The sequence below is a fragment of the Pecten maximus genome, chromosome 3 (assembly GCF_902652985.1).
Source record: "Pecten maximus chromosome 3, xPecMax1.1, whole genome shotgun sequence".
In the NCBI taxonomy this organism is placed as follows: domain Eukaryota; kingdom Metazoa; phylum Mollusca; class Bivalvia; order Pectinida; family Pectinidae; genus Pecten; species Pecten maximus.
The window spans coordinates 52,312,450-52,384,538 of record NC_047017.1 but is presented as its reverse complement, the minus strand read 5'-3'; the positions used below and the strand labels follow the sequence as shown (position 1 = coordinate 52,384,538).

At 39.5% G+C, this 72,089-nt stretch overlaps 3 protein-coding genes across 3 annotated transcripts; 1 reads left to right on the top strand and 2 right to left on the bottom strand.

The window, feature by feature from the left end:
- Positions 1-12,408: 12,408 nt before the first annotated feature.
- On the top strand, positions 12,409-53,939 carry LOC117324533 (extracellular tyrosine-protein kinase PKDCC-like). The gene is given in 8 exon segments (XM_033880445.1): positions 12,409-12,635; positions 36,309-37,046; positions 37,048-37,263; positions 37,949-38,071; positions 48,198-48,406; positions 49,090-49,346; positions 49,959-50,135; positions 50,627-53,939. Coding segments are annotated over 7 exon segments (1,527 nt in total). The 5' UTR covers positions 12,409-12,635; positions 36,309-36,599; the 3' UTR covers positions 50,725-53,939.
- A 2,370-nt stretch (positions 53,940-56,309) lies between these two features.
- On the bottom strand, positions 56,310-59,011 carry LOC117324532. Its single transcript, XM_033880444.1, has 2 exons — positions 58,855-59,011; positions 56,310-57,759 (listed from the first exon to the last, which is right to left on the bottom strand). Exons 1-2 carry the CDS (start codon positions 58,936-58,938, stop codon positions 57,322-57,324), a joined length of 522 nt encoding a protein of 173 aa, XP_033736335.1. The 5' UTR covers positions 58,939-59,011; the 3' UTR covers positions 56,310-57,321.
- A 3,625-nt stretch (positions 59,012-62,636) lies between these two features.
- LOC117324531 lies at positions 62,637-64,226 on the bottom strand. Its single transcript, XM_033880443.1, has 2 exons — positions 64,067-64,226; positions 62,637-63,374 (listed from the first exon to the last, which is right to left on the bottom strand). The coding sequence occupies exons 1-2, from the start codon at positions 64,130-64,132 to the stop codon at positions 62,847-62,849; spliced, it is 594 nt and encodes a 197-aa protein (XP_033736334.1). The 5' UTR covers positions 64,133-64,226; the 3' UTR covers positions 62,637-62,846.
- Between the last annotated feature and the right edge of the window lie 7,863 nt (positions 64,227-72,089).

Here is a 72,089-nt window from a genome sequence, read left to right as displayed (position 1 = left end):
TATTACGCTCATCTTACAACCATACGATGATACAGTATTACACTCATCTTACAATACAATCATACGATGATACAGTATTACACTCATCTTACAATACAATCATACGATGATACAGTATTACACTCATCTTACAATACAACCATACGATGATACAGTGTTACACTCATCTTACAACCATACGATGATACAGTATTACACTCACCTTACAATACAACCATACGATGATACAGTATTACACTCATCTTACAACCATACGATGATACAGTATTACACTCATCTTACAATACAATCATACGATGCTACAGTATTACACTCATCTAACAATACAACCATACGATGATACAGTATTACAATACAACCATACGATGATACAGTATTACACTCATGTTACAATACAACCATACGATGATACAGGATTACACTCACCTTACAACCATACGATGATACAGTGTTACACTCATCTTACAATACAACCATACGATGATACAGTATTACACTCATCTTACAATACAATCATACGATGATACAGTATTACACTCATCTAACAATACAACCATACGATGATACAGTATTACACTCATCTTACAATACAACCATACGATGATACAGTGTTACACTCATCTTACAACCATACGATGATACAGTGTTACACTCATCTAACAATACAACCATACGATGATACAGTATTACACTCATCTTACAATACAACCATACGATGATACAGTATTACACTCATCTTACAATACAATCATACGATGATACAGTATTACACTAATCTTACAATACAACCATACGATGATACAGTGTTACACGCATGTTACAATACAACCATACGATGATATAATAAGATGTAGCTCGCAATTACGCCAAGAAGATATTTCATAGGGCGCCCAACTTATAACTTTTTTTAGATATAATAGTCTGTATATTATATCGAAAATAAAGTTGTAACTTGTCAGACGCATGAAAGTAACTTTCCACGTTTCATTTTTAGGTATTACCTGTTGTGAAGATTTTCTTACACTAGTGCTATATCTAACACGACATTCCAGGTTGTATGATTATTGAAAATGTATAAAATTGATATTTCAGCACAAAATATTTGCTTGCTATGTTGTTTTTTCTGATCGAATGTGTCTGGGAAGATGATATGACGGGACTGACCTTTGACCTTATATCGTACCGCGACTTATGGTAAATGTTTGGGCCATATTTTGTCTGTCACGTTCTATCAGTCTTACCTTTCACTAATTAGGACCAACGACAGTATCTTTTCACAATCACTTTCAAAATAATTGATGTGAGTGAAATCGGAGGTGGAATTGCCCCCTCGGCGGGCCTCGGTATAGTTGGCGGCTGACATTTCTATCCGTCTCGTTTACATGTGAATTATGAACCAAAACGTTGAGGGTCTTTGTTGTTCTCAGTTTAGACTTTTGTATGTCCTTAAATTCCCCATCCTGTTATACATCCAAGGCGCTGTAGGGTGGTCGGTCATGTCCCTTTAAACGTTTGAGGTCAGCATGTTAAATGGGTAACTGCATAGGAATTACCGGATTCGGATGACTCAACACGTCAATCATGGTGTTGATTATGTGGGAACTGCACTTCAACAGGTGAGTGCTTTTCTGTCTTATAACTGGTTTCTGCAGTTTTTGATTTTTGAAGAATTACGTCCTCTAACACAAAACATACGTGGATATCGATCATAAGTTGTATGTTTTAGGTGCTGGCCAACATTTTATATTTACATTGATGAGAATATATACTTTGACTGGTGGGAGAGGTGTAAAGGAGCGAGTCTTTACTGGAGGGAGAGATGTAAAGGAGCGAGTCTTTACTGGAGGGAGAGATGTAAAGGAGCGAGTCTTTACTGGTGGGAGAGGTGTAAAGGAGCGAGTCTTTACTGGAGGGAGAGATGTAAAGGAGCGATTCTTTACTGGAGGGAGATATGTAAAGGAGTGAGTCTTTACTGGTGGGAGAGGTGTAAAGGAGCGAGTCTTTACTGGAGGGAGAGGTGTAAAGGAGCGAGTCTTTATTGGAGGGAGAGGTGTAAAGGACCGAGGCTATACTGGTGGGAGAGATGTAAAGGAGCGAGTCTTTACTGGAGGGAGAGATGTAAAGGAGCGAGTCTTTACTGGTGGGAGAGATGTAAAGGAATGAGTCTTTACTGGTGGGAGAGATGTAAAGGAGCGAGTCTTTACTGGTGGGAGAGATGTAAAGGAGCGAGTCTTTACTGGTGGGAGAGGTGTAAAGGAGCGAGTCTTTACTGGTGGGAGAGGTGTAAAGGAGTGAGTCTTTACTGGTGGGAGAGATGTAAAGGAGCGATACTTTACTGGTGGGAGAGGTGTACAGGAGTGAGTCTTTACTGGTGGGAGAGATGTAAAGGAGCGAGTCTTTACTGGTGGGAGAGATGTAAAGGAGCGAGTCTATACGGGTGGGAGAGATGTAAAGGAGCGAGTCTTTACTGGAGAGAGAGATGTAAAGGAGCGAGTCTTTACTGGTGGGAGAGGTGTAAAGGAGCGAGTCTTTACTGGTGGGAGAGATATAAAGGAGCGAGTCTTTACTGGTTGGAGAGGTGTAAAGGAGCGAGTCTTTACTGGAGGGAGAGATGTAAAGGAGCGAGTCTTTACTGGAGTGAGAGATGTAAAGGAGCGGGTCTTTACTGGTGAGAGAGGTGTAAAGGAGCGAGTCTTCTCTGGTGGGAAAGGTGTAAAGGAGCGAGTCTATACTGGTGGGAGAGATGTAAAGGAGCGAGACTTTACTGGTGGGAGAGGTGTAAAGGAGCGAGACTTTACTGGTGGGAGAGGTGTAAAGGAGCGAGTCTTTACTGGTGGGAGAGATATAAAGGAGCGAGTCTTTACTGGTTGGAGAGGTGTAAAGGAGCGAGTCTTTACTGGAGGGAGAGATGTAAAGGAGCGAGTCTTTACTGGAGTGAGAGATGTAAAGGAGCGGGTCTTTACTGGTGAGAGAGGTGTAAAGGAGCGAGTCTTCTCTGGTGGGAAAGGTGTAAAGGAGCGAGTCTATACGGGTGGGAGAGATGTAAAGGAGCGAGACTTTACTGGTGGGAGAGGTGTAAAGGAGCGAGACTTTACTGGTGGGAGAGATGTAAAGGAGCGAGTCTTTACTGGAGGGAGAGATGTAAAGGAGCGAGACTTTACTGGTGGGAGAGGTGTAAAGGAGCGGGTCTTTACTGGTGAGAGAGATGTAAAGGAGCGAGTCTTTACTGGTGGGAGAGATGTAAAGGAGCGAGTCTTTACTGGAGGGAGAGATGTAAAGGAGCGAGTCTATACTGGAGGGAGAGGTGTAAAGGAGCGAGTCTTTACTGGAGGGAGAGATGTAAAGGAGCGAGTCTTTACTGGAGGGAGAGGTGTAAAGGAGCGAATCTTTACTGGTGGGAGAGATGTAAAGGAGCGAGTCTATACGGGTGGGAGAGATGTAAAGGAGCGAGTCTTTACTGGAGAGAGAGATGTAAAGGAGCGAGTCTTTACTGGTGGGAGAGATGTAAAGGAATGAGTCTTTACTGGTGGGAGAGATGTAAAGGAGCGAGTCTTTACTGGTGGGAGAGATGTAAAGGAGCGAGTCTTTACTGGTGGGAGAGGTGTAAAGGAGCGAGTCTTTACTGGTGGGAGAGGTGTAAAGGAGTGAGTCTTTACTGGTGGGAGAGATGTAAAGGAGCGATACTTTACTGGTGGGAGAGGTGTACAGGAGTGAGTCTTTACTGGTGGGAGAGATGTAAAGGAGCGAGTCTTTACTGGTGGGAGAGATGTAAAGGAGCGAGTCATTACTGGTGGGAGAGATGTAAAGGAGCGAGTCTTTACTGGAGAGAGAGATGTAAAGGAGCGAGTCTTTACTGGTGGGAGAGGTGTAAAGGAGCGAGTCTTTACTGGTGGGAGAGATATAAAGGAGCGAGTCTTTACTGGTTGGAGAGGTGTAAAGGAGCGAGTCTTTACTGGAGGGAGAGATGTAAAGGAGCGAGTCTTTACTGGAGTGAGAGATGTAAAGGAGCGGGTCTTTACTGGTGAGAGAGGTGTAAAGGAGCGAGACTTTACTGGTGGGAGAGGTGTAAAGGAGCGAGACTTTACTGGTGGGAGAGATGTAAAGGAGCGAGTCTTTACTGGAGGGAGAGATGTAAAGGAGCGAGACTTTACTGGTGGGAGAGGTGTAAAGGAGCGGGTCTTTACTGGTGAAAGAGATGTAAAGGAGCGAGTCTTTACTGGAGGGATAGATGTAAAGGAGCGGGTCTTTACTGGTGGGAGAGGTGTAAAGGAGCGGGTCTTTATTGGTGAGAGAGATATAAAGGAGCGAGTCTATACTGGAGGGAGAGGTGTAAAGGAGCGAGTCTTTACTGGTGGGAGAGGTGTAAAGGAGTGAGTCTTTACTGGAGGGAGAGATGTAAAGGAGCGAGTCTTTACTGGAGGGAGAGATGTAAAGGAGTGAGTCTTTACTGGAGGGAGAGATGTAAAGGAGAGAGTCTATACTGGAGGGAGAGGTGTAAAGGAGCGAGTCTTTACTGGTGGGAGAGATGTAAAGGAGCGAGTCTTTACTGGAGGGAGAGATGTAAAGGAGCGAGTCTTTACTGGAGGGAGAGATGTAAAGGAGCGAGTCTTTACTGGAGGGAGAGATGTAAAGGAGCGAGTCTTTACTGGAGGGAGAGATGTAAAGGAGCGAGTCTTTACTGGAGGGAGAGGTGTAAAGGAGCGAGTCTTTACTGGAGGGAGAGATGTAAAGGAGCGAGTCTTTACTGGAGGGAGAGATGTAAAGGAGCGAGTCTTTACTGGAGGGAGAGATGTAAAGGAGCGAGTCTTTACTGGAGGGAGAGATGTAAAGGAGCGAGTCTTTACTGGAGGGAGAGATGTAAAGGAGCGAGTCTTTACTGGAGGGAGAGATATAAAGGAGCGAGTCTTTACTGGTGGGAGAGATGTAAAGGAGCGAGTCTTTACTGGAGGGAGAGATGTAAAGGAGCGAGTCTTTACTGGAGGGAGAGATGTAAAGGAGCGAGTCTATACTGGAGGGAGAGGTGTAAAGGAGCGAGTCTTTACTGGAGGGAGAGATGTAAAGGAGCGAGTCTTTACTGGAGGGAGAGATGTAAAGGAGCGAGTCTTTACTGGAGGGAGAGATGTAAAGGAGCGAGTCTATACTGGAGGGAGAGGTGTAAAGGAGCGAGTCTTTACTGGAGGGAGAGATGTAAAGGAGCGAGTCTTTACTGGAGGGAGAGATGTAAAGGAGCGAGTCTTTACTGGAGGGAGAGGTGTAAAGGAGCGAGACTTTACTGGAGGGAGATATGTAAAGGAGCGAGTCTTTACTGGTGGGAGAGATGTAAAGGAGCGAGTCTTTACTGGAGGGAGAGATGTAAAGGAGCGAGTCTTTACTGGAGGGAGAGATGTAAAGGAGCGAGTCTATACTGGAGGGAGAGGTGTAAAGGAGCGAGTCTTTACTGGAGGGAGAGATGTAAAGGAGCGAGTCTTTACTGGAGGGAGAGATGTAAAGGAGCGAGTCTTTACTGGAGGGAGAGATGTAAAGGAGCGAGTCTTACTGGAGGGAGAGGTGTAAAGGAGCGAGTCTTTACTGGAGGGAGAGATGTAAAGGAGCGAGTCTTTACTGGAGGGAGAGATGTAAAGGAGCGAGTCTTTACTGGAGGGAGAGGTGTAAAGGAGCGAGACTTTACTGGAGGGAGAGATGTAAAGGAGCGAGTCTTTACTGGTGGGAGAGATGTAAAGGAGCGAGTCTTTACTGGAGGGAGAGATGTAAAGGAGCGAGTCTTTACTGGCTGGGAGAGGTGTAAAGGAGCGAGTCTTTACTGGAGGGAGAGATGTAAAGGAGCGAGTCTTTACTGGAGGGAGAGATGTAAAGGAGCGAGTCTTTACTGGAGGGAGAGATGTAAAGGAGCGAGTCTTTACTGGTGGGAGAGATGTAAAGGAGCGAGTCTTTACTGGTAGGAGAACGCAGACCATGCGCAGTGAAACTTGTTATACGGAACCTATCGTTGATAGTACATGAATACAGGCGTATTCCTCATTCCAGATTTAAATGCATTTTTTTTAAATGGCCTCTAAATAACAGATTAGATTTTAATTGATTGCACCTAACGTAACAGGTCAGACATTCTACCAAGTTTAGATTTTTTAGAAGTAAGACATTGAGTTCTGCGTGTCACCTAAACATTTATTTGTTACCTGTATTTCCCGGTATTGTTACCGTTTGATTGACGTGTGCCAGGTCTATTACGTACTGGGTAGAACAAAAAACCTTATACAGTTTTATACACGGACCAAGCCTTAAAAAATGGAGTGTCAGATTCTACCGATAACATCGTGATACTGGTTAACAGTGGGCCATAACCATGCAGCGCGGGATTCAGAATAAGGATGTGTATTGAATTCCCTCAAAGGTATTTAGCGGATTTGGAGGTGAATGCAAATGTTATATTAACACGTTTTGCCATGTTGACAGGTAATAGTTTACGCTGGTGTATAAACGTTATTTATCATGAAGACTTTCTAATCGGACAATACTGTTTATTGTTGGTATTTATTTATTGATTTGTTTATAGTTTTAATGACAATGTACATGCGAATGTTACTAAGGGGGACATCTATTGCACTGGTTTAATCGAATTTTGACCATAGTATGACTTATATAGTCGGTAATTAGTAATCATACAAAAGTATTTAGGTATACACCTGAGTATATACGGTACTAAAACTCCAATTACACCAGAGCCAGACTTACTGTGGTTGCATTGCTGAAGTTGCGTTCACCGGAAGTGGATCATTTGCTCTTCCGGTATATTGCTCCCTCTCTCTCTCTCTCTCTTGAAAGCCATCGACAATACCTGTCAGGTTATACACTATCGGATATCATCTCTTGACAACCATTTCTTTGTTTAGTAGAAAGCTTACGCGGTGTGCTCAAATTCGCGGATTTAGCAAATAAACATAGACAGCAATGGCTGATCCACAGAGAGGGTGAGGCCGGGGTTGTTGTCACTCATATAGACTTACATGTGTAATGTTTAGTAAAAGACATATCAGTCGTGTCTGTACATATCACTACACACGGTGTGCCTAGTTTACCGTCATTACAATCTGTGTCTGGTTTACAATCTGTGTCTGGTTTAAATTACATCACTAAAATCTATGTCTCTATTAAGACACATCACCACAATCTGTGTCTGATTTAGACACATCACCGCAAACTGTGTCTGGTTTAAGGCATCACTGCAATATGTGTCTGGTTTAAGACACATCACTACAATTTGTGTCTGGTTTAAGACACATCACTACAATCTTTGTCTGATTTAGACACATCACCGCAAACTGTGTCTGATTTAGACACATCACTGCAAACTGTGTCTGGTTTAAGACACATCACTACAGTATGTGTCTGGTTTAAGACACATCACTACAGTATGTGTCTGGTTTAAGACACATCACTACAGTATGTGTCTGGTTTAAGTCACATTACTACAATCTGTGTCTGGTTTGATACATCACTACAACCTGTGTCTGGTTTAAGACACATCACTACAGTATGTGTCTGGTTTAAGACACATCACTACAGTATGTGTCTGGTTTAAGACACATCACTACAGTATGTGTCTGGTAAAGGGCTTCCTTTACTAATGTGTCGTTTCTATATATTGTGTTTGATTCGTTGTCTCGAGCGACTATTTTAAATCTACGATACTTTGTTCACCGTCTGGTGATATTGTAACAGAGATTTTTGTCCTCATGCCAGGGAAACAGGATTGTTATTGCATCATACAATCAATACATGCATTGTATATAACGGTAGAGCCACGACACCGCTTTGGTATTTATCAACTTAATTGAAAAATGTCAACCGGGGGCCTAACAATAGTCTGATTATACACATTTTAGTCAATCTGACATCCATGTGTTTTGTGTACTTCAGCATAACCTGTACTCTTATTATGTTGTAGTTCCTTGTCCGTACATATGGCGGTGGTGGAGGGCGCTGGCGTTTCGGGAGGGGGAGTGGGAGGGGGGAGGGAATTCCAATGATGTAACGTATCTGGTGTTTTCCGGGCCGTGTATCAACCCTAATCAGTGCCATGGATGTCAGTCATGTCCCCCCCCCCCCCCCCCCCCCCTCCCCCCCCCTCCCCCTCCCCCACCCCATTTATCCTCGCTGTACTTCCTCCCGTCACTAATCAGAAACTTCTGTACAATTGTGTGCCTGTAGTTTAAACATAGATACAGCAGTTATTTCTTTAGTCCTATTACATCAAATATAATTCTGCTCTGTTCAGAATGAAACTTTTCATTTGAAAGGACAGGTGGCTATATTGAAATTTAATTTACGTACTAATGTATGTCACTTATCATGCGGACACGTGACCTATGAACATGTAAGTCACTTATGCGGACACGTGACTTGTGTACGTGTAAGTTACTTATAACTTGGACACGTGACTAGTGTACGTGTAAGTTACTTATAACTTGGACACGTGCCTAGTGTACGTGTAAGTTACTTATAACTTGGACACGGGACTAGTGTACGTGTAAGTTACTTATAAGTCGGCCACGTGACTTGTGTACGTGTAAGTTACTTATAATTCGGACACGTGCCTAATGTATCTGTAAGTCACTTATTACGCGGACACGTGACTATAATTAATGTACGCGTAAGTTACTTATTACGTAGATGACATCTAATGTACATGTATTGTGCGGATCGTGACTTATTCAAGTCGGCCTATATACTGGTGCGTTAATATCCCGAGTTACTTTTTATACGGACACCTAACTAATGTTAGTCACTTATTATATGGTCACGTGATTAATGTAAGCCACTATCTTCCAGCTTATTCGAGTCATTTATTGTAGGGCACGTGTAAATCACTTTTTGAACTGACGCGTAACTAATCTAGCCGCATATCGAACTGAGAGGTGCAAGTCACTTATAGTAAGGACATGTGACTTTAAATCACGTATAACATGAATATGGACATGTGACTATAGTAAGTCACGTATTATATGGACATGTGACAATTGTAAGTCACTTATTATAAGGATTCCTGACTCTTTAAAAATCATGTATTACTTATGTCAAGTACTGCTGTCTTGAGGCGGCATTCAAATAGTTATGAATGTCTTCGCTTTGCATGTAGACATTAGTGTGTGTAGTCTGGATAGGCGGTGTATATTATCTAGGTAGGCGGTGTATGTTATCTAGGTAGGCGGTGTATGTTATCTGGGTAGGCGGTATATGTTATCTGGGTAGGCGGTGTGTGTTATCTAGGTAGGCGGTGTGTGTTATCTGGGTAGGCGGTGTATGTTATCTAGGTAGGCGGTGTTTGTTATCTGGGTAGGCGGTGTATGTTATCTGGGTAGGCGGTGTGTGTTATCTGGGTAGGCGGTGTGTGTTATCTGGGTAGGCGGTGTTTGTTATCTGGGTAGGCGGTGTGTGTTATCTGGGTAGGCGGTGTATGTTATCTGGGTAGGCGGTGTATGTTATCTAGGTAGGCGGTGTATGTTATCTAGGTAGGCGGTGTATGTTATCTGGGTAGGCGGTGTGTGTTATCTGGGTAGGCGGTGTATGTTATCTGGGTAGGCGGTGTGTGTTATCTGGGTAGGCGGTGTATGTTATCTAGGTAGGCGGTGTATGTTATCTGGGTAGGCGGTGTGTGTTATCTGGGTAGGCGGTGTGTGTTATCTAGGTAGGCGGTGTATGTTATCTGGGTAGGCGGTGTATGTTATCTAGGTAGGCGGTGTGTGTTATCTGGGTAGGCGGTGTTTGTTATCTGGGTAGGCGGTGTGTGTTATCTGGGTAGGCGGTATATGTTATCTGGGTAGGCGGTGTATGTTATCTGGGTAGGCGGTGTGTGTTATCTAGGTAGGCGGTGAATGTTATCTAGGTAGGCGGTGTATGTTATCTGGGTAGGCGGTGTATGTTATCTGGGTAGGCGGTGTGTGTTATCTGGGTAGGCGGTGTGTGTTATCTGGGTAGGCGGTGTATGTTATCTGGGTAGGCGGTGTATGTTATCTAGGTAGGCGGTGTATGCTATCTAGGTAGGCGGTGTATGTTATCTGGGTAGGCGGTGTGTGTTATCTGGGTAGGCGGTGTGTGTTATCTAGGTAGGCGGTGTATGTTATCTGGGTAGGCGGTGTGTGTTATCTAGGTAGGCGGTGTGTGTTATCTGGGTAGGCGGTGTATGGTATCTGGGTAGGCGGTCTGTGTTATCTGGGTAGGCGGTGTGTGTTATCTGGGTAGGCGGTGTATGTTATCTAGGTAGGCGGTGTATGTTATCTGGGTAGGCGGTGTGTGTTATCTGAGTAGGCGGTGTATGTTATCTGGGTAGGCGGTGTATGTTATCTGGGTAGGCGGTGTATATTATCTGGGTAGGCGGTGTATGTTATCTGGGTAGGCGGTGTGTGTTATCTGGGTAGGCGGTGTATGTTATCTGGGTAGGCGGTGTGTGTTATCTGGGTAGGCGGTGTGTGTTATCTGGGTAGGCGGTGTATGTTATCTGGGTAGGCGGTCTGTGTTATCTGGGTAGGCGGTGTATATTATCTAGGTAGGCGGTGTATGTTATCTAGGTAGGCGGTGTATGTTATCTGGGTAGGCGGTGTATGTTATCTGGGTAGGCGGTGTATGTTATCTGGGTAGGCGGTGTATGTTATCTGGGTAGGCGGTGTATGTTATCTGGGTAGGCGGTGTATGTTATCTAGGTAGGCGGTGTATGTTATCTAGGTAGGCGGTGTATGTTATCTAGGTAGACGGTGTATGTTATCTGGGTAGGCGGTGTATGTTATCTAGGTAGGTGGTGTATGTTATCTGGGTAGGCGGTGTATGTTATCTGGGTAGGCGGTGTATGTTATCTAGGTAGGCGGTGTATGTTATCTGGGTAGGCGGTGTGTGTTATCTGGGTAGGCGGTGTATGTTATCTGGGTAGGCGGTGTGTGTTATCTGGGTAGGCAGTGTATGTTATCTAGGTAGGCGGTGTATGTTATCTGGGTAGGCGGTGTATGTTATCTGGGTAGGCGGTGTATGTTATCTGGGTAGGCGGTTCATGTTATCTGGGTAGACGGTGTGTGTTATCTGGGTAGGCGGTGTGTGTTATCTGGGTAGGCGGTGTATGTTATCTGGGTAGGCGGTATATGTTATCTGGGTAGGCGATGTGTGTTATCTGGGTAGGCGGTGTATGTTATCTGGGTAGGCGGTTATGTTATCTGGGTAGGCGGTGTATGTTATCTAGGTAGGCGGTGTATGTTATCTGGGTAGGCGGTTCATGTTATCTGGGTAGGCGGTGTATGTTATCTGGGTAGGCGATGTGTGTTATCTGGGTAGGCGGTGTATGTTATCTGGGTAGGCGGTGTATGTTATCTGGGTAGGCGGTGTGTGTTATCTGGGTAGGCGGTTCATGTTATCTGGGTAGGCGGTTTGTGTTATCTGGGTAGGCGATGTGTGTTATCTGGGTAGGCGGTGTATGTTATCTGGGTAGGCGGTGTATGTTATCTGGGTAGGCGGTGTGTGTTATCTGGGTAGGCGGTGTGTGTTATCTAGGTAGGCGGTGTATGTTATCTGGGTAGGCGGTGTATGTTATCTGGGTAGGCGGTGTATGTTATCTGGGTAGGCGGTGTATGTTATCTGGGTAGGCGGTGTGTGTTATCTAGGTAGGCGGTGTATGTTATCTGGGTAGGCGGTGTATGTTATCTGGGTAGGCGGTGTTTGTTGTCTGGGTAGGCGGTGTATGTTATGGGTACATGAGGGGTGTTTCTTTGTTTTTAGATACATTACATGTTTCTGGTTTAGATTCCCCATTCCTAGACGACATTAATAGGACGATAGCCTGTATTAGTACAGAGACAGACTTCTCATTAAATAATCTCAAATATTGAACATTTGGATGTTTGTATATTCAGCATTACGTTTTAAAGAACACATTTTACTAACCGTAATTTTTTTGAACCCAGAAAGATTTTTTGTCGAATTATTTATTGGAAGCATATTGACTGAGATGAATATGTTTCACTGTACTAGACGATGAGATGAATAATTTTCACTGTACTAGACGAACTAGAAAGTGTAGCGCCAGACGAAGGTGGCTTTTAAATATATACATATTATCATTATTATTATTATTCCCAAAATATTAATTTTTCATATAATTTCAATTTTAAAGCTTATGCTCACTCTTGGTTTCCATTACACACAATCAGACATGTTTAAAGCTGTAGGTTAATTGAATGCTCCCGGCGTAGACGTTATATATGTATACCAGCAACCTGTATGATATTATATGTATACATATGTACACATCCTCATGCCGGGTCAGTAAGTGAATTCATGAGTAACAGATAAACTGCCAGAAGGCCCTGTACAACTTCCCGACAAAGATTGGACTATCAGATAGTCCACCGTGCGTACACGATATCAACACACGTGACCCCACCAAACGTGACTTTTCCTCGTTTTGGTGTGTCCTAGTTTTCATCCCGTGCGTCGTTGATAACTACCAAAGGGGCGGAGAAGTGGCCTATCTTGACGTTCGGATTATCACAGTGTGTTTATCTCAAGGAGTTTTATAAGTGTGTATATTTACCTGTCATAGAGCAGTTAGGCCGGAAACAGGTAGAAAACAATACCATCGGTTCTACACCAGCAAGGTGAGTTGTCACTTTATCTAAAGCTACAGCGTGACTTGTGTACATGTATCTTGTTTTTGTCCGAGTCTGTTTATAAGCTGACTAAAGTGACAAGTTAATGTTAAAAAAAAGGCTGTAAATAATGGCTAGACATATATGGTGTCTGTTGAAATATCTAAGATAAGAAATAGTACACTCTAAATATTGTTTTAAATTAATGTGTGTATATACTATCAAAAATAGTTTGTAATGCAACCCTTTCAATTCAATTGAATTCATATGACTGTAGATACCTTTTAACCACGTGACAATATTATATGACCGCGTTTTATGAACGCTTTATACTTTCACTCAAGATAATATACATCATAGCATTTGCATCAATCGTTTAGATGACTTCGATTTGTTTGAAGATTGCAGAGCATTTATATCTCGATAGAGAGACACCTGAGTAACTTCTCTGAAACTCAAATGAATTACGTCATTCCGTTTAATTAAACATAAATACTATGTGTATTTGATAATATCATTACTATTTATCTATCATCCAAATTGCATTCATGTTGACATCAAATCCAGTCTGACAAGCGATCAGTGGTTAATGTTGGCGGCGGTTGAGGAGTGGACACCAGCTATCTCTGGCTTGATGTGTTACATTGTACACAACGATCGATTTAATTATGGTCACATGTGCATGTTTAAAATGATGCTTTTGATTAAATCATTTGATAAATACTTGTTAGGTAAGCTTCGGTGGAATGTGGTTGGCTTGAGTAGAATCACCAATCGGTAGGTGTTTTGACGAAGTAGTTCGACAAAACCAGGCTTTCATTGAGATAGCAGAGAGTAGAACGGAGCGATGAATCTCATTGTCACATACATTTAAGGAATTTGGCGAGGTTACTACATGGAATTATGATGTAGAAATTTATTTCACTTCGTGTGTAGATACCGAGGGTATAACAATTGGTTATATCTAGCACTGTTCAAAACTAAATATTGAAAATGTCGATCTTTTTTGTTTGTATGGGGTTTAACTTTCCAACTACAGTCTTATGGTCAAGAGCAAAGGAGGTGGTTGTCAGAGACACCAAACGACAGAAAAGTACGAAAAAAAGATAAAGATTGCAGGTGTTGCCATGGGGACAGCATATCTATATATGTTGGTCTCTTCCGAATGTATCCCCGATTCGCCGGGAGAATATGCTCTATCGTTTGTGTTCGGGAACGATGGACCAGAGTCTCGTGGGTGTATGACGATGGACCAGAGTCTCGTGGGTTAATGACGATGGACCAGTGTCTCGTGGGTTTATGACGATCGACCAGTGTCTCGTGGGTGTATGACGATGGACCAGAGTCTCGTGGGTTTATGACGATAGACCAGAGTCTCGTGGGTGTATGACGATGGACCAGTGTCTCGTGGGTGTATGACGATGGACCATAGTCTCGTGGGTGTATGACGACGGACCAGAGTCTCGTGGGTGTATGACGATGGACCAGAGTCTCGTGGGTGTATGACGATGGACCAGAGTCTCGTGGGTGTATGACGATGGACCAGAGTCTCGTGGGTGTATGACGATGGACCAGAGTCTCGTGGGTGTATGACGATGGACCAGAGTCTCGTGGGTGTATGACGATGGACCAGTGTATCGTGGGTTTATGACGATGGACCAGAGTATCGTGGGTGTATGACGATGGACCAGAGTCTCGTGGGTTAATGACGATGGACCAGTGTCTTGTGGGTGTATGACGATGGACCAGAGGTTCGTGGGTTTGGACCAGAGTCTCGTGGGTTTATGACGATGGTTCCATCAAAACCAATTAACCTATCAAGTGACATGATGCGACCTGAATCGAAATATTAACTATCCAGTTTCACCGAATCACAGAAACAGCTTACATTCTGATTTAATGAATTCAGTTTATCTCCAAGATTTTATACAAAGTATGTTGAGGTTTTGTAACCCATTTTTAACACAAATTTATCATGAAAATGGGGGGAAAAAGATTATGATAAGCTGTCATTCTATCTTGTTTCGCCTTTTTCGTATACGTCATTACATCTAACATTTGACCTCTATTTATATATGACCTATTGGTGACCTTGTAGTTATCCTGTCTCGTGTTATATATGTGGGTGTTGAAATGTTCCATAAGGCAGTTACGACAGTATTATCAAATAAACGCTAAAGCTAATATATAACAAAGCATGGTAGTACATTGCTGGGGAGAGGCGAACACGTGCGTTGTCATATTCGCACGTACGTTTAACGTCTCGTGCATTTGTCACGTATATGACTACTGTTACGTTGGAACATATCAGCAATTGTGTATGTGATGAAGTTAAAACGCTATTTCAGGGGCGACTATATAACTACAATGGACTATTGTGTGCGTATTCTTATAACAATAGTAAATATCACGAACCGGTCTTTGTTAAGATGCTATATATATATAGTGTTGACAACCATTTTTTGAAAAGTGCCAAGCATCTTGGTGTAATTATGGCAACGATACCTTTGTGCAGTTTTTGCAACCTTAAGTCTGAAGGATCGTGGGTAGGTTTCCTGGTTTGTCTATGTATCGTGGGTAGGTTTCCTGGTTTGTCTATGTATCGTGGGTAGGTTATCTGGTTTGTCTATGTATCGTGGGTAGGTTTCCTGGTTTGTCTATGTATCGTGGGTAGGTTTCCTGGTTTGTCTATGTATCGTGGGTAGGTTGTCTGGTTTGTCTATGTATCGTGGGTAGGTTTCCTGGTTTGTCTATGTATCGTGGGTAGGTTTCCTGGTTTGTCTATGTATCGTGGGTAGGTTTCCTGGTTTGTCTATGTATCGTGGGTAGGTTTCCTGGTTTGTCTATGTATCGTGGGTAGGTTTCCTGGTTTGTCTATGTATCGTGGGTAGGTTTCCTGGTTTGTCTATGTATCGTGGGTAGGTTGTCTGGTTTGTCTATGTATCGTGGGTAGGTTTCCTGGTTTGTCTATGTATCGTGGGTAGGGTTCCTGGTTTGTTTATGTATCGTGGGTAGGTTTCCTGGTTTGTCTATGTATCGTGGGTAGGGTTCCTGGTTTGTCTATGTATCGTGGGTAGGTTGTCTGGTTTGTCTATGTATCGTGGGTAGGTTTCCTGGTTTGTCTATGTATCGTGGGTAGGTTTCCTGGTTTGTCTATCTATCGTCGGTAGGTTTCCTGGTTTGTCTATGTATCGTGGGTAGGTTGTCTGGTTTGTCTATGTATCGTGGGTAGGTTTCCTGGTTTGTCTATGTATCGTGGGTAGGTTTCCTGGTTTGTCTATGTATCGTGGGTAGGTTGTCTGGTTTGTCTATGTATCGTGGGTAGGTTTCCTGGTTTGTCTATGTATCGTGGGTAGGTTTCCTGGTTTGTCTATGTATCGTGGGTAGGTTTCCTGGTTTGTTTATGTGTCGTGGGTAGGTTTCCTGGTTTGTCTATGTATCGTTGGTAGGTTTCCTGGTTTGTCTATGTATCGTGGGTAGGTTTCCTGGTTTGTCTATGTATCGTGGGTAGGTTTCCTGGTTTGTCTATGTATCGTGGGTAGGTTTCCTGTTTTGTCTATGTATCGTGGGTAGGTTTCCTGGTTTGTCTATGTATCGTGGGTAGGTTTCCTGGTTTGTCTATGTATCGTGGGTAGGTTTCCTGGTTTGTCTATGTATCGTGGGTAGGTTTCCTGGTTTGTCTATGTATCGTGGGTAGGTTTCCTGGTTTGTCTATGTATCGTGGGTAGGTTTCCTGGTTTGTCTATGTATCGTGGGTAGGTTTCCTGGTTTGTCTATGTATCGTGGGTAGGTTTCCTGGTTTGTCTATGTATCGTGGGTAGGTTTCCTGGTTTGTCTATGTATCGTGGGTAGGTTTCCTGGTTTGTATATGTATCGTGGGTAGGTTGTCTGGTTTGTCTATGTATCGTGGGTAGGTTTCCTGGTTTGTCTATGTATCGTGGGTAGGTTTCCTGGTTTGTCTATCTATCGTGGGTAGGTTTCCTGGTTTGTCTATGTATCGTGGGTAGGTTGTCTGGTTTGTCTATGTATCGTGGGTAGGTTTCCTGGTTTGTCTATGTATCGTGGGTAGGTTTCCTGGTTTGTCTATGTATCGTGGGTAGGTTGTCTGGTTTGTCTATGTATCGTGGGTAGGTTTCCTGGTTTGTCTATGTATCGTGGGTAGGTTTCCTGGTTTGTCTATGTGTCGTGGGTAGGTTTCCTGGTTTGTCTATGTGTCGTGGGTAGGTTTCCTGGTTTGTCTATGTATCGTTGGTAGGTTTCCTGGTTTGTCTATGTATCGTGGGTAGGTTTCCTGTTTTGTCTATGTATCGTGGGTAGGTTTCCTGGTTTGTCTATGTATCGTGGGTAGGTTTCCTGGTTTGTCTATGTTTATGTATCGTGGGTAGGTTTCCTGGTTTGTCTATGTATCGTGAGTAGGTTTCCTGGTTTGTATATGTATCGTGGGTAGGTTGTCTGGTTTGTCTATGTATCGTGGGTAGGTTTCCTGGTTTGTCTATGTATCGTGGGTAGGTTTCCTGGTTTGTCTATGTATCGTGGGTAGGTTTTCTGGTTTGTCTATGTATCGTGGGTAGGTTTCCTGGTTTGTCTATGTATCGTGGGTAGGTTTCCTGGTTTGTCTATGTATCGTGGGTAGGTTTCCTGGTTTGTCTATGTATCGTGGGTAAGTTTCCTGGTTTGTCTATGTATCGTGGGTAGGTTTCCTGGTTTGTCTATGTATCGTGGGTAGGTCTCCTGGTTTGTCTATGGATCGTGGGTAGGTTTCCTGGTTTGTCTATGTATCGTGGGTAGGTTTCCTGGTTTGTCTATGTATCGTGGGTAGGTTTCCTGGTTTGTCTATGTATCGTGGGTAGGTTTCCTGGTTTGTCTATGTATCGTGGGTAGGTTTCCTGGTTTGTCTATGTATCGTGGGTAGGTTTCCTTGTTTGTCTATGTATCGTGGGTAGGTTTCCTGGTTTGTCTATGTGTCGTGGGTAGGTTTCCTGGTTTGTCTATGTATCGTGGGTAGGTTTCCTGGTTTGTCTATGTATCGTGGGTAGATTGTCTGGTTTGTCTGTGTATCGTGGGTAGGTTTCCTGGTTTGTCTATGTATCGTGGGTAGGTTTCCTTGTTTGTCTATGTATCGTGGGTAGGTTTCCTGGTTTGTCTATGTATCGTGGGTAGGTTTCCTGGTTTGTCTATGTATCGTGGGTAGGTTTCCTGGTTTGTCTATGTATCGTGGGTAGATTGTCTGGTTTGTCTGTGTATCGTGGGTAGGTTTCCTGGTTTGTCTATGTATCGTGGGTAGGTTTCCTGGTTTGTCTATGTATCGTGGGTAGGTTTCCTGGTTTGTCTATGTATCGTGGGTAGGTTTCCTGGTTTGTCTATGTATCGTGGGTAGGTTGTCTGGTTTGTCTATGTATCGTGGGTAGGTTTCCTGGTTTGTCTATGTATCGTGGGTAGGTTTCCTGGTTTGTCTATGTATCGTGGGTAGGTTTCCTGGTTTGTCTATGTATCGTGGGTAGGTTTCCTGGTTTGTCTATGTATCGTGGGTAGGTTTCCTGGTTTGTCTATGTAACGTGGGTAGGTTTCCTGGTTTGTCTATGTATCGTGGGTAGGTTTCCTGGTTTGTCTATGTATCGTGGGTAGGTTTCCTGGTTTGTCTATGTATCGTGGGTAGGTTTCCTGGTTTGTCTATGTATCGTGGGTAGGTTTCCTGGTTTGTCTATGTATCGTGGGTAGGTTTCCTGGTTTGTCTATGTATCGTGGGTAGGTTTCCTGGTTTGTCTATGTATCGTGGGTAGGTTTCCTGGTTTGTCTATGTATCGTGGGTAGGTTTCCTGGTTTGTCTATGTATCGTGGGTAGGTTTCCTGGTTTGTCTATGTATCGTGGGTAGGTTTCCTGGTTTGTCTATGTATCGTGGGTAGGTTTCCTGGTTTGTCTATGTGTCGTGGGTAGGTTTCCTGGTTTGTCTATGTATCGTGGGTAGGTTTCCTTGTTTGTCTATGTATCGTGGGTAGGTTTCCTGGTTTGTCTATGTATCGTGGGTAGGTTTCCTGGTTTGTCTATGTATCGTGGGTAGGTTTCCTGGTTTGTCTATGTTTATGTATCGTGGGTAGGTTTCCTGGTTTGTCTATGTAACGTGGGTAGGTTTCCTGGTTTGTCTATGTAGGGGACATTGAAGAGCCTGCTGATTCCAGATTCTCAATATATGTTGGTTGTTGCTGTAGGAGGCGACTAAATTTTGGACGCATGCATAATCATGGATTTCCTTTTATGTCCTCTTGTGAGGGGACACCAAACAAACCAAAATATATTTGCTGACCCATCTCTTTTTTATCTTACCGTTTAATACTGGTCATTTCCTTTCTTTCTGTTAATGTCCCCTAAACACCCGCCCTAATATCACCCTGGCTGTGGATGTCCCCTAAACACCCGCCCTAATATCACCCTGGCTGTTGATGTCACCTAAACACCCGCCCTAATATCACCCTGGCTGTTGATGTCCTCTAGACACCCGCCCTAATATGACCCTGGCTGTTGATGTCCCCTAAACACCCGCCCTAATATCACCCTGGCTGGGGATGTCCTCTAGACACCCGCCCTAATATCACCCTGGCTGTTGATGTCCCCTAAACACCCGCCCTAATATGACCCTGGCTGTGGATGTCCCCTAAACACCCGCCCTAATATCACCCTGGCTGTGGATGTCCTCTAGACACCCGCCCTAATATCACCCTGGCTGTGGATGTCCCCTAAACATCCGCCCTAATATCACCCTGGCTGTGGATGTCCCCTAAACACCCGCCCTAATATGACCCTGGCTGTTAATGTCCCCTAGACACCCGCCCTAATATCACCCTGGCTGTTGATGTCCCCTAAACACCCGCCCTAATATCACCCTGGCTGTGGATGTCCCCTAAACATCCGCCCTAATATCACCCTGGCTGTGGATGTCCCCTAAACACCCGCCCTAATATCACCCTGGCTGTTGATGTCCCCTAAACACCCGCCCTAATATCACCCTGGCTGAGGATGTCCTCTAGACACCCGCCCTAATATCACCCTGGCTGTGGATGTCCCCTAAACACCCGCCCTAATATCACCCTGGCTGTGGATGTCCCCTAAACACCCACCCTAATATCACCCTGGCTGTGGATGTCCCCTAGACACCCGCCCTAATATCACCCTGGCTGTTGATGTCCCCTAGACACCCGCCCTAATATCACCCTGGCTGTGGATGTCCCCCTAAACACCCGCCCTAATATCGCCCTGGCTGTGGATGGCCCCTAAACACCCGCCCTAATATGACCCTGGCTGTGGATGTCCCCTAAACACCCGCCCTAATATCACCCTGGCTGTTGATTTCTCCTAAACATCCGCCCTAATATCACCCCGGCTGTTGATGTCCCCTAAACATCCGCCCTAATATCACCCTGGCTGTTGATGTCCCCTAAACACCCGCCCTAATATCACCCTGGCTGTGGATGTCCCCTAAACACCCGCCCTAATATCACCCTGGCTGTGGATGTCCCCTAAACACCCGCCCTAATATCACCCTGGCTGTTGATGTCCCCTAGACACCCGCCCTAATATCACCCTGGCTGTGGATGTCCCCTAGACACCCGCCCTAATATGACCCTGGCTGTGGATGTCCCCTAAACACCCGCCCTAATATGACCCTGGCTGTGGATGTCCCCTAAACACCCGCCCTAATATCACCCTGGCTGTGGATGTCCCCTAAACACCCGCCCTAATATCACCCTGGCTGTGGATGTCCCCTAAACACCCGCCCTAATATGACCCTGGCTGTTGATGTCCCCTAGACACCCGCCCTAATATGACCCTGGCTGTGGATGTCCCCTAGACACCCGCCCTAATATCACCCTGGCTGTGGATGTCCCCTAGACACCCGCCCTAATATCACCCTGGCTGTGGATGTCCCCTAAACACCCGCCCTAATATCACCCTGGCTGTGGATGTCCCCTAAACACCCGCCCTAATATCACCCTGGCTATGGATGTCCCCTAAACACCCGCCCTAATATCACCCTGGCTGTGGATGTCCTCTAGACAACCGCCCTAATATCACCCTGGCTGTGGATGTCCCCTAAACACCCGCCCTAATATCACCCTGGCTGTGGATGTCCTCTAGACACCCGCCCTAATATCACCCCGGCTGTGGATGTCCCCTAAACACCCGCCCTAATATCACCCTGGCTGTGGATGTCCCCTGAACACCCGCCCTAATATCACCCTGGCTGTGGATGTCCCCTAAACACCCGCCCTAATATCACCCTGGCTGTGGATGTCCCCTAAACACCCGCCCTAATATCACCCTGGCTGCGGATGTCCCCTAGACACCCGCCCTAATATGACCCTGGCTGTGGATGTCCCCTAGACACCCGCCCTAATATCGCCCTGGCTGTGGATGTCCCCTAAACACCCGCCCTAATATCGCCCTGGCTGTGGATGTCCCCTAAACACCCGCCCTAATATCGCCCTGGCTGTGGATGTCCCCTAAACACCCGCCCTAATATCACCCTGGCTGTGGATGTCCCCTAAACACCCGCCCTAATATCACCCTGGCTGTTGATTTCTCCTAAACACCCGCCCTAATATCACCCTGGCTGTGGATGTCCTCTAGACACCAGCCCTAATAACACCCTGGCTGTGGATGTCCCCTAAACACCCGCCCTAATATCACCCTGGCTGTGGATGTCCTCTAGACACCCGCCCTAATATCACCCCGGCTGTGGATGTCCCCTAGACACCCGCCCTAATATCACCCCGGCTGTGGATGTCCCCTAAACATCCGCCCTAATATCACCCTGGCTGTGGATGTCCCCTAAACACCCGCCCTAATATCACCCTGGCTGTGGATGTCCTCTAGACACCCGGCCTAATATCACCCCGGGTGTGGATGTCCCCTAAACACCCGCCCTAATATCACCCTGGCTGTGGATGTCCTCTAGACACCCGCCCTAATATCACCCTGGCTGTTGATGTCCCCCTAAACACCCGCCCTAATATCACCCTGGCTGTGGATGTCCTCTAGACACCCGCCCTAATATCACCCTGGCTGTGGATGTCCCCTAAACACCCGCCCTAATATCACCCTGGCTGTTGATGTCCCCTAGACAACCGCCCTAATATCACCCCGGCTGTTGATGTCCCCTAAACACCCGCCCTAATATCACCCTGGCTGTTGATTTCTCCTAGACACCCGCCCTAATATCACCCTGGCTGTTGATGTCCCCTAGACAACCGCCCTAATATCACCCCGGCTGTTGATGTCCCCTAGACAACCGCCCTAATATCACCCCGGCTGTTGATGTCCCCTAAACACCCGCCCTAATATCACCCTAGCTGTTGATGTCCCCTAAACACCCGCCCTAATATCACCCTAGCTGTGGATGTCCTCTAGACACCCGCCTAATATCACCCTAGCTGTTGATGTCCCCTAAACACCCGCCCTAATATGACCCTGGCTGTTGTTGTCCCCTAAACACCCGCCCTAATATGACCCTGGCTGTTGATGTCCCCTAAACACCCGCCCTAATATGACCCTGGCTGTTGATGTCCCCTAGACACCCGCCCTAATACGACCCTGTTTATAACTTGGTGTCCCCTTAACACCCGCCCTAATATGACCCTGGCTGTTGATGTCCCCTAAACACCCGCCCTAATATCACCCTGGCTGTTGATGTCCCCTAGACACCGCCCTAATACGACCCTGTTTATAACTTGGTGTCCCCTTAACACCCGCCCTAATATGACCCTGGTTGTTGATGTCCCCTAAACACCCGCCCTAATATGACCCTGGCTGTGGATGTCCCCTAAACACCCGCCCTAATATGACCCTGTTTATAACTTGGTGTCCCCTTAACACCCGCCCTGATATCACCTTGACATATTGTGCTTCTCACTTTGTCCTTAGGATCCTTCTACACTCATGGTCCGTAGATCTGTCTCAGAGGACATCGCAATGTCTATTGTGATGACATTTGCCTGAAACATATTCCTTTATTCAATAACGAAACGAATTCAATATGGCACGTGTACCAATGATTCATTGTTTTCTATCTACGATAAATCTAGATTTACCCTTTTGTTGGATATATTCATTAGCTAACCCGATGGATATTTGTGTATCATATATTTTCCTCTGAAAACAAACCCGAATATCATGTTTATCTGAGAGTTCCATGACAACATTGAAGCAATCTTAGTTATAGTGTTCATATGATATGTGACTTTCTCGTGATAAACGTCACAGTTACTATAGGTTATAAGTCAATGTGACGCGTCATTCTCGTGATAAACGTCACAGCTACTGTAGGCATAAGTCAATGTGACGCGTCATTCTCGTGATAAACGTCACAGCTACTGTAGGCATAAGTCAATGTGACGCGTCATTCTCGTGATAAACGTCACAGTTACTGTAGGTATGAAGTCATTGTGACGCGACATTCTCGTGATAAACGTCACATTTACTGTAGGTATAAAGTCAATGTGACGCGTCATTCTCGTGATAAACGTCACAGTTACTGTAGGTATAAAGTCAATGTGACGAGACATTCTCGTGATAAACGTCACAGTTACTGTAGGTATAAAGTCAATGTGACGAGACATTCTCGTGATAAACGTCACAGTTACTGTAGGTATAAATTCAATGAGGCGCGACATTCTTGTGATAAACGTCACAGCTACTAGAGGTATAAAGTCAATGTGGCGCGATATTCTCGTGATAAACGTCACAGTTACTGAAGGTATAAAGTCAATGCTATCAACGTCTGGTTGTGATTCGATCACCCCAGATATACACTGATACTGGACCATACTGTTTACTCCCATACCGGCTATGCAGTCAATAACTAACCTCAGCGTATATTCCCCTTTGTATATTGTTCCATTCCACAGGAAATCATCGGTAAACTGGTTTTATACGCGTTTATCAATGAGAATGGAGCCTTTACGCAATCACCAATGAACTCACGCTTGTGCTGCTGTTGTTGGCAGCAGCCTGATTCCTATAGGTAATGGGACAGAGCAGTCCCACGGCTACGTTATTATATCGGCAACAGGAACGCCACGACGACCTTTGCCAGTAGCTCTGAGTTTGGCGAGCTGGTACAGAGGCTGGTCCAGGATTTCGACGAATGCTCTATTCATACTCTAGGCATCCTGACAATATTACCGAGTGGCGAATATTGGAGGTATGGAATGTGTTCATTTGGCTGAAATAGGTGTATAATTTTGTCAAAAGTAATAAAGGAAATGATATTTTCCTGAAAGGAATTATCATATTGATCAACGGTGAGTGTTCCATGGCTGTGATATATTTGAAGGATATTTCAGTGAAACTTAAATCTTTTGTCACGGAGATTATTTTTGTGATGAAAAAGTTGATCTTGCACTTTTTGTTATTTCAATAGTTTGGAAAATATCTACGGCAATAGTCAGTTCTCATTTTACAAAGGTGAGTTCGCTGTAGTTTTGTAGTTTATGAATTTATACCTGGTCACGTTCTCAAGGTTATGGCTAGGTTTCTTCGTTTTGACCAACGTTGGAAGTTTGATTTTTAGTTAGTGACTGACAGAACTTTATATTTATAGATTTCTGTGAAGGAGATATCTGTATACTTGCATGACAACAGATGGTTTTCTGATATCACAAGATAGTTGGGGTTGGTTGAGGTGTCTGATATTACACGAGAGTTGGGGATTTGTTGAGGTGTCTGATATTACACGAGAGTTGGGGTTTGTTGAAGTGTCTGATATTACACGAGAGTTGGGGTTTGTTGAGGTGTCTGATATTACACGAGAGTTGGGGTTGGTTGAGGTGTCTGATATTACACGAGAGTTGGGGTTTGTTGAGGTGTCTGATATTACACGTGAATTGGGGTTTGTTGAGGTGTCTGATATTACACGAGAGTTGGGGTTGGTTGAGGTGTCTGATATTACACGAGAGTTGGGGTTGGTTGAGGTGTATGATATTACACGTGAGTTGGGGTTGGTTGAAGTGTCTGATATAACACGAGAGTTGGGGTTTGTTGAGGTGTCTGATATTACACGAGAGTTGGGGTTGGTTGAAGTGTCTGATATAACACGAGAGTTGGGGTTGGTTGAAGTGTCTGATATAACACGAGAGTTGGGGTTTGTTGAGGTGTCTGATATTACACGTGAGTTGGGGTTGGTTGAAGTGTCTGATATAACACGAGAGTTGGGGTTGGTTGAAGTGTCTGATATAACACGAGAGTTGGGGTTTGTTGAGGTGTCTGATATTACACGAGAGTTGGGGTTTGTTGAGGTGTATGATATTACACGAGAGTTGGGGTTGGTTGAGGTGTATGATATTACACGAGAGTTGGGGTTTGTTGAGGTGTCTGATATTACACGTGAGTTGGGGTTGGTTGAAGTGTCTGATATTACACGAGATTTGTGGTTTGTTGAAGTGTCTGATATTACACGAGAGTTGGGGTTGGTTGAAGTGTCTGATATTACACGAGAGTTGGGGTTTGTTGAAGTGTCTGATATTACACGAGAGTTGGGGTTGGTTGAGGTGTATGATATTACACGAGAGTTGATGTTTGTTGAGGTGTCTGATATTACACGAGAATTGGGGTTGGTTGAGGTGTATGATATTACACGAGAGTTAAGGTTTGTTGAGGTGTATGATATTACACGAGAGTTGGGGTTTGTTGAGGTGTCTGATATTACACGAGAGTTGGGGTTTGTTGGTTTGTCTGATATTACACGTGAGTTGGGGTTTGTTGAGGTGTCTGATATTACACGAGAGTTGGGGTTTGTTGGTTTGTCTGATATTACACGAGAGTTGGGGTTGGTTGAGGTGTCTGATATTACACGAGAGTTGGGGTTGGTTGAGGTGTCTCATATTACACGAGAGTTGGGGTTGGTTGAGGTGTCTGATATTACACGAGAGTTGGGGTTGGTTGAGGTGTCTGATATTACACGAGAGTTGGGGTTGGTTGAGGTGTCTGATATTACACGAGAGTTGGGGTTGGTTGAGGTGTCTGATATTACACGAGAGTTGGGGTTGGTTGAGGTGTCTGATATTACACGAGAGTTGGGGTTGGTTGAGGTGTCTGATATTACACGAGAGTTGGGGTTGGTTGAGGTGTCTGATATTACACGAGAGTTGGGGTTTGTTGGTTTGTCTGATATTACACGAGAGTTGGGGTTGGTTGAGGTGTCTGATATTACACGAGAGTTGGGGTTTGTTGGTTTGTCTGATATTACACGTGAGTTGGGGTTGGTTGAGGTGTATGATATTACACGTGAGTTGGGGTTGGTTGAGGTGTATGATATTACACGTGAGTTGGGGTTGGTTGAGGTGTATGATATTACACGAGAGTTGGGGTTTGTTGAGGTGTCTGATATTACACGAGAGTTGGGGTTTGTTGGTTTGTCTGATATTACACGAGAGTTGGGGTTGGTTGAGGTGTCTGATATTACACGAGAGTTGGGGTTTGTTGGTTTGTCTGATATTACACGTGAGTTGGGGTTGGTTGAGGTGTATGATATTACACGTGAGTTGGGGTTGGTTGAGGTGTATGATATTACACGTGAGTTGGGGTTGGTTGAGGTGTCTGATATTACACGAGAGTTGGGGTTTGTTGGTTTGTCTGATATTACACGTGAGTTGGGGTTGGTTGAGGTGTATGATATTACACGTGAGTTGGGGTTGGTTGAGGTGTATGATATTACACGAGAGTTGGGGTTGGTTGAGGTGTCTGATAATACACGAGAGTTGGGGTTGGTTGAGGTGTCGTATTCCCGGAATCGTTCTTGATTCTGACTGAATTTGTGTGGGAAACATATAGTCTGCATTTTATTCACCGTAAAATGTATCGAATTTTCTATCTAGAAAATGATGACGTTGAAATATATTGTATGTTTTATTATGGTTTCCTTGTGCATGAGTTGCCAGTTTACTAAGTTCAGGTAATGATGCTGGCCTTGGTAAAACGACGATTTTATTTCTTTCATTTAATAACATGAATCTATTCCTGAAACGTCGTATACAAACACAATATGCCTTATTTAGATGTTTATTTCGCATATTGATTTAATGCAGTAACAATCGCTTAAAATTTAATTGCATGCATTTGTTATGCTTGTTTAGCAGTAAATAACCAACAGGAGACTGTTTATTTTATCTCTGAGGAGTGTCCTTCGGGAAAACTGATGAATAAACTCGATGTTTTCGTGTCGAAATTACTCAATAGAAAATAATGCATTCACGAGTCGGTTAAAATTGATAATGCTTTTCCTCGGCGAAACTGAATAATCTGATGTATACCTTAACCAGAAACTATTGTACGACACGTTTGTAGCGGTGGTAGACAGCCGGACGGCACATTATGTAACTTATACAGATTTCTTCCACTAGATGAAATGATAAATAATAATGACAGATAAAAACAAGAATGCTTAAGGGCTAACAGACACTCGTCCTGAACAATAAAACCACGAATACCTAAGGGTTAACAGACATTCGTCCTGTACAATAAAACCACGAGTACCTCAGGGTTAACAGACATTCGTCCTGTACATGTGTGTCGTCTAATAGATGAAAAATATTCGCCCTGTACATGTGTGTCGTCTACGGGTTAACAGACATTCGCCCTGTACATGTGTGTCGAGTAGGGGTTAACAGACATTCGTCCTGTACATGTGTGCCATCTAATGGTTAACAGACATTCGCCCTGTACATGTGTGTCGAGTAAGGGTTAACAGACATTCGCTCTGTACATGTGTGTCGAGTAAGGGTTAACAGACATTCGCCCTGTACACGTGTGTCGTCTTATGGTTAACAGACATTCGCCCTGTACATGTGTGTCGTCTACGGGTTAACAGACATTCGTCATGTACATGTGTGTCGTCTAAGGGTTAACAGACATTCGCCCTGTACATGTGTGCCATCTAATTGTTAACAGACATTCGTCCTGTACATGTGTGTCGAGTAAGGGTAAACAGACATTCGCTCTGTACATGTGTGTCGTCTAATGGTTAACAGACATTCACCCTGTACATGTGTGTCGAGTAAGGGTTAACAGACATTCGTCCTGTACATGTGTGTCGTCTACGGGTTAACAGACATTCGTCCTGTACATGTGTGTCGTCTAAGGGTTAACAGACATTCGCCCTGTACATGTATGTCGTCTACGGGTTAACAGACATTCGCCCTGTACACGTGTGTCGTCTTATGGTTAACAGACATTCGCCCTGTACATGTGTGTCGTCTACGGGTTAACAGACATTCGTCATGTACATGCGTGCCGTCTAATGTTTAACAGACATTCGCCCTGTACATGTGTGTCGTCTAAGGGTTAACATACATTCGCCCTGTACATGTGTGTCGAGTAAGGGTTAACAGACATTCGCCCTGTACATGTGTGTCGTCTAAGGGTTAACATACATTCGCCCTGTACATGCGTGCCGTCTAATGTTTAACAGACATTCGCCCTGTACATGTGTGTCGTCTAATGGTTAACATACATTCGCCCTGTACACGTGTGTCGTCTAAGGGTTAACAGACATTCGCCCTGTACATGTGTGTCGACTAATGGTTAACAGACATTCGCCCTGTACATGTGTGCCATCTAATGGTTAACAGACATTCGCCCTGTACATATGTGTCGTCTAATGGTTAACAGACATTCGCCCTGTACATGTGTGTCGTCTACGGGTTAACAGACATTCGCCCTGTACATGCGTGTCGTCTAAGGGTTAACAGACATTCGCCCTGTACATGTGTGTCGACTAATGGTTAACAGACATTCGCTCTGTACATGTGTGCCATCTAATGGTTAACAGACATTCGCCCTGTACACGTGTGTCGTCTAAGGGTTAACAGACATTCGCCCTGTACATGTGTGTCGACTAATGGTTAACAGACATTCGCCCTGTACATGTGTGCCATCTAATGGTTAACAGACATTCGCCCTGTACATATGTGTCGTCTAATGGTTAACAGACATTCGCCCTGTACATGTGTGTCGTCTACGGGTTAACAGACATTCGCCCTGTACATGCGTGTCGTCTAAGGGTTAACAGACATTCGCCCTGTACATGTGTGTCGTCTAATGGAGCCGCATTAAGTGTTGTGTCTGTAACGCGTGTCAGCTTTAGGTCATCGTGAATACGTTAAATATTCAGTTTTACGTGTAATTGTATACGATATTAACATAATATCATATTTACTCTGAAATTACGGATGTAATGTCTCATACATATCTTATTGTGAACAGAGAGGAGTTCTGAATTCTACCGTTCATATTACTATCGCACACATCGATTCTGTCATTAGGATTTGTAAGGATTTTACAAAACAGTCACGAGATATTAGCACCTGTCAAAATATCAAATTTAGAGTTAGATTCAATAGAGCCATGGGTGAATTACACTGCCGCATACAGCTGATCGTCCTTTTAGGACTACTTAGTGGCCCAGTGTTGATGGCAGGGGGCGACCAAAATGAGACATATGGAATGTCTGCATTCCGGTTAATTAATTTTGATGATATACTCAGATTTATGGACGTTGTCGAATTTTTTTATTTTTCGTGAGAGGTTATATACTCGGGTGATCTTTTCTCTATCTTTACTGGTGATTTTCGAGATCACTTTAGCTAGCTACAACAACATGTCATAAACACTACTGGATTACTTATATTGTTACTGCAAGCATAGATATCCTGGTGTAGGCATATTTTAGTGGGCGGTATAATATTTCAGCAGAATTGAGTTTTAACGGTACCGTTAAGATATATAAAATTACAGTACTGTATATCATTAGAAGTTTTTTGGTGACCAATCGGATTAGTTTTTCGCTTTCATTTTAACTTTTATCTTAACTATTGTAGTTATTCGGTACATTGTAGTTATATAGTTTTTTCCTATCACCATCGGGTAAAGAAAAACGCTTGTTTTATTATATTTTGTAAGAGAAACCCATACATCCAGCTACTTTCACGACGAACTAATAAAAAAACGTACATGATTACGTAATCTCGAGAAACCTTGTAAATATGTAAATAGGATCTAATTGTCACAAGTTTAGATAACAGATGTAAATAGGTTCTAATTGTCACAAGTTTAGATAACAGATGTAAATATGTAAATAGGATCTAATTGTCACAAGTTTAGATAACAGATGTAAATATGTAAATAGGATCTGATTGTCACAAGTTTAGATAACAGATGTAAATATGTAAATAGGTTCTAATTGTCACAAGTTTAGATAACAGAAAGTTAGAAAGTTGACACGCTGGTTTGCTATGTCAAACATTGTACTTATCGCAAGTGCTAGATAAATATGATTTGTATTGATAAAACCCCAAGACACCCGGTACGGTGGTAAGACCCAGGCATCATCGTATCGGTGTTAAAACACCAGGTCTACAGGGTCTTAACATTAGCTTGATGACACATTTAATTACTCGACGATTACAAAACAAGCGTGATTCAGATAACCATCGTAAACAAAAACTACCATCGACTTTAGCTTGTAAGTCGAGTATACTCATAATTCGCAGAATAACTGTTTTATTTCCAATTTAAGCAAACATATCATTATAAACTCCACAGTTTCGTCATTACATTGATTTTAGAGGGTAAACATAACATGATTACAGAAATGCGATGAAAAGTTAAAAGTTTATAAGTGCAATGTAAAAATTAAAAGTTGTTTAAGTGTAATGTGGACATTAAAGGGTATCCGTGTATTTGTACTGTGCTACTGTTCGGAGTCTCTCTTGTTTGTATAACGTCATATTGACACACGCCCTAGCCTCTGGATTTAATGATGAGGACATGCCGTTATTGGACCCAATTCAATACAACACTTTAAGCTGATTTAGTTAACACACAAGACGTAGTCTAATTTACATTTCGTTTCGCCATAGTGTTTAACAAATAAAGCAGACTGGTGTTCGCTGCGCTGTAGTTGTTCGTAAATGACATTTTTACACTTGCTCTACAAATTGGATTTTAGTTTTCAATTGTGCTTGGGGACACTTCTGTAGCTAACGTTTGGCAGTAATGAGGGTGGTACGGTCTCCACAGAGGGAGATGGACTTAGCGTTCTATAGCACAGTTGGAGCCTGTCGTCGCAAGGAAAATCGCTAATTTCATTCGTTAAGTGAGACGATGGGCTTTGTTGTAATTTGACTACCCGAGTTAATTTGTCTTGTGCTTGGTTAAATAGACAGGTATGAGGTAGAATTTTCTTTGTTTGTCTGTCTAAGCGGGTTGGGGTTTTTTGTGAAGAACCTTTGTTCACGTTTTTGGAACAGGGCATATTTTGTTTCTATTTTCTGCTGAAACTGTAGTGTACTTCTGTGTAGATATATCTGATTTATGGTTTGTACATAAAGGTAAGACCATCAATGAAACTTGTTCTCCTAGACCATCAATGAAATTTGTTCTCCTAGACCATCAATGAAACTTGTTCTCCTAGACCATCAATGAAAACTTGTTCTCCTAGACCATCAATGAAACTTGTTCTCCTAGACCATCAATGAAACTTGTTCTCCTAGACCATCAATGAAACTTGTTCTCCTAGACCATCAATGAAACCTTTCTCCTAGACCATCAATGAAACTTGTTCTCCTAGACCATCAATGAAACTTGTTCTCCTAGACCATCAATGAAACTTGATCACCTAGACCATCAATGAAACTTGTTCGCCTAGACCATCAATGAAACCGTTCTCCTAGACCATCAATGAAACTTGTTCTCCTAGACCATCAATGAAATTTGTTCTCTTAGACCATCAATGAAACTTGTTCTCCTAGACCATCAATGAAACTTGTTCTCCTAGACCATCAATGAAACCTTTCTCCTAGACCATCAATGAAACTTGTTCTCCTAGACCATCAATGAAACTTGATCACCTAGACCATCAATGAAACTTGTTCGCCTAGACCATCAATGAAACCGTTCTCCTAGACCATCAATGAAACTTGTTCTCCTAGACCATCAATGAAATTTGTTCTCTTAGACCATCAATGAAACTTGTTCTCCTAGACCATCAATGAAACTTGATCACCTAGACCATCAATGAAATTTTTTCTCCTAGACCACCAATGAAACTTGTTCTCCTAGACCATCAATGAAACTTGTTCTCCTAGACCATCAATGAAATTTGTTCTCCTAGACCATCAATGGAACTTGATCACCTAGACCATCAATGAACCTGAGAGCGTGTTTTGATTGGTAGCCTGTACCATTATGTGTTTGTATGTTCACCATTTATATTCACTAGTTATCCAGTTTTCAATATTTACTGCAATGTAATAAGTTTATTTGATGTAAGCTTTATTCATTTTACACCAAGTGCAAAACAAGTTAAGTAAACTTGTTGGCCCGGATAGAAGCGCGTTAGGAGTCTTAACTGTGGGAGGAAACCATAGTAGTCTAGAACATTAAACAGAGGGCGTGGCTCCCCTGGGGCCGGAAGGGCGGGGTCAAATAGGGGAAATGGAGGTTAATTATTTAAATCCCTACTAGTCCTGAACAACTTAATTCATTTTAATGAAATGTGGTTTGGAGTATTATTGGCAAAATGATATCTAGTTTTATATAAATTAGGGAAATGGAAGTCGTAGGACAGGAGAAAAGGGGCCAAAAAGGGGAAGTATAGCAAAACAACAACTTTAAAATCATTTCTCACGAATGACAGGATTTGGTTCACCTGTATTTTGAACCATTGCAATAATTACTGAAATATGTAGGTGAGAGTTGCAGGCCCTCTGGGCCTCTTGTTTATTTCATTTAACATTATTGTTAAAAATCAAAACACACTGACTCACTATATGACATCAATCTATGTCTTAGTAATATTTTGCATGGTCCAAACTATCACAATGAGTTGAGAAATCCTAAACGTTTTGAATTCTCTACACTGACCCGTTTATAAAGTTTATAGGGGTATACCAAGTCGTCTGTATCTCGTGTCTCCGATATACCAACTATTTTATAACAATGAGTTTAGTTGTTAATGAAAGAAAGACGATCTGTATTTGATATAGTATCTGTCACAGACTCTTTGTTGTAAAATGATTACATAGTAGATAGTGAATCAGTTACTTAACTCCGGATAACTAGGTAGTGAATCGGTTACTTAACTCCGGATAACTAGGTAGTGAATCGGTTACTTAACTCCGGATAACTAGGTAGTGAATCGGTTACTTAACTCCGGATAACTAGATAGTGAATCGGTTACTTAACTCCGGATAACTAGGTAGTGAATCGGTTACTTAACTCCGGATAACTAGGTAGTGAATCGGTTACTTAACTCCGGATAACTAGGTAGTGAATCGGTTACTTAACTCCGGATAACTAGGTAGTGAATCGGTTACTTAACTCCGGATAACTAGGTAGTGAATCGGTTACTTAACTCCGGATAACTAGATAGTGAATCGGTTACTTAACTCCGGATAACTAGGTGGTGAATCAGTTACTTAACTCCGGATAACTAGGTAGTGAATCGGTTACTTAACTCCGGATAACTAGGTGGTGAATCGGTTACTTAACTCCGGATAACTAGGTAGTGAATCGGTTACTTAACTCCGGATAACTAGGTAGTGAATCGGTTACTTAACTCCGGATAACTAGGTAGTGAATCGGTTACTTAGCTCCGGATAACTAGGTAGTGAATCGGTTACTTAACTCCGGATAACTAGGTAGTGAATCAGTTACTTAACTCCGGATAACTAGGTGGTGAATCCCGTAACAGACAAGAGGAAGACAGTCAGCCAAATGGAATTCTCGGAGCCGTAGGTCACAATGTGATGAATGCACCGTGGTATAAAGTTACGTCCACTGACTATTATGGGATGTTGCGTTTGAAATAAAACTGTGGTGAAGCACACTATATCACGATTAGGACAGCGGTGGAAAGTTTCATCACAGAAACATAAGTACTGTTGTATATTAATACGAGAGTATACAGTTTTACGTAAATGTAGGTCAAATGACCAAGGACGTTTGTATATTGTTGTTATTTCTGTTTAAGGACTCGCACAACTAAATATTTTATGATATAATATTACTTGTGACTCCATCGCCGCATTCACTCATTTGAAGGTCAAATTGTGTGAAACTGATGTCAAATTAAAGCTTCAAGTTTTCACTACCTGATAAATGATGTTATTGTTTAGGTTTAGTGGCTAATAAGAGCACACGGGTACTCGAAAGACAGTAACCCTGACATTAACAGTGGACGGGGCAACCAATCTGGAGAATTCCCGCCTTTTTCACCCGTAGTCCTTCGTCATTCTATTTTCAGTAGGAGTATTGCTCTTTATTCTAGTATATAGGAAGTACATTTTACATCTGTTAATTACTCAGGAAAATAGTTACAAAGCTCAGAAACAGTTTTGTCAGTGACTTGATTCAGGTGATACAGCAACTGATAGGCTGATTAAGTTGAGTGTCCTTAAATTGTAGTGTGTACTGTTATGATGGACTTGTTGTGATCTCACTCGAATGTTGGCTATCTGTTAAGTGACAGTTTATATCTGCAGTATCGAAAAGGAATTTGCATTTTCACCTCTTAAAAACTGGGAAATATTGTTGAAATAGATAGCAGGTACGTCTGCACTTTCGTAACAGCATACAAGTACAAATACCACCAATGGAATCGGCGCATAGATATCGTCTACTGATATTTCTGTGTCAAAGCGTGATTAGTCTGTATTCTTATTATCTACACTGTACCTGTTTACGAGAATAAACAAAATTGTCAAATTGTCAACAACAACAAAAATTGACAATCCCGAAGTTTGAGAGCGAAACACGTTGTGATAACGCCTAATTTAGTGTAATATATGCCTAATTTAGGCATGTATTACCTAAAAAGTTCGGTGTCGTAAAATATTAAAATGTATTTGTACCAAGATATAATTAATGTTTCCTGTCATAATTTGCATGGTTTTAAAGGAATATATGCATAATTACTAATTTAATGAAACATTTTATACAGATTTCTAAATTTGCCAGATATGACAGTTTCTTATTTAGTGTTTTATTTACATATGGTCGGCGGTAAAGTGGTTGATACTGCGTACAGGTGCTGTCAAAATAACGAGAACACATGCAAGAGAATGTAATTCACGTACATTATGAATATTTAATACAATATAGTTACACTGTAAAACACGGGATATATGAAGGACAGCTAAGTGCTTGGTCATAAAACCCAAACGTGTAATTAACTTTGTCCTAATTATCTCTGATGGACGTGGAATTTCCGTGTTTTGTCGTGTTATTAATACGGACATAACTTATTACGATACCATGATATTGTATTTAAATGTAAATGTTGTTCCGTTGTCACCTTATGACACTTAGATATTCCTATATAACACCTGTCTTAATATACCAAACATTTTAATGACATAATATATTAATTCGTTAAATATTTAAGTACGTCATTGATATTTTGGTAAAACATGAAATACGAAATAATGAGATAGGTAAGGAATGTCCATTTCCTTTACGATCTCATTATCTGCCATGATTAAGCATCTGTGTACTGTATCTTGTTTGTGACGTATTACGTTGTTTTGGAGTTAAACATACTGACGTCACACGTGGTACAGGAACCATACCCTTCCGGAACGCCTGGTTTAATGCCAGATTAAAGCTGTAGTTGATCAGGTGTTCCCTTGTGGATATTCCCTCATGGTTCTACATCAATGTCGTTATGTTTTTGTCTATCCAACCTTACTTTAAAAGTTATAAACCAGTGTAGCTCCCAACTCTGTTACACAATGATATGCGTAGAATTTAGTTATTTAAACACCTTATTTTCTTAATGTCGAACAATTTGCTTTCTCTTACAAAGAACTTATTAGGAATAAACAAAAAATATGAGTCTAAACATATTCTATTTGAAAATATTCAAAAGGAAAACAATAAACATCCTTTTACATAAACAAGTTATTCAATGGTATTTACAAATGGCAGTATTTGTGAAATAATATAAAGATGTTTACATGAGAAAACAACAAAAATATGTTTCACATGCATAATACTGAATTGTTGTTTCGGAAAAATTACTTTTATGCTCTTCAATATAATCTCCACTTAACCGAGGTTGTTGGGGGATTTTCGTATCGTGTTGTTTCTTTAAGGTTAGTCCCTCGTCGGCTACATCGCTGTAAGGTACAGACAACGCACGCATTTCTATCGATTTTCTGGATCGTTCCAACACACCTTGGAATAAGATGAGTTTCGGATTAGTGTTCCCCTGTTCTCCAATGTTTTGTGCTCGGCTATACCTCTCTGTAGCTTGTCTCTATAATGTATGTTTTGTTTGGAATTTGGCTTTAGTATGTTGTAGATGTACTCATCTGCACTCTATGTGATTTAGCTAACTTGATATTGCACTCCAATAAGTTACATGCGGTGTTAAAATTATTCCAGTGCGAAAACGAAGATTTACCTCTCATGTGTAAATCAATGTGTGACCTCGAATGGCGAGAACGTGTTCGGGTTTAGTGCTTATCGCCACGAACTTAATGGAATTGTTAAATTCTTGAGATTACGAGAGATATTTCTTCAAACAATCTAATTTACTAAACTCGAGTTAACGCCACACGTAGTGGCGTAAGTTATAGTGATAAGATTGCGTGTTTTCAGATGAACTCACTAAGTTCGTTTTGTCGTTACAGAGCCGACGAGATGACATGCCATTGATGGTAGACTCCTCATCATTAGGCCAAAGGTCTTAGGGCTCCTCCACCAAGCTTGTCAACAGGTTCGACCTTGCGTCACGACAGAAACTAAGGAGGGGAAATGACAGTGTAGCTACAGGAAGGCCTGTGCCAGGGTCAGCTAGCGGTGTGATGAATGTACACGCCAAACTAAGTGTCGTCTGCTCGCAGGTAAAGGCTGGAAATTCTACAGCTTACAACAGAACGTAATGTTGTGTGTTACTGCCTATGGGTTCGTGATGGTGTGTTATGCTGGTGGTTACCAGTTCATCTAATTTATTAAAAGGTAAAACCACACAAAAAATGGCATGCCGAATTCGAAGTAGACGACATTTGGGAAATATCAAACAGATTTGTTTATTTTCCATCGGACTTATACTACTTGCCAATGTTGTGATACTACATCGAAAATTCAATGGATTGGAGGAAGAAAACATGGTTGATCCAGGGGGAACTATCACATACAATAAACACGATACACACTCGGGTTCTGTTTTCAAGGATATGTCACTTGACAGCGCATGGAGATTAAATTTTCTGGAAAATTACAATGGATTCGAGCGCCGGTTGAGAAAATTGATGGAGAAGTCGTCAGAGAGTGGTTTATATGGTATGCGTATGGAAGATACCAGTCAGCTTGACAAGCCATTATCGAAAGACTTTATAGGGTGTGATGAAATTGTCAATATTACTGAATAGAAAGTACTTAGCGTCCGGCTGGACCAAGGCGGTGTACAGTGGGAAGTATAAAGGCAAATCGATGGCTATTAAGACCGTGGATATTAAGGGACAAGACGTATTGACGTGTGTAAGTCGTGGTTCTACAGCGTCGTATTGTTATAACAAGGCGGCACAGAAGATTGTTAAGGAAATACTACTGCTACAGGCACTAGCTCACGAAAACGTCATTAAGGTAGGTTCCGAACGATGTAATCCCTCTAGTAACCAATGATAAACTTTTTTTCTCTCTATTTGTTCCGAATGTTATACACAAGGCCTTTGATACCGTAGATATTTGACATATAATTCTACAGACTATTATTTTCGTTTTGAAATATTTCCAATTATATACTTATTTACCACATTATTTCAGCATTCATTCAAAGACTCCATTGTCGAATGTAAATATAAAAATCACTTTGAAATATTTTGTAACATGAAAAAGACCTTACAATCGATATTGTTCGCAAGCCAGTAGTGATACAATTCCTTTCGTGTTCTGCTATAAACTACTATATGTATTACTAGAATTGTTTAGTATTACAATCATATTGAAGAAATGTTCTAAGTCCTAAAGTTCATATTGCATTCATATGTACAACATGTAGCGTGCTGTATGACCTTATACAGTTATTCAACAATTAATTGATTGACTTTTCCAATTTAGAAGTTTGGTCAAATTGTGCCAGAAATTTGATTTGATTAACAAATCACGAATAATTATATAAGTAAGGATAACTAAATACAAAACTATACACTGTTACATGTGATGGCATTTTACCAATATGGCCTACAATGGATTATTCTCTTTAACGCAAGCTGTCATCATTTAATATTAAACATGGTTTATTACTAGTTTACATTATGTAAATGAACAGGTGTTGGGATTCTGTGTACCAAACGTAAACAACAATGTCCAGGGCGTTGCCATGGTTACTGAGCTTGGAGAGACCGTCAACCTCATCAAACTGTTACAGATGTCATGGGAGGATCGTCTGAGGGTAAGTATGAACGAGGGTGGGTATTAACGAGGGTAGGTATTAACGAGGGTGGGTATTAACGAGGGTGGGTATTGACGAGGGTGGGTATTAATGAGGGTGGGTATTAACGAGGGCGGGTATTGACGAGGCTATGTATTAACGAGGGTAAGTATTAACGAGGGTGGGTATTAACGAGGGTAGGTATTAACGAGGGTGGGTATTAACGAGGGTGGGTATTAACGAGGGTGGGTATTAACGAGGGTGGGTATTAACGAGGACGGGTATTAACGAGGGTAAGTATTAACGAGGGTAAGTATTAACGAGGGTAAGTATTAACGAGGGTGGGTATTAACGAGGGTGGGTATTAACGAGGGTGGGTATTAACGAGGACGGGTATTAACGAGGGTAAGTATTAACGAGGGTAAGTATTAACGAGGGTAAGTATTAACGAGGGTGGGTATTAACGAGGGTAAGTATTAACGAGGGTGGGTATTGACGAGGGTGGGTATTAACGAGGAGTATTAACGAGGGTAAGTATTAACGAGGGTGGGTATTAACGAGGGCGGGTATTAACGAGGGTGGGTATTAACGAGGGTAAGTATTAACGAGGGTGGGTATTAACGAGGGTAAGTATTAACGAGGGTAAGTATTAACGAGGGTGGGTATTAACGAGGGTGGGTATTAACGAGGGTAAGTATTAACGAGGGTAAGTATTAACGAGGGTAAGTATTAACGAGGGTGGGTATTAACGAGGAGTATTAACGAGGGTAAGTATTAACGAGGGCGGGTATTAACGAGGGCGGGTATTAACGAGGAGTATTAACGAGGGTGGGTATTAACGAGGGTGGGTATTAACGAGGGTGGGTATTAACGAGGGTGGGTATTAACGAGGGTAAGTATTAACGAGGGCGGGTATTAACGAGGGCGGGTATTAACGAGGAGTATTAACGAGGGTGGGTATTAACGAGGGCGGGTATTAACGAGGGTGGGTATTAACGAGGGTGGGTATTAACGAGGGCGGGTATTAACGAGGGCGGGTATTGACGAGGGTATGTATTAACGAGGGTAAGTATTAACGAGGGTGGGTATTAACGAGGGTGGGTATTAACGAGGGTGGGTATTAACGAGGGCGGGTATTAACGAGGGCGGGTATTGACGAGGGCGGGTATTAACGAGGGTGGGTATTAACGAGGGTGGGTATTAACGAGGGTGGGTATTGACGAGGGTGGGTATTGACGAGGGTGGGTATTGACGAGGGTGGGTATTAACGAGGGTGGGTATTAACGAGGGCGGGTATTAGGGTAAGGGAGGATCGTCTGAGGGTAAGAATTAACGAGGGTGGGTATTAACGAGGGTGGGTATTAACGAGGGTGGGTAATAACGAGGGTGGGTATTAACGAGGGTAAGTATTAAAGAGGGTAAGTATTAAAGAGGACGGGTATTAACGAGGGTGGGTATTAACGAGGGTGAGTATTGACGAGGGTAAGTATTAACGAGGGTGGGTATTAACGAGGGTGGGTATTAACGAGGGTGGGTATTAACGAGGGCGGGTATTAGGGTAAGGGAGGATCGTCTGAGGGTAAGAATTAACGAGGGTGGGTATTAACGAGGGTGGGTATTAACGAGGGTGGGTAATAACGAGGGTGGGTATTAACGAGGGTAAGTATTAAAGAGGGTAAGTATTAAAGAGGACGGGTATTAACGAGGGTGGGTATTAACGAGGGTGAGTATTGACGAGGGTAAGTATTAACGAGGGTGGGTATTAACGAGGGTGGGTATTGACGAGGGCGGGTATTAACGAGGGTGGGTATTAACGAGGGTGAGTATTAACGAGGGCGGGTATTGACGAGGGTATGTATTAACGAGGGTGGGTATTAACGAGGGTGGGTATTAACGAGGGCGGGTATTGACGAGGGCGGGTATTAACGAGGGTGGGTATTAACGAGGGTGGGTATTAACGAGGGTGGGTATTAACGAGGGTGGGTATTAACGAGGGTGGGTATTAACGAGGGTGAGTATTAACGAGGGTGGGTATTAACGAGGGTGAGTATTGACGAGGGTAAGTATTAACGAGGGTGGGTATTAACGAGGGTGGGTATTAACGAGGGTGGATATTAACGAGGGTGGGTATTAACGAGGGCGGGTATTAACGAGGGCGGGTATTGACGAGGGTATGTATTAACGAGGGTGGGTATTAACGAGGGTGGGTATTAACGAGGGTAAGTATTAACGAGGGTGGGTATTAACGAGGGTGGGTATTAACGAGGGTGAGTATTAACGAGGGTGGGTATTAACGAGGGCGGGTATTAACGAGGGCGGGTATTGACGAGGGTATGTATTAACGAGGGTAAGTATTAACGAGGGTGGGTATTAACGAGGGTGGGTATTAACGAGGGTGGGTATTAACGAGGGCGGGTATTAACGAGGGCGGGTATTGACGAGGGTATGTATTAACGAGGGTGGGTATTAACGAGGGTGGGTATTAACGAGGGTGGGTATTAACGAGGGTGAGTATTAACGAGGGTGGGTATTAACGAGGGTGAGTATTGACGAGGGTAAGTATTAACGAGGGTGGGTATTAACGAGGGTGGGTATTAACGAGGGTGGGTATTAACGAGGGTGGGTATTAACGAGGGCGGGTATTAACGAGGGCGGGTATTGACGAGGGTATGTATTAACGAGGGTGGGTATTAACGAGGGTGGGTATTAACGAGGGTAAGTATTAACGAGGGTGGGTATTAACGAGGGTGGGTATTAACGAGGGTGAGTATTAACGAGGGTGGGTATTAACGAGGGTGAGTATTGACGAGGGTAAGTATTAACGAGGGTGGGTATTAACGAGGGTGGGTATTAACGAGGAGTATTAACGAGGGTAAGTATTAACGAGGGTGGGTATTAACGAGGGCGGGTATTAACGAGGGTGGGTATTAACGAGGGCGGGTATTAACGAGGGCGGGTATTGACGAGGGTATGTATTAACGAGGGTGGGTATTAACGAGGGTGGGTATTAACGAGGATGGGTATTGACGAGGGTAAGTATTAACGAGGGTGGGTATTAACGAGGGTGGGTATTGACGAGGGTGGGTATTAACGAGGGCGGGTATTAACGAGGGTAAGTATTAACGAGGGTAAGTATTAACGAGGGTGGGTATTAACGAGGGTGGGTATTAACGAGGAGTATTAACGAGGACGGGTATTAACGAGGGTGGGTATTAACGAGGGTAAGTATTAACGAGGGTGGGTATTAGGGTAAGGGAGGATCGTCTGAGGGTAAGAATTAACGAGGGTGGGTATTAACGAGGGTGGGTATTAACGAGGACGGGTATTAACGAGGGTGGGTATTAACGAGGGCGGGTATTAGGGTAAGGGAGGATCGTCTGAGGGTAAGAATTAACGAGGGTGGGTATTAACGAGGGTGGGTATTAACGAGGACGGGTATTAACGAGGGTGGGTATTAACGAGGGTGGGTAATAACGAGGGTGGGTATTAACGAGGAGTATTAACGAGGGTGGGTATTAACGAGGGTGGGTATTAACGAGGGTGGGTATTGACGAGGGTGGGTATTAACGAGGGTGGGTATTGACGAGGGTGGGTATTAACGAGGGCGGGTATTAACGAGGAGTATTAACGAGGGTGGGTATTAACGAGGGTGGGTATTGACGAGGGTAAGTATTAACGAGGGTGGGTATTAACGAGGGTGGGTATTAACGAGGAGTATTAACGAGGGTGGGTATTAACGACTCGTCTATGTGATGATAGAGGATAGTGTAGGTATGACCTATGTGATGATAGAGGATAGTGTAGGTATGGCCTATGTGATGATAGAGGATAGTGTAGGTATGGTCTATGTGATGATAGAGGATAGTGTAGGTATGGTCTATGTGATGATAGAGGATAGTGTAGGTATGGTCTATGTGATGATAGAGGATAGTGTAGGTATGATGTATGTGATGATAGAGGATAGTGTAGGTATGACCTATGTGATGATAGAGGATAGTGTAGGTATGGTCTATGTGATGATAGAGGATAGTGTAGGTATGGTCTATGTGATGATAGAGGATAGTGTAGGTATGACATATGTGATGATAGAGGATAGTGTAGGTATGGTCTATGTGATGATAGAGGATAGTGTAGGTATGGTCTATGTGATGATAGAGGATAGTGTAGGTATGACCTATGTGATGATAGAGGATAGTGTAGGTATGGTCTATGTGATGATAGAGGATAGTGTAGGTATAGTCTATGTGATGATAGAGGATAGTGTAGGTATGGTCTATGTGATGATAGAGGATAGTGTAGGTATGGTCTATGTGATGATAGAGGATAGTGTAGGTATGGTCTATGTGATGATAGAGGATAGTGTAGGTATGGTCTATGTGATGATAGGGGATAGTGTAGGTATGGTCTATGTGATGATAGAGGATAGTGTAGGTATGGTCTATGTGATGATAGAGGATAGTGTAGGTATGGTGTATGTGATGATAGAGGATAGTGTAGGTATGGTCTATGTGATGATAGAGGATAGTGTAGGTATGGTCTATGTGATGATAGAGGATAGTGTAGGTATGGTCTATGTGATGATAGAGGATAGTGTAGGTATGGTCTATGTGATGATAGAGGATAGTGTAGGTATGGTCTATGTGATGATAGAGGATAGTGTAGGTATGGCCTATGTGATGATAGAGGATAGTGTAGGTATGGTCTATGTGATGATAGAGGATAGTGTAGGTATGGCCTATGTGATGATAGAGGATAGTGTAGGTATGGCCTATGTGATGATAGAGGATAGTGTAGGTATGATGTATGTGATGATAGAGGATAGTGTAGGTATGGTCTATGTGATGATAGAGGATAGTGTAGGTATGATGTATGTGATGATAGAGGATAGTGTAGGTATGGTCTATGTGATGATAGAGGATAGTGTAGGTATGGTCTATGTGATGATAGAGGATAGTGTAGGTATGGTCTATGTGATGATAGAGGATAGTGTAGGTATGGTCTATGTGATGATAGAGGATAGTGTAGGTATGGTCTATGTGATGATAGAGGATAGTGTAGATATGGTCTATGTGATGATAGAGGATAGTGTAGGTATGATGTATGTGATGATAGAGGATAGTGTAGGTATGACCTATGTGATGATAGAGGATAGTGTAGGTATGGCCTATGTGATGATAGAGGATAGTGTAGGTATGGCCTATGTGATGTTTGATGATGTAGAGTCTGTGAGTGTAGTATGGTCTATATGATGATAGGTATGGTCTATGTGATGTTTGATGATGTAGAGTCTGTGAGTGTAGTATGGTCTATATGATGATAGGTATGGTCTATGTGATGTTTGATGATGTAGAGTCTGTGAGTGTAGTATGGTCTATATGATGATAGGTATGGCCTGTGTCATGTTTGATGATGTAGAGTCTGTGAGTGTAGTATGGTCTATATGATGATAGGTATGGCCTGTGTCATGTTTGATGATGTAGAGTCTGTGAGTGTAGTCGTTATGGGGAGTGAAGAAGAGATTGATTGGAATGGACGTTCAAGATAACACAAACGATTGAGGTAAACATTCTGAACTCCTCCATTAGTGGATCGAAAAATAATGGACAAGGACTAGAGTTTGAGGCTCTCGGAAACCTGCTGTTTCAAGATCAACTTTGATAATTTTTTCGACGTTTGAATGAATGTTTACGAGAAATTCCAGTGCAAAAGAGTTTTATTATACAATAACATATTGAATCATATCTCCTGTATGAATTATTTACTGATTCGAAGTTAAGCGTTGGTGTTTCAAAAGTTTAACAGCCTTATAAAACAGGTCGTAGTTCATGTATTGTTTCACGGTAAAATTAAGAGAAAACTAAGACTTCGTCCAAGTTTGTCATTACGCTTATTTAGCAGCTTCTAGGTAGGTAGTACTATCAGCTTTGGAGAAGAAAATGTTTACGTTCTACCCTAAGCTCTTGAGTTTGAGTTTGAGTTGGACTTTCTACCCTAAGCTCTTGAGTTTGAGTTTGGGTTGGACTTTCTACCCTAAGCTCTTGAGTTTGAGTTTGGGTTGGACTTTCTACCCTAAGCTCTTGAGTTTGAGTTTGGGTTGGACTTTCTACCCTAAGCTCTTAAGTTTGAGTTTGGGTTGGACTTTCTACCCTAAGCTCTTAAGTTTGAGTTTGAGTTGGACTTTCTACCCTAAGCTCTTAAGTTTGAGTTTGGGTTGGACTTTCTACCCTAAGATCTTAAGTTTGAGTTTGGATTGGACTTTCTACCCTAAGCTCTTAAGTTTGAGTTTGGGTTGGACTTTCCACCCTAAGCTCTTAAGTTTGAGTTTGTATTGGACTTTCAATCCTAAGCTCTTAAGTTTCATTTTGTGTTGGACATTAAAGATGGCGTGGGGTCATTCACATATTAAAAATCTGTAGAGAATAACATACCTTGGCAAGGGAAAGTTATTCTTATTTATACTGATGGTTGCAGTTACATTTGTATTGTTTAATAATTGTCTTCCTTTAAAATCAGTTGCAATAACATATTTTCGTATGACGTGTCTCTAGGGAGTTCACAGGATAGATATATCAATTATAAAAGAAAGTGATATATTAATTATAAAAGAAAGTGATTTATTACATTTTTACCAGTGAAATATCAAAAATTATTCATTCTATAAAAGTGATATTTTTCACTAGTGAAGAATATCATATTTTTCACTAGTGAAAAATATCACTTTTGCTGATTTGACCAATCAAATTAATGTTTAGAAAATACCAAAATAATGGACCAATCAGAAAGCCCGACATATATGTCAGCACCTGGACAGGGGAAACTACTTTTTTGTTTACAAATTATCGCTGTAGTCCTAGTTAGCATACGGGGTAGGGTTTTCGTTGATAAAAAATGTAATAAACAGAATATCTAACAGTGTCTTCAGTAAAACCAAATATATTTCACTCGTGTGGCTAATATTTTGATATTTTTCACTCGTGCTGCGCGTTCGTGAAAAATATCAAAATAATAGCCCCAGTCGTGAAATATATTTGGTATTACTGAAGACACAGTTAGATATCCTCTATTTATTACATTTTTACCAGTGAAATATCAAAAATTATTCATTCTATAAAAGTGATATTTTTCACTGAAAAATATCACTTTTGCTGATTTGACCAATCAAATTAATGATTAGAAAATACCAAAATAATGGACCAATCAGAAAGCCCGACATATATGTCAGCACCTGGACAGGGGAAACTACTTTTTTTGTTTACAAATTATCGCTGTAGTCCTAGTTAGCATACGGGGTAGGGTTTTCGTTGATAAAAAATGTAATAAACAGAATATCTAACAGTGTCTTCAGTAAAACCAAATATATTTCACTCGTGTGGCTAATATTTTGATATTTTTCACTCGTGCTGCGCACTCGTGAAAAATATCAAAATATTAGCCCCAGTCGTGAAATATATTTGGTATTACTGAAGACACTGTTAGATATCCTCTATTTATTAATTATAACAGAAAGTGATATATTAATCATAAAAGAAAGTGACAAGGGTATTGTTACCTAGTACCAGGAGCCACATGTGGCAAGCCTGGTTTCCCCACCACTCGCAACTTACGGTGTTTATAATGTTCTGTAGATGTTTAAGTGGTGAAATGCTGTTTTTTTATTGGAATATCGTATCGAATATTGAGTTTATTTTGTTGTAACTGTGGTATATACTGTTTCCTATTTTCTATATCAAACACATTTAAGATATAGTTTTTCTTACCAATGTAAGGAGAAAATGGACCTTATACACAAGATAGACACGGTAGAACGTAACTTTACCATAATGTTAAAACATTTCGCAAAACAACTGAGATAAATTCCAGTAAAAAAACATAAATGAATGCCGTTAAAATCTGGTCTGTACATCCTGTCGTGCATTCAGAGTGCATATATCTCATAAATTACAGAAGTAGCGATAGGATAGCTTCAGAGCCAGATACGGTAAGGGAACACTGTAGGCCGGGCATAAACGACTAGTAGTCAGGCTAATATTATCATGGATTTACGTCATAAATCTACACAAACTGTACGGCTAATGGTAAGGATGTTGCAATTGCGACCACCGAATGGCACTCTGACGAAGGTGGCATTCGGTAAACTCGGACCTTATCGGGAATGATGTATTGCGTGTCAAAACTAATGAAAATAAAGCATGTTCACACGTTCAACTTGAATTGCACAAATGCATACACGGAGTTTGGGATGCGTGTTCTTCAAGATTGTATCAAGTAGTATCAAACTCTAACTCGATATATATTTTTAAGTAGATAAGAACGAAAAATGATAAAATGTTTTACCCTACTACTAGATAGATATGATGTATCTTTATAAAATTGCCGGCATCTGTTGGGATGTTGCGACATGCGCAATTTCTCTGGGATGATTCCTTAATGAAGATATATGCTTAAAAATCTCCTTCCGACACATAGTAAGGATTCTTTTCTCTATCTTTGTTGAGTGATGGCTCTATTTTGGGATCTAGTCGGATTTTAATGAAACAAAAGTTGACTTGAGGTGCTATAATTCATGTCTAGATGAGCGACAGTACATCTGCCGTCTTTATCACTTTACCCAAGCATCTTTCTTAGTAACTATTTGTATATGGTTTCTAAAGTCAATCATTATTACTTTTGTTTCCGTTTTTTTTGCATTTTTTATTTTTGTTTCGAAAGTGGATTATCATTTTGCAAAAGTCTCCATTATACCTAATATTCATTGCTATTTAGTTTGAACCTTTTCAAACTATGAGGAGATTCATACACCTGTAGGAAATTCCAAAGCAATAACTTATTTTCAAAAGCAGGAAACTGTTAAATATTAACACTTCACGTACTTACGGGAACTATCAAGCAAACTTTTTATTTTTAAAACTGTTTAACTTGAATATTTAAGCTGTTTTATCCCCCGGAGTGCCCCTTGATTTGTCTTGATCGATTACAGATGGTGCGGGGTATGTCTGTTTCGGAGGAGTGGGCCGGGGGGCTGTTAGCCTAACTTCAGATAACGGGACAGGGGCTATGCCTCATCTACAATGTTTAGACTGAACACAGAGCCCAGATTGTCAGAGATTAATGCAAAACGTCTAAATATTAGTAATTCTCTATATATCCCCCAGCAGTGTTTACAAAAGGCATACGTGTGATTAATTATAACATGCCATGCGAGTATATTGGACAGGTTGAGTTTATATATTTGTTTATAGCTGCGTTTTTTACTTTTTCATTAGCTGCTAATAGAATCGAGTAAAAAAATAATGACAGAATTTGCCTCACTTAGAAGGTAATGAGAAGTGGTGTTTCTTGTATTTCTTGCATACTTCTAAATGTTTCTTTTTGTGAGCACTTCTCGTGAACTAACTTCCGTTACTACACGTGTAATTGACGTTATTTTGATTACCACCACTGTGGAATCGCACTGTCATGGTATTTTTCTAACTAGATTATCAAAAAGAGGTCTTCAGAAATTTGCAGTTGCAAGAATAGACCAATTCTGATGATATTTATCTTTTCCATCCGGCGAATACTATTTTGGTGATTATTTTGATATAAGACATTCTCAGTTTTCATTATACATCCATTTAATTCAAACAGGCTCAACACACATAGGTAACATGGCCCTGAATTATATGTATGGCATGGAAATGGATAAATGCTGAAAATGTTCTTTTCCCATAAGTCGCAACCTAAGTCCTTATCCGTCTCCATATTTGTACGCCATGACCTGTTCTACATTGTATGTCATGACCTATTCTACATTGTACGTCATGACCTGTTCCACATTGTATGTAATGACCTGTTCCACATTGTACGTCATGACCTCTTCTACATTGTACGTCATGACCCGTTCTACATTGTACGTCATGACCTGGTCTACATTGTACGTCATGACCTGTTCTACACTGACGTCATGACCTGGTCTACATTGTACGTCATGACCTATTCTACACTGACGTCATGACCTGGTCTACATTGTACGTCATGACCTGGTCTACATTGCTTGTGTATATTCTGTCGTATGCATCTTACGCCCCGTCTTAGTCTCAATTTTCCTATATATACGTATCTTATAACCTGCCAAAGACTAAAACCAAATATGTCTATATTTGTCCAGGTATCCTACGATCTGACCAAGATAATTCATTTCATGTCCAATACACAGTACGGAAGTATGGCCATGAACGACTTCCGGCGTCAACAGTTTGTTCTGGTTGATGGTGTCCTTAAGGTGTCCGATGTAGATGACGCAGGCTTTGCCGATCCATCTTGTACAGACAGTGAGACTTGTACCATCCATTTCTCGTCTGCTAATTTCACACAAAGGTATGGCGGCAGTGACTGTAGTGTCATCTTAATGATCCGTTAGCCGAATGTTTGTAAATAGGTCTGCACACTTCCATTTAGAATCCTGTATAGGGTATTGTCATACTTACTGTGTCTAGTTTTAACCTAACACTTATATTTCACAAAAAAATCTAAATGTTACAACACTTTCAAGCCTACTGTCCAACGTGTTGTTACATTGATTTCAGTCCGATATTAATTTTTTTACACAAAATGTTAATTCCTTGCATGGCAACAAATGTACTATCGTTGTTTTACTAATTCTCACACTATGTTTTTTCAAAGTTTTGATGTTAGATGTCTTGGAAATTAACCTTTTTTAAATCTTAATACCCGGTAAATGTATATTTGAAAATTAAACATTTACGATTTATCAGTTCTGTAGTTGCACATTTTAAGCAATTTATCAAATATACTACTGTTTATTGCTGTTGTTTACAAATATATTGTTGCTCAACTGTAGTTTCTAACAGATTGCCAATGTTTAAATGAAGTTATATTCCATTATGATTTGGTATATGTGATTTCTGTTGATCCTGTTAAAAGAACTTTCTGACTTTTGTATGCGTGTATTATTCAATTAATGTATTTTTCTGTTGAATTCCTTATGTAAGTTCCTACATATCTTTCGACATTCACAGACCATTGTCCTTATTTTGTAGATTACCATGTATTCACGGGAAATGTCTAGGTTACAACGAAAAACGGAACCTTTTTAATGGAGCACGACATTTTACTACCTATCTGCTTCCGCACGGTGCTCCTCTTACACTCCGCGGATTAATCAACAAAACTATTGATGGATTTGCTAACCTGTCTGCTAATGCCGGTCAGCTGATGGCTCTGATGAATAGAATAGTCCACTCATTTAAAACAGGAATGTACCTTCACCGGACAAGTGCCGAGGACTACCAAACAAGTAAGGCTGCCGTGTTTACTCATGGGTTGGTTGTTACATTCATGTATTAAGTAGTTTACATCAGGTAACTTCTCCTCATTAGCTGTATCTGATTAAAGGATCAAACAAGGTTAGCATGACTCATTTGATTGAAAGATATTAATCCTTTTTTGTTTTACTAATTATTTATGTATATATTTAATAGCCCGAGTATTTCTTCCATTTTAAAGATATTAAAATAATGATGATCACAATTCATTTTTTATGAAACAAAATCCAATATTTTAAATGATTCATTACACACTAGCTTAGTCCCATCTGTTCCTATCCTATTAAGTTTAACTTATTACGTATCTACAAAAAAAACAATGTATATATTTAATGGGTTTTTCTTCTGTTTAAAAACTATTTAAATAATGATCGCAATCCATTTTCCATGAAACGAAATCCGATCTTTTAAATGACTCATAACGCAATATCTTTGCCCCATGTGTCTTTATCTTGTATGGTTTAATGCTGAATGTTTAATGCTGGTAAAGAACGTGGTACACTAGTAAATAATTTATTGCTAAAACACATAATTGTCATTTTTAATACGTCGACTTCAACCTTTCCTATATCGTTTATCACTAGGATACAGCGTTTATACCAAAATGGATCTTCCGGGCAAATATGACTACAGATGTCGGGTTTCACTCTCTGGAAGCGGATGTACAGTGTCTATTTTTGACCAAAAGGAGGCGGAGAAAATATGTGATGACGATCCGGATTGCCAGGGATTTGTCATGTCAAAAGAGCGTACCTGGACAGGTAGATCTATTTCTATTTATAGCGAGAGATAATCTGAAGTACTTCTGTACATGCTCTGATAATCTGAAGTTATTAACTCTATATTTTACTATATACTTCTGTACATGTTCTGATTTCAATCATTAATGTAAGGTAAAAACAACTAAAGAATATATAATTCTTTAACTAGCTCAGGCTTGCTCAATAAGCGGCAAATGTTAGCAATAAATATCCGACAGATCAGTTTTTTATAAGTGTCAAAGACCAAATATATAGTTTACATTAAACTTTTGCCCGAAGTACTTGTAAATTGGAGCAAGGTTTCAGAAGCATTCAAAATTCTATCATGAATGGTGCAATACATCTTAATCTTATTCCCCTTTCTTATCTACAACATAACAGTACATTTCTTAAAGGTTGTTATTGTTTAAAACGAGGGATGGACAGTAAAAAATGTTGACAGATTCAAATAACTAACATCGTTTTTAAATTTTCATTCAATCTCTTTCCAGGAAGGATTCTGGTTCATCTCAAATCTGGCGTAGAAAATCCATCGGCGAACGAAAACACTACCCTCTATGTTAAGCCAAATCAAAACACGAGTGTCTAGCCAAAGGCGAGAGTGTGTGAAAGAGAAAGAGAGAGAGTGAATGAAGAAGGCACATATTTAGATACATGCTTTCTGTGAAAGTAAAACAATTCCATTTGTTGAATGTCATATATGCACCTTCCCATTGTTGTCCTAATGAGTGTAATTCATAAACTACATTATTTGTACAGTGATGAATTATCAGCTCACTTCAAAGGTTGTGATGTTTTAGTCAGTTTCACTGGTTATCTGATGTGATGTAACCGCCAATGTGATTGGCTGGGAGGTTCGAGACAACAATGTACAGTTATTATTTTGTTTTACATACTATCAAATGGTATCGATATCGGTTTGGACGTTCACTATGTTATTATTTAGTTTTACATACTATCAAGTCGGTTTGGACGTTCAGTGTGTTAAACTGTTTGTGTAGAATTATTAGTGCTTGACCATTAGAAAGCAGTGTACATGGAGAAGTAAGGATGTTTGGTGAACAAATGATAGAAACGTTTTAACCAATGAACCGTCGTTTGTTACTCTAGTCGTTTTATACGTACAACACCTCCATTGTATAATGCTGCCCATTTTTGTTTTGTTTTCAAAACGCCACTTATTGCGTTCTTTGACTATGTCATTATTATCTGTTAAAACGAGAACAAAATCGTGAAAACTAGATGTAAAACAGCCTTCATAATATATACTTGTTGTAAACTTCGACAATAGTCAACGAAGTTTAATAATTGTTGAATTTGTATAGAGAATCGGCGTACTAAGCATAATTCCTAACATGGCGGTGTGAATGAAAACCCACCAAAGCATAATATTCGATGTTAAGACGATAAAACCATTTATCCTGGATATTTGGTGATATTTGTGTTTTGGTTAACGAAGAAATAAAAGTCACAGGTTTATTACATAAATGCAATGCAATCCACTTTTAAAATTGACTTTAATGATGGTCAATGGTTATAAGTATACGATGTTTTCGAAATTAAAACAAATATTCACGATTCATGTGTGTTGTACATCAGAATGTTAAGCCCGATTTATAAGTATCTTCTTTCGAAAAGCTCTTTGCAAAAACATTTTTCTAAAATATATCTGTAATGCTTTGTATTCAATAATGATCTTTCGAAATCATTAAACCTCCATTCCGTTTTCTTTTAACTTGAAATGTCACAGATGCAGTATAATTTAACTAAATCTAAACACTTATTACCGGATGTTAAGAAAGGTTTACGGAGAAATGTTAGACAACTGTTCACGGTCATACGGTTACTATTGAGCGCCACGTGGGATTTGTTTATATACCTCCACCTGTTAGGTGTTAGGGCGGTCCTAGGTGTTTAGTTGATGTACACAGAATATCACACATTGAAAGGATCTGCGGTCTACATTTATTTCTGCAATACATAATTAATCTTAAACATAGCTGCTGAAAACACGGCGAGATAGTTAGAATGTTTTAACAATCACTAACCTTTCCCCAAATACATCTGATTTGTACTTGACCAAAAGTAGTGTTTACTATAATTAGCTGTAGTAACAGTTTTCTGAATGGTTTACGGACGTTCTACAGCAATTAACTCTATATTACCCCTTTGTTGTGTCGATTGTATATTAAGAGAAATCCAGGACTTTAAACAGTGTTATCGACTCTGTGATGTAATACTTTTCGTTGTTCCTTGGTATTTTGAGATCATCATAAATCCTTAACTCACACTGTGTTTACACTGTCAATATCCCGGTCCTCCAAAGATAAATTAAAATGTTTTATAAATGTCGCATAAGTAAGCATTATGTATGCATTATCAGTTCACAATATGCTCGAACTGTATGGTGAAAGGGAAGGCACTCCTATTTGAAAATGATCTTGCATTCTATTGGATCTAAGACAACTTTTCATAAACTTAATGTAGCTATTTAAAATGTAACGCGAAAACGCATATAGTATTACGTGAGAAATGCATTTTTTGTATGTTGAACATCAGTACGTAATTATTTTATCATCGGTATGATAGTAATAAGTTGGGAGAAAACCATAGTAAACATCTCTTTAATTACGCTTATGCGAGTGAAAACAAACAATCTAATTTTTTTTCACATTAATATCGTAGATCTTATGTCTGTAGGAAGTTATAAATGATATTAGTTAATTGAATATTATCCAACCAGTGAAATGTTTCGTTTCTAATTTGTATTTGTCAATGTATTTTTCATGAACTATTCTAGCCATAACTGAAGTATAGTACATCGTAAGTACAAAAGTGTGGTGATAAGTAAAATAAAAAAACAGGGTAACAATGCTGTGTTGTTTTCTAAAACAATGATGCAGTAACGTCTTAAAATACTCGAGCTTCAATAAGGATGTTGCTGTTGAACAATACTCTGATAAAGCTGTCATTGTCTTTTCAAATTGACGTTGTCGTTATTAGTCCCATTTCTAAGCAGCAGTCATACAACCGTTAATGCCAGGACCCATCTGTGTTGCTTGTATATACGATTTTCAATCTCGGTATTGATGATATCTGCCAAAACGGGTCGCAGTAGAAATGTGTACGTGTTTTACAGTGACGTAAACATTTCCCTAAAATGTGTTGCTGCGTTTACATCAATGACACTGATGTATATACGTGTCAATTTCTAGTTTCAATAAAACATACATCTGCTGGTTGCAGATATTTGTAGTGGCGGAAATAAGTTTTATGATGAAGTAATCCCCTATCGATGACATTTTTGTTGTGACGAATACACCTTTTTGTGCTGATGTGTTGATTTTGTACCGGTGGTATGTAATGACAAACATATGCCATGTTTTGTTCCAAGAACACATGGACAGTGTTGATTCGTTTCGACTTTTATCATTGTTTCTGCATTCCGAATTTTATATTGTTTATACTGTACATGATTTCTGTGCAATTGATGTATATGTGTAAGTCTTGTTTAATCTCCAATATTTCATATAAACATTTGACAATCACTTTTAATGACGAGTAAAACACTATTTCTGTTAATTGTACATTTGGGGGTAATTATCATATCAGAATTTCTACTAGAATTTGCTTCTTTTTCAAGACGTCTTTTCCTTATATGTTCATACCCCTAAATGGCGATGATTAAGTTGTTATGAAAGTGTCTGACGGTTATTGAGATATTCACTGCAAACAAAGTAAATAATTCATGTGGTTATTACTATGGAAATAAAAGTTTGAAAATATATGTTCATTGCCATAGTATCATTTTCTCTGTTGTTGTTTTTTTCTATATAATGACATATAATTATAAATATAATTCTAATAACCTCGTCAACTTAGGTACCAAAAAATAGGGAATGTTTTTTCTATATACAGTTTTTGTAATTATGAATATAATTCTTATGACCTCGACAACTCTGGTACAAAACATGGGGATTTTTTTCCCTATATAATTATACATGATAATAGATATAATTATAATTACCGCGACAACATAGTTACCAAAAATGGGGGAATGCGAATTATTAAGTATAGAAGCGCCGCTTGACTTCCGGTAAATCGAGCAATATTTTTTCGTCGTTACAAACTGACGTATTACCTCATTAAAGTCACAAAATAATGTCTCCTGTAGACATGATCGAAGATAGCTTATCATGAAATAAACTGCTGTAATATCGGAAAGGTAGGATTCACCAAGGTAGGAATTCCTGTTGAGTATGTTAGCATCCTGGCGTGAGATATCCCCTATTTACCTAGAGAACGTCACCTTCTGTTCTCCACGCATTGATCAATAACAAACTTTGGACCCCATATGACATTTATGATAAGGTAATTCTTTGATCTTCCCTTGATTAATTACGAGAGTACCGCATGCAAAGTCCAATGGAAAGAATTCAATTATTGAATATGTAAACAACTTTTTATCGGAAAGTTCAGAAATCAACTTTAAAGGTACACGGGCAGACTATAAGTCGATATCTGATAATATCGATATCAGATTTGTCATTATGGTAAATGATGTGCGTGTACTTTAAATGTTTAAGCGGTATTTGTTCATGAACACTAGAATTTACGACGACGGCGATGTACCATATATATTTGGTATTTTTTCGTTAAGATATCAATTATGGCATTACTATAACATAAGATTGAAAATGGAAAGCTGAAAACAGATGCTGAATGAATATGGCAATCAAAGACTTCATTTCATGGTTTACCAAGTGTTGAACAATGTTAATGTAGCATTGAGAAAATAAAAAGATTGATTATCATAATGATATATGTTATTTATTAAACAAAATACGATGTTTTGATAGTTGATGAGATATTAATTTACAATTATCTTAGTTTTTGGCTGATGAGACTTCTCATAATTATATTTCATGGCAATAATTTTACATAACAAAACGAGATCAAATATCTATAAAAATACGATAAATTCTGAGATGTCTTCTATAATTTGATCCATTACTAGATCGTTAATGGTCCATGAATAAATATGGAAATTAAATGAAAAAAAAACGAAAATAAATGAAAATGAAACAAAAAAATTGCCAAGAAGCCGAAGAAGGAAACACGAAACAGAGCAATAATTAACCATCAGTCACGTTTTGAGGGTACATAAAAGTCCAAACATAGAACTTAATTTAGATCACGGAGCGATACGACTAAAGATAGCATTGAAACAAAAAGAGGCATCCTCTTAAATACGTCCGTACTAGTCATAAGGCCTATCTATCGAGATGTAGTCTCTGTATTGATTTTAATTAGGTAGATAATATATATCAGTCTTAATCTGTCAAAGATTAGTTTTATCTACGTTAAAATTCACATGTAAACTGTAAACAAAACAACACAGACATGCCGTCGTTATTTCATTTTGTTTTGATGTGGCCTTTTATGTAAATATCCCGAAATATATATGTTATATAGTAGAAGGTGCTTACATTAATACGCAGTTACAATTCAGTTAGAAAATGTTTTCAAGAGAGTAGAATGAGATATTCTTGAAACGATTTAATCTCTGCTTTAACATAATTTAGCATCACGTGAGTCATCTTTGTCATGAAGTGAAAAACCATCGACAACATAACCAAACCATTACTTCAAAATTCAAAACCGATTGAACGAGGGCAAATTATAAGTAAAAATATAGATTTGTATGGAATATCCCTGAAAAAGTGCCAGGAGAATACAACGGTAAAAATAGAACAAAACAGTTGCACATGTCGACAAAGATGTTTGATATTAAGACTGGTCAAACTTGGATAACATGTAAATCGTCTCTATTTGTTTTCGGCAATTAAAAGTTATATTCCATTAGCATGCTGACAAAATCTGCGTGTTTGCCAGAGCGAAGCACACGTGATAAACATTAACACAATCAGGAAAAAAACATTTAATCATTGCAGTTTGATTTTCATTATCAAATACAGTGTATGTTACTTTCTCAAAACATGCACGATTAATCTGTAATGATGTCACACTTACATGTTTGTACATTCTACACTTGATAATATTTTAACCATCATAGCGTTATATTTAATTAAATAACTTGCGAAACAGAATTGTAGCAACACACCCACTTATTGTCGTTTCATCTTCATCTGAACAAAAACTTCGACTCTTGAAAACAGCGAAAAACAATCATTTTTATTGGTTGCAGTGATTTTCATAAATTGTGACATCCCATCACATATAATATATATAAGATATAAGATAAGTATATATATTACTTTGAGCAACTATCAGTAGTCACTATGGTCGAAAACTTCACACGAATAAAACATTGAATATTGATATTTATCTTTTCTAATTACAGATATAATATCATATAACTTGTCGTCACACTTTATTAATGTATGTTATTGAGAAACAGAAATAATCAATAAATAAATACAAGATATTTAACAAAAAGTGCCGATACACACAAACACGCGCCATTTTATGTTATCCATTATCTCGACTGTCACTGAGATGTTATTTCGAAGAAAACGTAGATACGACAAATATCGAAGTCTGAAGTCCCTGTTAGTGTTATTTTATAGTAATACAGCCAAACACAAATATCGAAGTCTAAAGTCCCTGTTAGTGTTATTTTATAGTAATACAGCCAAACACAAATATCGAAGTCTAAAGTCCCTGGTTGTGTTAGGAATACAGCCAAACACAAATATCGAAGTCTGAAGTCCCTGTTTGTGTCAGTTTTATTTTAATTCCGCCAAACACAAGAAAACAGACGACGATAGAGAAGTCGATATAAATGCAGCAAACTTCCCAAATCGATTGCTGTTTAACCGTTAATGGATTCCAATATTACTTAATGAATTAGATCGACAAAAAAAAGTTTTAAACATCACTTATTCTTTTTGTTTAGAATACTGAAAACATAATGTCGTCCGACTTCCGTCAACACAGAAAATGTTAAGATGGCATGTATTAATTTTCCTTCATTAAAACCGTAATTGTAGTCTAAGTAGCCTGTTTCGTTTTATTTTAATATCTTCTCGTATTTTGGTCAAATACGAGGATGGAATCCAGTAATTGCAACTTTTCTCAAAATATATTTTCGGATACACTGTTACTGTGAGTTCGACGACTTCTCCAACTTCATGATGTTATGTGCTCTTCTATCTGGTCCTGGCTACATCCAGTCACTCCTTGCCCCGTGGTAATGACCTGACGACAAACGATTCCCGATTTCTTTCATGTTGATAGCATCCGGCGTTCTGTACACGTTCGTAGTCCGCACTGATTCCGGTCGGGGATAGTCCTGACTCAAAGTAGAAACTGTTTCCGGTCGTTTTCTTGGAAACTCTGAATAAGGCGGAGGATTTTTCGGATCATAACCATCCTTCCCAAAAGATTGGTCAGAAAGATTCGACGAAGATCTCCCAAATTTTCCAAATAGACTTCGCTTTTTGCAAAGATACCATATTCCAAACCCACTTCCAGTTGCAATTAAGGAACTGAGGGCCCCCACTGTTCCCGCTAGCGCTTCATTCCCCTCCATGTTCGGTTCTATCGGCAACTTTGTTCCATCCGGAAACTCACACACGCATTTCGGTATTGAGGCGCATGACTGAAAAGAAAACCAGATTTACATACAGTTTATATGCATTAATTGTCTCTTTGAATTTTTCGAAATAAATTATCTTAATATCTACAAAGAATGCTGTAATAGGATATTATAGGGACGAAACTGCTATAGATTTAATGATATACAACAAATGGGAAATCGGTTTAATTTTCCATGACATCAAAAAATGAAAGCACCATGACTTATGTTTCTGCAATATCTACAGTATAAACCCTTAACTGATCTCCATCCATTGGTATCAAACAACATACACAAAGTACAATATTTATAGTTTAGCATCATTAAAGAAATACGGATTCATACTATTGTATTCCATTGTTTTACGATAAAGTTTTGAAGGAATTTTACGGTGGGTGTCGTCAACGAAGCAGAAGACGTTTACTTTCGGAGCAACTTATCTCATTCTTTTTGTACTTTTCCATGGATCTCAAGGAATTTTATGGTATCGTCAGCGTCTCATAACAATCTAGGTTATCTGTTTTTAGTTGGAATTGTGGTTTCGTTATTATATTTACATTTACACTGCAGCCCCACTATATAACTTTACCAAGCTCACTTGGAAGTTATGAGTCCATAACTTCCAAATCTTTATTATGACGTCATTATTATAGTGACGTCATAATTGTCACGTCGGCGATAACGAAATATGGCTGTTGAAAAGGCTGTTCCGTCTTTGACGATAATAAGTTGTTCATTCATTATCAGAGTAAAATTCCTGGATATAGTCTTTCAAATTCGTTGTCAAATGTAAATATAAGCATTGAACTGCTTTCATTTGGATAACAAGCGCGCTTCATTAAATTTGCCTTTGTCCAGTTGGCATTCACCAGCCCATAACTTCCAAATGAAAGCAGTTCAATGCTTAAATATCGATATTCTTAGTTGTTTTAACATACGACGCGTATTAAATACACCAATGAAAAGATAATTTTGCATATTGTTTTATAAATGAAGTCAAGGAATACGACATTACAACTTATTTAACAAGTGTATCAAACTTAAATTCAACTGTATACTATCAGCTACAACGGAAGGCTAGCATGTACACATATACACCCATAAATAAATAATAATTACCTCAGCTGCTGAAGCCTTGCCAAGTACAAGACAGGTAATCAATGTGATCCGTAGAAACACCTTGGTCATATTTCTGAGGACCATAGCCACATGGGAAACGCTAATGACAGACTGAACCGGACCCAAACATACCTCAGGAAATGTAAATCATCAAAGTTGAAACTGTTGGCACCTAGCCAAATCAATAATCCTATATCTTCTATAGAGAATATATTCTATATCTGTCTCCGCGATGGATTACGGTATTAATTTACTTGTGGAATAGCTATTTTAATATACAAAGGTATATGGGTGACTCCAGCCAGGTTTGTTTACCAGTATAATACCTTAACACTTTATAAAGGCAGATAACGTTCTCTTGGTTGTATCTTGCAGAATATCGATATGTCAGTTAAGAGAGACTTTCGACAACCATCTGCTTTATGAGCTTTATTGCGATTACAGAAATAAATGCTGATGGCTGTATTACATTACCTGATCACTGTAACAAAGGCTGTACGAAAGACAAACAGCGCTAAAACACGTTAAAGTGTAAGCCAAGTGATAGATATATGATATGTTGGCTAATTAAAATATAACTGCATAATGCAGCTTCATTAGCGTACATTAACAATATACACGAATATTGGATTTAGGCAGAATATAAAAAAAACTTGTGTTATGGGTGTGATTGGAGATTCAAATTTGGTTTTCAAATTATTACGTGAAATTGGGAAATAAATATTTCATCATAGACTTTAGTAAATGTGATTATCCTCGGATCTCTCAATATTTTAAAACAATGATTCTTACATTAAGTGCACAGATGTCATTGGTCGAAGATACAGAACCCCATTTCGTTTTATATCTCATAGAAGACATTGATTTTTGAAAAGTTTTCTGAAATAATCGAATCCACTACACTGTCATGTTGACCTCGGAAATAACGAAAGGTTTAACTCTGACGTCATATCCACCTGATTGCAGCAGTAAGATAATCACAGGTAAGATAAGGTGAGGAAATAAACTCTCCTGGGGAGGCTTGTTGTCTTGTTTCTAATCCCAAAGATACAACCGTCCTGACACTGGTAAGCAATATTTCTTATCTATTTTTACGATCGTAAACAGTAAAAAGTAAAACTGATTGTAAAAATGAAGGGAAACAATTGATGAGAATGGATGATAATGGAGTATTCCAGTCCGATATGTCCAGTCTTGTCAATGTTATTTGTGTTTTTTATATATATATTTCCCATGGGTGGTTTACGAGCTTTCTATTCTAGCTATGTGCATTAAATATTGAATACGCTGCTTAACAAGATACCGATTTATCCAATCTATATATTGAAAGGTTAAAGTCAGATCATATCTGATAAAATGACATTTTAATCGAAACGCGTGAGTATATAGTCTCAACGCCGTCCTACGTAAGTGTCTTATTAAACATTCCTATACCAAATATACTGTGACTTAGTATGATGTCATTGTGTCTGAAGGGATTGCTCTATTCACATGTTTGTGTTTTTTTAAAAGGAAAACGACGCAATTTCTCATACCTATATACTCAATCTCAATTATCTGTTGATTTCAGTCAAAATTACCGTAACAGATTAGAACTAATAAAGCACTCCTTATGGCATTATAGAATATTTAGAATTATCAACGTTTTAGCAATTACTTTAATACTCTCCTAATGTTCTTTTGTGTGTGAAAAAAGTTAAACAATGGGAATATTGTAAACCAAAATTCATCATTTTTAGTATCTCTTATTCATCGCAATCGATCATATTTTGTAAGCGTTATGGGAATTTATTCACTATGCGCGATTAAGCCATTAAGCTAGATTCAGGCGTTTTTTCATTGTTTTTGCTTGATATCAAATGTTGATAATACGTCAACTCATCAATGTTTATTATCAAAATGAGGTAATCCAAAAATATCATTACGGTATATTAAATGCTTGTGACTTAATTAAACACTTTTAGTTAATTAAATGCCATCCTAAATTGAATACTTATCTATAACTAAATGTTTTTTGTATTTCCTGTTTGATTTAGCATAATGTGTTGTTCAAGGCTTGATATATTAGTACATTGTAGAAAAACAAAATTCGGCTGCTTAATAGAAGACTTAACACTAAGAAAAAGTGAGATAGGAAATTCATTGATAATCACTGAATATGCTCAATGCATTTTGTATGTTTGAATCAATCTCAGTTGTTGGTCAGTCTGACATTAGATATATATATGTGTGTGGGTATGCATGTACCTTACGATCCAGGTATTCATATCATCTAATAGGCGATTCGTCACTCTGGTTATGTCGGGGTATGAGGCCGATAGTAGATGTGGCGTAGCGCTATAAGTTGCGGGTATTTCTGGCTAGGTGATTAGGTGCCTTAGATCGTGAGTTGGGGACCCGGTCAGGACACTTGTCATAAAGTTGTCTTCCTTCGTCATTTGTGTTACTATGTATATGATTATTAGCGCAATGTATCATATACACTATGCTTTGTTGATCCATCCGAAGGTTTGAAAGATTTGAATGTCATGTCGTATTTGTACTGTGTTACATAAATGTATACATAAGTATGTATATATTCACGAAATAACAACATTCTGATATACAATTTACAAAGCTAGTCACACGAATTGATTTTTTTTTTTTTTTTTTTAATTACAATCGATTCACATTTTACCTGTTTTGGGTGAATTATAGTAACATTTTATATATCGAATTCCTAAATGTACATTTTAATGATATGACCCCTATCTAGACCTACGTTGAATTACAAGTTGTTTATACATCGACGGATTCATGTTCTAAAATGTTCCTGATTTCTCAAAAGACAATCCTTCATAAACCAAAAATGATCTGTCTTCGGGTAATTAAAAGGTCATTACTTCTGCGAAATAAATTGTGCATATTCAAATACCTGGGCTCATATAAATATTTAGATGGATATAAAATAATTTACATCCTCTCTATGTTTTTGTTTTTTTTATACCTATATATATATATATATAGATATAAAACTTTATCAAGCTAAGTATTACTTATGAATTTATCATTATTTAATTTCCTGTAAAATCTGCTCGGTTATGTCAACAATTCACAAATGATGTATGTAATAAACAGAACCGAACTACTCCGAACTACATCCTGGGATGATACACAGAAAGCATAGGGTTGTTTATCAAATGCTGAGAAGTTGCATTGCCAATTCACGCTGGCTTTTCGCGTTTAACCTATCTTCAAAGATTGTATTTACAAACTGAGACACACCACAAGACAGACTCACGTTGACTCTGTAAGTCGTAGGTGATGTTATGACCTTGCCGACTTCATTTCTTTTCGACGCCTTCTTGACAGCAACCAGCACATCTGATCGACCTCAGGCTTCTGGCGCGCGGCTTTGACAGCCAGTCCGCCATTTTTCTAACCAGTGCGTACATGACATATTTTCCGCGGTTCATTAACATATAGAGAGTGGGGCACCGCTTTAGAGATTCCCCGTAATACGTGGGTAGCTTCACGGTTTTAATTGCAATTATGAAAAACTTCGGTAATGATTTTCACATAGGGTATATATTGTATCATTCCACATTTTGTTTATGTGATTTAATCATCATTGATATATAACGATAACAGCCAGGTATCAATAAACAAAGTTAACGTATACAATCTGTATAACATGTCATTCTCGTTATATTGTAGTCGCTTCACTTTTGGATTGATACATTGATGAATTAAATATTGTAATTTATATTAAACATTCCATATACAACATAATGGTTTAAAGCTCAAACACAATCAGTTTTTATTACAAGCATTTTATGGCATTAAATTCCTTGATCATTTCTCTCTCGCCACATTTTTGGAGATTATTATCAAATAATCATTAATTATTTCTTTGACAGCACAATGTATTTATTTATTTCCCCTGTGTTATGTTGTCCACAGTACACGTTACATATTCCATACTAGTACATATAAGTCTGCCGTCTATGTTGCTATCCCAACCATGAGTTGAGGTTGTCCTTCTTCATTGTAGAGGGTAGTGTAGGTTGGTAGCTAGGAGTTATCCTAGCAGACACGTCCGAGGAAGACAATGGAGAACCCATGTAGGACCTAGGATCATCCAGATCTCTAGGCGATATGCCTCTATCTGAATCGACGTCCCAATCATCGTAATCCGTGACGGATAGAATCGTAGCGTTCGACCCTCTCCGACTGAGGTTCGGGTCGTTCGTGTCGGTTCGGAGAGGCGTCGTACTGTTCCGCCTTCCGCGCGAGGCTTTCTTCTGTTTTCCTTCCTGGTAAGAGTCGTCGGTCACATCGGAAGGTGCCCGCTCAAATCCAAATTTGGATGATCCCGTACGACTCTGTATGAATTTGTAAATCCCAAATCCAGCCCCTGCAGCCAAAAGAGGACCCATTGCCCCCACTGCTCCAGCTAACATTTCAGACTTGGTCGTACCGACATCTTTCTCATCTGAGAAGTCACATGAACATTTCGGCGTCGAAACACAGCTGGTATTCTGTTTAGGATCAATTTAGAAAACATCGGTAAAATATGTAAAACCATGAAACACTTCTACAGAAATATATATACGTTAATGCATACTCGGCTCTGTTTATTATTATTATCATTCAGTTATTCAAATAAAAATCTACACTTCTGCGGACTAATAATGATCTATTATTGATTTGATTTGAACATTGTTTATTGTTTAGACACAATTGGACTGGGCACAAGTTTTTAACAACTTATGATGGCCCTCTCCACAAATATATATTACAAAGATTGTGATAAGGACACAGTGTACTTATAAGTCATCAATAAAGAAAAGCAAAGAAGAATGGAAGGAATGAAGACAGATCTGGAGATCTAAGAGTAAGATGAATGTTGCTACATTAGGATACAAATTAAGATTTGTAAACAATGTACACAATACATAAATTACATCCTAACGGCCGTCTTTTAGGAAGTAGGATTTGGATAATTAACACTGCGACGAAATGAGTTTTCCAACATTCATAAAGAATGTCATATACATGCAAATACTGCCTTTCTAAGACAAAAGTAGCCTGTCTATCTCTTCTTTTTTTAATATTAACAGTGAAAATTTAATGTTCAGTTCATAAATAAATTAATAAATAAATAAATATAACAAAATAGACATTTTACACAAAGAAAAGTTTAAAGAACAACTCGTTTTATTCGACTTACCCCGTAGACGGCGGCAGTAATTACACTAATTGTCAGTAAAAGGACAAATTCCTGAAGAGACGCCATATTTGAAGTGGATTCCCAAATTGTTGACAATGTTTAAGTTACTCCAGTCTACAGTTCCTACCTAAGGTAATCAGGATGTTGACGCCTCCCTTACTGTGTATTAGCCACTTGTATCTAGGAAGGTTGACAGGTCAATAAATTAAAATCCCCGACCAATACACACTCCACACTGTTATAACACAGTGTCTCGTGTAACATGTAAATGGGTCATATTGTGGTAATACTTCGGTCTTTTTTTCGTGATATATTTATGAAACACTCATTCGTAGATGATCCTACCCCAAAACAGTGGAATTCATCTTACGGATCACATTGTGTTGTCAACCAAAGACTTACCAATACTTATAAAAACTTCAAACTGGTTTGTGTTTTTAAGTTCTGGCATATCAAGTTTGAACATGGATTTACTTATCTGAAAAGTGACAGTAATTTGATAAATACATGCCATCATAATGTCCAAAGGTAATTATACCAGTCTAGTCTGTTTCTGACCAGGGGGTACACGTTATATATTGGGCCGATAGATCGCTAGCTTTATTAATATCGATACAATTTCAAAGGTGAAATATCCATTAGTGAAAACAAACTTCTTTCTTTAATTTCGTTTAAACAGAAGCTAATTATAATGAAAGGTAACGAGTAGTATATGTTGCGGAAATTAGTTACCTTGGAAAAAAATAGTTCACAGAATTATCGACAAAGGTTCCGTGAAAATACGTCTTTGTCTAAAATGTTTTGTTATATTGCAAAAAATTTGAACCGTCGAAAAAACAACAAAAACTATATCAAGATGGTGAACATCACATGAGTAAGACAGGTTATCTTAACGTTAAATTGCCTACCATGCGTCCCTGAACTCCCTCAATAACCAAAATGTCATTGATCAGAACGCAGCTTCAGATTTTTTGGTAAACTCACAATACTTTAAACTCGATCCATAATACCGCATTATCTGTGTTAAACGCTCGGCAAAGAGGGAATATTCTGGGAATTAAAAGGAAAAGTCTTATGATGAAACCAATATTCACGTTAAGTACTTAATCATCTAGGATAGTGTCACGGAAATCACTGGTATAAGGAATTTTAGTCTAGCAAATGTATCATGTTTTAAAGGGTTTGTTAGCTATTTAGACGTATTTCTTGTCACGCACGATTCACTTTAACATTCGTGGATTTTGCTGTTTCTCTTCTTCAAAACTATGATTGATAAATCGTTCGAGTGGTCTACATTGACTGGTTCATTTTATAAACTTAACATTTCATTCGTTCTTGTATTTTCCCATTGATTTAAGTCTTGAGGGCTTATATGTAATTTGTATTTTATTTGTACTATATAATAGTGTTTCCATTTTTATTGCAGTAGTTTGAAATTGAAAAGAGCATTTAACAACAGAGACCAGATTTGAGCATCAGCACAGAGAGGCAATAGTCCCTAAAATTGATTATGGTAGCATCGATTGTTAAAGTAATTACGAAACTATTGTAGATTACAACGCTGTAAAAGAAAGAAAGAAAAGTAGTTTCTGATTACTGATGAAATGACATTTATTTTAATATAATATTTCTGTAGTTGTATTTCGATTAGCGCTACAGGACATTTAAGTTACCATAGACACATCATTTATTGTGTTTTAAATGTACTTATCACAATTATTGATGTTTTAGTGATAATAGCTTAAACCGTGTGCTGTACCAGAGGATCCATGTCGATATTGTCTGAGGATTAGTATTGGTATATACAGCTGATTCTCAAACGGCTGTCGGGCTAACTGGCACATGTATCCGGTACTGTACGGAGATATAAATTAATTGTACAGAAGACAAACAACAAGCAAACACCTTTCAATATAAACTATATAAACAATACCAACAAAATTACTTCAACTGCATCATACAGACGTTTCGTCCTTCTAGGACTTGTCAGTGATGCTAATGGCGAAAAGTATACATGATAGGAGGCAACAAAAAACAAAAGTAGAAATAGATAAAACGAAATCCGAAAATCTGGATTAGGAGGTGCAAAAGACACATAAGTCGATAACGTTTCATGATAGAAACTACTTAATACAGGAAGTATATCAAACCTACTTAATACAGGATGTATATAAATCAACTTTAGATATTAAATACTTAATATTGGAAGTATATAAAAACTACTTAATATAGGAAGTATGTAAAAAAAACGCCTTAATAAAGGAAGTATATAAAAAGTACTTAATATAGGAAGTATATAAAACAACTTTAAATATTAGATACTTGATATTGGAAGTATATAAAAACTACTTAATATAGGAAGTATGTATAAAAACGTCTTAATAAAGGAAGTTTATAAAAAGTACTTAATATAGAAAGTATATAAAACAACTTTAAATATTAGATACTTGATATTGGAAGTATATCAAACCTACTTCATACTTCATACAGGAAGTATGTAAAAACTGCTTCATGTATGAAGTATATAAAAACTACTTAATATAGGAATTATATAAAACTACTTCATGTATGAAGTATAAAAAAACTCCTTTATATAGAAAATATACAAAAATTTCTTAATATAGGAAATATATAAGACCTGCTTAATAAAGGAAGTACATTATGTATATAAAAGCTATGTTATATTGAAAATATATAACAACTTCTTAATATAGCAAGCATGTAAATACGACATGATATAGGGTGTATATAAAACTACATAATAAAGGGAGAATATAAAACTACTTAATATAGGTAATATATAAAACCTTCGAAATATAGGAAGTATATAAAACTACCTAACATAGGAAGCATGCAAAAACTACTTAATATTAGAAGAGTGCAAAAACTACTTGATATAGCATGTTTATAAAATTACTTGATATAGGAAGCATGTAAAACCTACTTAATATTGGAAGCATATAAAAACTTTCTTACTGTGGAACGAATGCAGAGTAATTATCGGTTACACCCGATTCCTCACCTTTCAGGTTAAACTGTCCGTGCGTCAGTCAGTCCGGACGGACGGAGGGGCGATAGGTGACACTGTCTTTGACCACCTCGTGACAAAGGCGTAATATACTGAAATGATACTACGTTCATATCATATTTGTTTAAACATCAACAATAATAACACGTACATATTAGATCTTTTTAAACATAAACAATAATACTACGTACATATTATATCTGTTTAAACCTCAACAATAATACTAATTATATATTCTATACGTTTACGCATAAATTACAATACTACGGACATATTGTATCTGTTTAAACATCAACATTAATACTACGTTCATAACATATCTGTTTAAACCCCGAAAATAATACTACGTACATATTGTATCTGTTAAAACATCAAAAATAATACTACGAACATATTATGTCTGTTAAAATCTTAACATTAATACTACGTTCATAACATATCTGTTTAAACCCCGAAAATAATACTACGTACATATTATATCTGTTTAAACCTCGAAAATAATACAACGGACATATTGTATCTGTTTAAACATCAACAATAATACTACGGACATATTATATCTGTTTAAACCCCGAAAATAATACTACGTACATATTATATCTGTTTAAACCTCGAAAATAATACTACGGACATATTATATCTGTTTAAACCCCGATAATAATACTACGTTCATATTATATCTGTTTAAACCCCGAAAATAATACTACGGACATATTATATATGTTTAAACCCCGAAAATAATACTACGTACATATTATATCTGTTTAAACCCCGAAAATAATACTACGTACATATTATATTTGTTTAAACCTCGAAAATAATACTACATAACATATTATATCTGTTAAAATCTTAACATTAATACTACGTACATATTATATATGTTTTAATACATCTTTCTAAATCTCAATAATAATACTACGGACTACTATATCAGTTTAAACACCAACCATACTATGCATTGTAGTAATAACGGACATATTTCCTATTTGCTATACTTATTGTCGATATGGGAATAAACTATAACGGTACACATCTTTAGCCCTATAGCGAAGTAAGTTTTTGGTGTCCTGGGACTACAGATCAATACATCCATCATGTGGTGATGTAGAGGTAATATAAATAAATAGCGATTAGCATAGGTAGGCTGTTCACAAACATCCTGGTCACTTAGGCAAACGCGGACAGAAACGGAGCGAACAAATATTTATAATTAACATCAAGCTACCAGTGCAAATTGGAAATTTTACAACAACGACAATAAAAACTTTAAGAAAACTATTTCTAACGTGAAATTAGTGTCACACTGAACTGAAAATGATGGGAATTTATGACATTTTGTATTATTTTCAGGTTTTCGTATATCTAACATATGCCGAAAGTAATGGAAGATATTACGAGTCAGAGACGTGTTTAGCAGTACTAAATTTGACGTCCAATTTGACATCCGTATCACTTTTAGATTGTGCAACAACCTGTGATATTGAGAGGCGGGAAGCGTTCTCTTTTAACAAGCAAACCGGAGTGTGTACAGTGTTTATAGAGGATATTGACGTGCGGCCAACATGCCAAATACCAAATGACGTCAATTATTTTAAACTAAAAGGTAAGTTACCTGACCCTTTTTATGAATTGAATTATGAACATTATATTTGCGATATTTATCAAATACTAAAAAAAAACTATAACTTCCATTTTCTTCTCTAGCAAAATAAGATAGAGATGTCTGTAGGATAAATAGACAACACTCGTTCTGGTCAGAAGCATTTAGATAATTGTGTTCAGTTAAAAGCTTGGTTTGACTGCTGATATTGCTTCATCTCTGACTAACGTCTTGGAAAACTTGGATATGAAACCATGCCATTGTTACACAATATTATCAAAGATAAACTTGTTTTAAACTCACGTCTTAAGCTGTTAAACGCACTTTCAGTTCTATGTTTGAAATTCTGTATCCATTACTGAATATTTATACATGTATTTATTTTCCGATAAAAATTGTATAGATCCTATCTTTAATAGGTGACGTCCCTTATTCACCACACAAAGTCACAAACTATGTTGATAGGTGACGTCCCTTATTCACCACACAAACTTACAAACTATGTTTGGTAGGTGACATCCCTTATTCACCACACAAACTTACAAACTATATTTGGTAGGTGACATCCCTTATTCACCACACAAAGTCACAAACTATGTTTGGTAGGTGACGTCCCTTATTCACCACACAAACTTACAAACTATGTTTGTTAGGTGACGTCCCTTATTCACCACACAAAGTCACAAACTATGTTTGGTTGGTGACGTCCCTTATTCACCACACAAACTTACAAACTATGTTTGGTAGGTGACATCCCTTATTCACCACACAAAGTCACAAACTATGTTTGGTAGGTGACATCCCTTATTCACCACACAAAGTCACAAACTATGTTTGGTTGGTGACATCCCTTATTCACCACACAAAGTCACAAACTATGTTTGATAGGTGACGTCCCTTATTCACCACACAAAGTCACAAACTATGCTTGGTAGGTGACGTCCCTTAGTCACCACACAAAGTCACAAACTATGTTTGATAGGTGACGTCCCTTATTCACCACACAAACTTACAAACTATGTTTGGTAGGTGACGTCCCTTATTCACCACACAAAGTCACAAACTATGCTTGGTAGGTGACGTCCCTTATTCACCACACAAAGTCACAAACTATGTTTGGTAGGTGACATCCCTTATTCACCACACAAAGTCACAAACTATGTTAGGTAGGTGACGTCCCTTATTCACCACACAAAGTCACAAACTATGTTTGGTAGGTGACATCCCTTATTCACCACACAAAGTCACAAATTACATTTGACAAATCTGCATAAAAAAGCGTTGAGTTAGCTCCCTCGGAAAAAATGCTTCCTTGAGATAAGTCGATTAGTTTATAATCAAAATTTTCTGTTTATTGACGATAGTTGTAATGGCATACAATTATACATTACGATACTGTTACAGTTTTCGTCTCTCTAAATAGAATGGTCGGAATAGAATTCAGTATGTTGGTTTCGCCAGATCGCTCAAAAGACATCCAAATCCTTTATTCATGAAGTTATTGACTAGTAATTCCAAATCCCCGTAGGAGGAAATGGGGAAGTGTATCGGGTTAATTACACGGTCAATCGCACATTAGACTACCGCTCTGTTTCTTATTCATTTAATGACGACTCCAATACCTTTCACATCAACATAATAATCGCCATTATTGTGACTCATTGATCAGTGATCAAAAACCAATGTTATTAACGAATCAATTCAGTTTCACTAAGCATTCAGTAACCATATTCGTTAGCAAGATATCAAGCATGTCAACCAAACAAAAATGACAAAAAATACGTTCGCATCTTTTGTTGATGTGAAGAACTATTTATATTCAGTCAAGCATAATTAAATATCATAAGTATAAAAAGCGATTTCAAAGTTACGGGTCATCTCCTATTGAATGATAGCTCATTTGCACTTTCCAATCAATTTAATCTACATGCATTTCGAATTTTGAGTTTTGTTTGGATCGGCTCGCATCACCAACACTTTAGCACCACTGACCAACCCTATAGAGATGAAACAACTGTATGGTGTCCCTATTATCACTGACGAGTACAAGAAGGACGAAACAACTAAATGATGTCCCTAGAATCATTGACGAGTCCAAGAAGGACGAAACAACTGTATGATGTCCCTTGCATCACTGACGAGTCCAAGAAGGACGAAACAACTGTATGATGTCTCTAGCATCACTGACGAGTCCAAGAAGAACGAAACAACTGTATGATGTCTCTAGCATCACTGACGAGTCCAAAAAGGACGAAACAACTGTATGATGTCCCTAGCATCACAGACGAGTCCAAGAAGGACGAAACAACTGTATGGTGTCCCTAAAACATCACTGACGAGTCCAAGAAGGACGAAACAACTGTATGATGTCCCTAACATCACTGATAAGTCCAAGAAGGACGAAGCAATTGTATGACGTCCCTAACATCACTGACGAGTCCTAGAAGGACGAAGCAACTGTATGATGTCCCTAGCATCACAGACGAGCCCAAGAAGGACGAAACAACTGTATGATGTCCCTTGCATCACTGACGAGTCCAAGAAGGACGAAACAACTGTATGATGTCTCTAGCATCACTGACGAGTCCAAGAAGAACGAAACAACTGTATGATGTCTCTAGCATCACTGACGAGTCCAAGAAGGACGAAACAACTGTATGATGTCTCTAGCATCACTGACGAGTCCAAGAAGAACGAAACAACTGTATGATGTCTCTAGCATCACTGACGAGTCCAAAAAGGACGAAACAACTGTATGATGTCCCTAGCATCACAGACGAGTCCAAGAAGGACGAAACAACTGTATGATGTCCCTAGCATCACAGACGAGTCCAAGAAGGACGAAACAACTGTATGATGTCCCTAACATCACTGACGAGTCCAAGAAGGACGAAACAACTGTATGGTGTCCCTAAAACATCACTGACGAGTCCAAGAAGGACGTGGCAACTGTATGGCGTCCCTAGCATCACTGACGAGTCCAAGAAGGACGAAACAGCTGTATGACGTCCCTAGCATCACTGACGAGTCCAAGAAGGACGAAACAACTGTATGACGTCCCTAGAATCATTGACGAGTCCAAGAAGGACGAAACAACTGTATGACGTCCCTAACATCACTGACGAGCCCAAGAAGAACGAAACAACTGTATGACGTCCCTAGCATCACTGATGAGTCCAAGAAGGACGAAACAACTGTATGACGTCCCTAACATCACTGATGAGTCCAAGAAGGACGAAACAACTGTATGACGTCCCTAACATCACTGACGAGCCCAAGAAGGACGAAACAACTGTATGACGTCCCTAGCATCACTGACGAGTCCAAGAAGGACGAAACAACTGTATGACGTCCCTAACATCACTGACGAGTCCAAGAAGGACGAAACAACT

What these genes read in the sequence shown, in the direction of transcription:
- LOC117324531 (XM_033880443.1), bottom strand. Translation starts at nt 64,132, where the DNA reads ATGGCGTCTCTTCAGGAATTTGTCCTTTTACTGACAATTAGTGTAATT. An exon ending in TTACTGCCGCCGTCTACGGG is followed by an intron (nt 63,375 to 64,066) that starts GTAAGTCGAATA and finishes GATCCTAAACAG; the next exon opens with AATACCAGCTGTGTTTCGAC.
- LOC117324532 (XM_033880444.1), bottom strand. Translation starts at nt 58,938, where the DNA reads ATGGTCCTCAGAAATATGACCAAGGTGTTTCTACGGATCACATTGATT. An exon ending in GCAAGGCTTCAGCAGCTGAG is followed by an intron (nt 57,760 to 58,854) that starts GTAATTATTATT and finishes TTTTCTTTTCAG; the next exon opens with TCATGCGCCTCAATACCGAA.